Source organism: Lissotriton helveticus, chromosome 6 (assembly GCF_964261635.1).
Source record: "Lissotriton helveticus chromosome 6, aLisHel1.1, whole genome shotgun sequence".
NCBI classification, from domain to species: Eukaryota; Metazoa; Chordata; class Amphibia; order Caudata; family Salamandridae; genus Lissotriton; species Lissotriton helveticus.
Genome location: NC_136067.1, coordinates 735,816,039 through 735,888,127, shown reverse-complemented (window position 1 = coordinate 735,888,127; position 72,089 = coordinate 735,816,039).

The window sequence follows — 72,089 nt, the reverse complement described above, 5'->3', positions numbered from 1 at the left end:
TTTCTGGCGTGGTCCGTGGGGGTCGGGGGTCTGACGGGTGCAGTGGGCCACCAGGTGTCGTTCCATTCTGATGGGGTAGTTCCGAGTACGAGGACCTCCATCTTCTCCGAGTTGAGCTTCAGGCAACTGTTGCTCATCCAGGATGCAACGTCATGAATTCCTTCCTGGAAGCTGAGTCTGGTGGTGGTGGGGTCCTTGGTGTGGGAGAGGATGAGCCAAGAGTTGTCGGTGTAGAATACTATGCTGAGGCCGTGCTGTCTGACAATGGCAGCAAGGGGGGCCATGTAGATGTTGAAGAGGTTTGGGCTGAGTGATGATCCCTGGGGTACTCCGCAGTTGATTTCCTTGGGTTCGAAGAGGAAGGGTGGCAGTCTGTTTCTTTGGCTTCTGCCAGTGAGGAACGACTGGATCCAGTCGAGGGCGGTTCCTTGTATACCGGTGCTGTGTAGTCTGGAGGCGAGTGTGCGGTGGGAGAAGGTGTTGAATGCTGCTGACAGGTCGAGTAGTGTCAGGGCTGTGGTGTGGCCTTGGTCAAGCAGGGTGCAGATGTCATCTGTGGTGGCTAGTAGTGCGGTCTCAGTGCTGTGGTTCCTGTGGAATCCGGATTGGGAGGGGTCGAGGATGGAGTTGTCTTCAATGAATTTTGTTAGCCATGCGTTGACGGTCTTCTGAATGACTTTTGCCATGAAGGGGAGGAGAGAGATGGGCCGGTAGTTCTTGAGGTCCGTGGGATCTGCTGAGGATTTCTTAAGCAGGGGTCTGACTTCTGCACATTTCCAGTCATCAGGGAAAGTGCCGTTCATGAAGGTGGCATTGATGGTGTCCAGTAATTCTGGAGTGATGGCGGTGGTGGTTGATATGCGGTAGGCCGGGGTCCGCGGGGGCCCTCAAGCGGATACCTTTCATGGTCAAGGCGGTCTCTTCGGTGGTGACCGTTGTCCAGGAGGTGATGGTGGGCTGGCTGGTATTAGTGAAGGGTGCAGTGGTTGCGGAGTCAGGTGTTAGATCTTTGAAGTGGGGAACATCCTTTATGACGCAACTATTACCCCGCACTACCATTACAACGCGGGGATTACAACGAAAGTCAATACAACGACTTTCTTTGGAGGGCGCTGTTGGATAGGGAATACTTTTATTTTCTATCCAACACCTTCCCTACTATCCACGGGGACTGGAGTTGGAATAGAAAATTAAATTATTCCACTATCCAGCGCCCCCCAACGCAAGTCGTTGTAATGACTTGCGTTGTAATCCCCGCGTTGTAATGGCATGAGGGGTAAAAGCATGCGTTGAACTGACATACAACCGTTGAAGTTGTTGAAGAGGTTCTTGATTTTGAGGTGGAAGTATGTTCCGAGCTTGTCGCTGAGGTCCCGGGAGGGGATGATGTCCATGGTGTCGCTGGCAGTTTTGGTGAATTCCTGGACGACGCTGAAGAGCTCTTTGGAGTTACTGGTGTTGGCAAGGATTTTGTTGTGGATGAAGGTTCTTTTGGTGGTTCTGATGTGTTGGTGGTATTTCGTCATGGCGTCTTTGCAGGCCTTTGTAGGTGTAGGTCTTGACCAAGCTATGACATCTGTGCCTTCAGTGGAAAAGTGTCTCCATATGATTTCTAATCAACAACAAAAAGTTAAAACATGTAACAGAAATATCATTTAACTGTACAAGAACTATACTGATAAAATGAGCAACAACCCCCAGTTTATCAGCCTGAAGATTCCATATAGCTCTCTAAAAAGTGCTCGTGTTTTCATGGAAAAGAAAGTTTCAACTGCATTTATTACGTCATTCTCGATGATGAAAGTAACAAATGAAAAAGTTGTGAAAAAAGCATTTTTTCCAACAACGAGAGTTCATTCAGTTTTTTTTGTAGCACTTTTAAATCCAGTGAAATTCAACACTTGTCAGTTGCAGACTCCTTCACCAATTTCCGTCGGTTCGTACAAAAAGTATGAAGTAAATTTCATTCTAGCTTCACGAATACATTAAGGTACTTTACAATATCTAGTGAGAAAGAAGCGGGTTGGGTCAAAGCAGAGATCTTAAAAGATATCTTATACACATGCATCTAGACAACTCAGAACATTTCAGTGTGTGGGTATTGTCAGGAACAATAACGCAGTGTCTCTCACCTGGTGTTATCGCAGGAGAGGATTTGCTACAGGGGCCAAGAAAGCTAGATGAGCATTTTGTACATTAGGGCTAGATCAAGAATTACATTATTTTTCCTTAATATCATGCCTTCTCAGAATATTTCCGTCTCTGATGTATTCCTTGAATTAACCTATTGGATCGCCAATGCTGCAGCAGTGACATGCTATGTTTCCAACCTAGACAGAAGATATGATGTATAAAAAGTCTTGCACCTTTTACTAATCCAAGATGGTGGTCAACTCCACAGCAGATGTTGCATCTTGAAGGAGAACAAATATACACAGGATAGTGGTGGCCATTTTGACCCTTCTGTATATTAGAATGTATACCATCAAGATCCTTTCTTCCCAATTGTTGCATTCCGTCTGCTCAAATCGCAGTCTTTTTGAAGGCAGTTGCTTCTATGAACTTCACTGGATCAGTGTTTCCCACAATCTTTACTACAGGGTTTGAAATATTTTTGTCCATGGTGCTTTTGCCCCTAGGTTTTCTACAAGGGCAGTACTGTGTTTCTGAATGCTGATTATTTGAGCAATCTTTGTTGCATCAGGAGTGACATTAACAACTCTTTTCTTCTGATAGACTCAAAACTAAAATATTGGTTGTTTCCCTATAGCATTACTGCAAGTTACATTCTTTGGGTGACATATGTATAGATGTTGCATGTGTATTAGATTGGCACTATGGAAGGATTTATAATTTATGCTGTGGCGACTTGTTGATTTTAAAAGTGGTGTGGCAAAATGGTTCAAAGGTGCAGGCTAACGCAGAGAGCTAGTCTGAGTTGAAAAAGGAGGAGCGAGAGGAGTTCTCTCTCCTAAGGGCGAATTGTGTATTTTACTCACTACGTTTTGAGATAACTTCCAACAATATTTTGTTTTAAAAAAGGTGCAAACAGTATCCTTCTACACTCACTGCACTTCATAGTCAGACCCAATACTCACCCTGCACTCAGACACACATCTCCCTCTACCCTGATCTCACATATCAACTCTGCTCACCCTGCACTTACCCATCTTGCCCTATACTCACATAACTTACCTTGCACTCACACAAACACACAGCTCACCTTCTACTTACAAAGGCACAACACTTACAAAAACACCACTCACCCTGGTCTCACAAAGACACACTACTCTACCTGCACTCACAAAGGCACACTGCTCATTCTGATCTCTCACAGACATAACACTCACCTTGCACTCACAGGTACACTACACAACTAATACAGGTACACTGCTCACCTTGCACTCGAACATACACTTTGTAATCCATGCAGTAATTCAGGCACAGATCAGGTTGCAGAAGCACACATAGACAGAGAAGCACGCAGTCCAGTCGTGGTCAGAGTGGGAAGTCACTTTCCTGCTAGAGTGTGTAGGGTAATAATTGATGGGTGGTGTGGGGTGGTGGGTTACGGAGGCCAAACAGCAACAGGCTGACAAATCACTTTGATGGTCACTAAATCATCAATAGTAAAGTTCAGATAGGGGCAGGACAGGAATGTCCTGCCTTTGGCTCCTGTAGTAATGGAGGGGGGCTGTAAATATGAGGTTTGAGCCATTCACCAGGACTTACTTCCACCTCACTCAAGCCAAGGGCAGAGTCCAATAAGGGTCAGAGAGTGAAATATGCTTTCCTGCTGCAGTGTTTAAAGAATCTCTGTGGGGTTTAGGAGGGCAAGCAACGAAAGGGCAGGCTGCAGCTGCTAGGGAGACAGCACTGAAGGAGACATCACTCCTAGCATCTCTATAGAGTGCAGTGCAGTTAGAGGCAGGCTGGAAAGGAAAGGCCTCAGCTGCTCACTAGGACTGGCCTGCCACCATTCTCAAGTACCTGGGGTGTTAATGGAAGGCTCTACTGCTGAATATCACTGACCTGAGACCTCTCATCTCCCACGGATCCAGTGAGCAGAGTTGAGTCAGCTGTCCACTATGAATGTGGGTAAATGTCTGCTGCAGGAGCGTGGGCACAGGCTGTGGGTACCACTGGCAATCCATGGAGAGGGGCTTCTGGATTGATCTTTGGAAAACAATATTAAAAACATACCTCTAAATGCCTACACACTTGACAGAACTTTAGGTGGAAATTGTTGAATGTTGAAAGGACTGGCCTAAGATTCCTTCAAAGTGGATGGATAGCAACACTGAGACTATCTGCATGGCTCAGTAAGCAGTACCATACACTGGAAGTCCTGAGCAGGTATGAGCTGCATGCAGGCCCTGTTGGCAGTAACCATTCACAATCATCATGGGCAGCCTATAGCATGAACAAGAGGACTGAAAATAAGATGGTGCCATTCATTTTTTATCTTAGCCTGATTGCTACAGTTGTTAGAATGTGCCCGTGCTTACCAGTTGTGGTTCTACATAGTCAGAAAATGTAATCTAGGCAGGCCAGTGCATCTTAGTAGTGCATGATTTATTGTCAGTTTGCATGCACAGTGGCGTAACGAAACATAAGGGGCCCCCTGCAAAGTACATGGAGTGGGGCCCCCCACGCTCCGTACCCAGTAAGGAGCTTGCAGGCCAATTGTCCACCTGCGGTGCCGGAGGGGCGCCCTGGAGCTCCCCCCCCCCCCCCCCCACACACCGTGGAGGCTGCAGGGGCTATTGTTACCCCACTGCTTATTGCCAAGGATTCTTGAAAACCGAACTACGTGTTCTAGTGTTATCTAGAAAACGCTAATTTGTATAGTAAAAGAGAGCCTTAATTGGAGTGCAGTAAACCTTATGTCCCGGGGTCCTGGTGCCACTGTTCCTGCTGCTCTAATGATAGCTCTGTCCTCTATTTTAGATGACTGAAGTGATGTGGCATAGGTTATAAAACTGGGAATGTAGAGTTAGAAAAATAAACTTTATTGTTTGATTAATAAAAATCATTACAATGGTAAACATGTATCTGTGATAATAAAAACGTGTATCAGTATTACTAAAGTATTTACACATGGTACAAAAAAAAAAACGTGTCTATTAATATTTTCCTTTAAAAATCTTCCTATGACAGTCCGTTTTAGTCCGATTGTATTATCACAGTGAATTAAAAAATAAAGTTCATCTCTAAATAAACAAAAAGGACCCAGCATTCTATTTTTGTTAGCAAAAAAATTAACTTTGTCTAAGTTGTACAACTTCATAATGAGTACTTAGAAAAACAGTCGGGCCATTGTTGTCCCTTGTGGTTTGACATCTGGTAAGGTCACAGAACAAAACCATAGTCATTGAGACTAAATGGTTGATACTACTGGGGGCGCGGATCCATTAATATGGTGGAGACCCTACAAATGATGGTTTTATGGACCTGGGACACACAAGAGGCCGAGAGATCGTCTGTGTAAAGAAAGAGGCCATGGGCAACTGCAATTTGATGGAACAGAGGGGTTGGTCCTCCCTTTTATTGTTGACCGTTGTTTACTTGCTGGCTCTCTCTGATTATGAATCTTCTTGCTGCTCTTGTCATGAACTTGGGGAACCGGATATTGAGCATTGGGGTGACCGGATTCATTGATGCAAGGATGGCTTGTATACACGTGCGAATGCCGAGTTTATTCCATTCGCTCTTTAGCATGATCTTTCGGTCGTCGAGTAGTGCGGGGCAAAGACATGCCACATGCTCAATCGATTCCTTGCTACTCCCACACTCCCTGCACATTACGTTGGTATTTATGCGTTGCCAGCTAGGCAGGTGATACAGGAATGGCCATTCGCCCATTCTGAGGGGCATGAATCTTTATTTCCACAGCACGGAGTAGGTACATGACAGGCATGGGGCCATAATCCCTGGCTTGAGCCATGATACAATTGTCCAGGCGTGCTTACGTTGGGCCAGTTGGGCTCTGTCCAAATGAAAAGACCAGAGGCAGACGTTCCTTTTATTGTGAATTTTGAGTGCCTGCTGTGATGGGTTCAAGTTCCAGATTTCTTCTGAATCCAGGAGTTTTAGGGAGTCTTGTAGGTAGCGCCAACATTATCTACCAATTTGACCGGCTGAGATTTCCTGCCACAGGAGGCCCTCCAGGCTTCCTTTTCTGGAGCTACGCAACTTATTACACAGCCTGATGAAAGCTCTGGCCCCTACTGCTTGATGATCTTGAAGGCCAAACTCAAGACGTATTTGAGCAGGGGATGAAGATTTCGGAAGGCTGAACACTTGTTTGAATATTCTTGTTGTTATTTTATTCACAAGACTGTTGTCCTTCCCTTGCACGATCTCCTGGCTATAGGTGAGATAGTTGGTAATTTTTGCCTTCATGACAGTTATGAGCGGGGTCAGGCATAGCCCGGAAAGCTGTCTGGCGAGGGTATTAAAAGGCACTAGGATTGTCAGAGCTTTGGCTTCCACCTCATCTCTGTGTTTAGAGAAAGACCCCCTTCTGTCCATGTGGACCCCCAGGTACTTGTAAGAGATGGCTTTATCTACGCTTTTACCGTTGTATAACCAACCGCCACCTCTGTATTTCCTTGACACGAAGGTTATTGCCCTTGTCTTTGTTAGGTTCAATTCTAGTTTGTTTCCGATGGTGTAAATGGACAATTGATCAAGGAGTCTCTGCAAGCCAAACCTGGTGTGGCTTAGCAGTACTAAACCGTCCGCATACAATAGATTATCAACCCGGCGAGTTTTGGTGGATGAGAATTAACTTCGTCGAGTGACTCTGACAAATCGGAGATAAAGAGGTTGAAAAGAAGGGGAGCTAACACACAGCCTTGTTTAACTCCGCGTGATGTTTGTATTTTCCTTGAGGTATGTGATCCATCCCCAAGTTTTATGTGGATCCAAGTGTTGGTGTGTAGTGCAATTATCGGTCGTAGAAGCATTGGTGGAATCCCCCATTTCCGCAAATTGATCCATAATAGGCTTTGAGGTGCGCGGTCAAAGGCGGCCTTAAAATCCACAAAACAGCCATGCATAAACAATCCTGAGGAAGCCGCTTTGTCCAACAGGACAGATATTGCGAGCTAGTTTCTTATGGTGCCTGATTTTTGAACAAATCCTGTCTGGTTAAAAGGTATTAGATGATTTTTTGTTGCCCAGGACGCCAAATCATAAAGGAGCAGTTTGGCGTAGTATTTCGATTCTACATTCAGTAGAGTAATCATCCTATAGTTTTTCGGGTCTGATCTCTTTCCTCCTTTATAGATTGGATGTATGATGGCACCACGCCATGATTCTGGTAATTCCAAGTTAGTCCAGCAGTAGGAAAAGAGGGGTGTCAATTGATGGGCCCAGAATTCTGTGTCTTGTTTAAACAACGCCTGTGGTAGGCCATTTGCCCTGGGGCTCCGTCTGAGCGACCCTCAGTTATGGGTCGAACTGTTTTATCCGTGGTAATTCCCAAGTTTGTAACTGCATGTTGGGGTGGTTCTGAGGGCTGGAGCGAGGATTTAGTATTGGTTGCCAGTGGCATCCTTGTGTTCAATTGGACTTTTTTCTTTGATGAGCCTACATCCGTTGTACCCAGTGTTTGGCAGCAATTGAGTTGTTGGGCCATTGCCGAAGGATTGACAGGTGGACCAACTTCTTTTTCTTGTTCCTCAAAGTGAGTTGTTAGATAAAATGCCCTTGTGACTTCTATTTGCATGTATCAGTTTTAACCAAAACTGTTCGGAGCGTTTATTTTTTTCATGAAATATTGCTTGTCGAAGTGCTTTCTGGGCAACCTTGTATTTATTGAATTTATGATCTTCCCCTGGGTGCCTGCGGACTTGTCTTAACATACTATTGCGTATTGATTTTAATTTCTTGATTTCATCTGTTATTGTTGCTTGATTGCATTTTTTGGTATTTCCTGCGGTACGGGAAAAGTTTTAAAGCAGTTCCCGAGAAAAGCGTTCCCATGCCGTAACTGGCGATGATTCGTTGGTGCTCCTTTGGTCTTGCAAGACTCTGCATTTACTCATTATTGCTGGTATGATTGGATCTGACCATTTCAACCTTTTGAGGTTTTCGGTATAGACTCCTCCTGAGGTTTGACTTGTCACGGCATGATGTGCTAAGTTAAATGACATAGTGATCACTTGAGGACGGTGATCGCTGTCACCTCGAGCAGCTATGGTGTAATTCTCGATCAGCGGGAGGATTTCCTTGTTACAAACGGTGTAGTCTAGGAAGGAATGAATATGACCGTTTGACCTTGTCCAGTTCGGTGGGTTATCCTTAGAGAAACGACCATTCAAGATTGTGTAGCCCAGGGCACTCAATTGAAGCACCTTGTATTCACCAATTTTGCTGTATTTGGTGCTGATGGGTTTTGTTTGTTCGAGAATGTCTGGCCACGGGGCCACATATTCTTCTGGGAGTTCTTGAAAAAGATTTGTGTTATATTCGTCGAATACTAGACAGGCTGGTCTGTTGTAATTACTTTCTAAATTACACAGGGTCTGAATTAGATGGTTGAACTTCTGTTTTTTATCCCTGGTACTTGGTGAGATGTAAACGTTGATCAAGATCAGTTGGTCGATGTGTTTGGGATTATCTATCCTTATGCCATATATCCAATCTTCTTTAAATGTCAGTTTTGAAATGTTGACTTTAAGCTTGACTGAAATATAGATTGAAAGACCGACGCAGGGTCAGCCAGATTTATGCAGCTTCTGAGCTGGTACTCTATATTCCAGGTATCCTTCTATTGGGAGACTGACCAGGGACCATGTTTCCTGCAGTAGTATGATCTCATGGTTTTTTATGAACTTTATCACATCGGTGGATTTAAGTTTCGGGGCAAGACCGTTGATGTTCCATGAGCATACTGAAAGGCCAGGTTGAATACCGGTTCAATTTTGATTTCCCCCGTCCAGGGCCGCTGGCAGCCAAGCCCAGTCAGACGCCATAATTTTAACCTCCTCTGTTTCAGAGCATGTGGCCTTTCCTGGGGATCGGCTTTCGTCAGATCTTAATATTTAAAGCGATGATGGGCCTGGTTGATCTAATAAGGCTTGGGGTTTTGCGAGAACTGATGGGTACAGTGGTTCAACTTGTTGGACTATTTTAATTCCCCATGTGTTAAGTAAATCAGACATTTGTAAAACTAACTCCTTGATTACTACAGTTGAAAAAGTGATTAACGTTGGTTTGGTGAATTGGTTGCTTCCAATAGGTTTGAATTCGATTGAGATTATGTCATTGGATTCAAAATGGCGAAGTTCAGGGATGTTTTTAAAGACTTCTAAAATATTCCCTCTATTCAGGATGTCATGTGGTCCTTGGCTGTGATATTCAGGGATATAAATAACAATTTGATTTTTGGGTTTATTGTTGTGAAGACCTGGCCGGGGGTCTTATGATTCTTTTTATCTGTTGTCTGGGGTAAATCGATTCTCCTTTGAGTGTGCAGTGACTGTAGCTTATGTCCCACTTGTACTTCTTGGGATTGGGAGGCATTTTTCCTGGAGGAATGTTTGCCCGTTTGTATTGTGTCCAAGCTCCTAAATAGTGTTATTTGGAAGTTCTCCTTGCGTCTTAACCTGTGCTCATCCTCATGCTGGTCTACCATTTCCCTGTTTTTGTTTTCCCTTGGTATATTGGGCGTATTTGTGAAGCTATAGGGTCTTTTGGTCTAATCTTAGCCATATGAGACAATGTTTCTGACTTAATAGATCTTCCTGGATCATCTAGAGACGGTTGGTATGTACACTTTACTAAGACCTCCCCCCTAGCCACAGATGAATCCTTATGGTTTTTGCTGTGGACGGGTGACGATAGCGTCTTATTGATTGACTCTGTGGTTGCTTGCGCTGATTAATTTTGTGATGGTGGGAAATGCTATCCTAACTCGCAGAGTTGATTGAACTGCTTTGTGTAATGTCCTAGGGGGGGACACTAGTCATATTTAGGACCACTGTGCTGTGTTTATTGCGTTTTTTCCTTAGTCTCTTCCTTTCTCTTTTACTTCAATGTTAGTTTTGAGGGGGTTTAATCATTGGTCTCAACCTCGGTTCTGCGTCTCGGGTATCTTGATTTATCTTGGCCGTAGACGCTATTTCTGTTTTTAGCGTTATATTGTTTTTCTTATTTAGTTTGGTGGTTTGAAAAACACTGAACTCCTTAGGAGCCACTTGCTTATCTGGGGACGTTACTGCTGCTGGGACGTCGGTCGGTTGGGTGTCGGTTTTTGCTGGTAAGGCCTTGTTACTATTGTTTGTTTTGTTTTGGTTTATGCTTTGATCATTATCTTTCTGAGTAGTTACATTATTCGTGGGCGAGCATTTATGATGTGGGGTGTCATGTGAACCTGATGGTAATTTCCTTATTTCTGTCAGAACCAAGGCAAGGAACTGGGGAACTGTTGACAGGCTATCGATAATTGGTGAGCAGCAGCATATCGCTTGGGTCAGATTGACTTTGGATTGTGCTTTTGTAATTAGGGCATTCAAGCCTCCCAGTTTATGTCAATCCCTGCTGTGTATACAGCTAGTGTATTTAGAAGGTCAACTTGTAAGTCGAGTTTATCTGAATGGTAGTTTAACGCTAATACTGTAGATTGTAAGGTTTGTAAGAGCTGGGGCCAGACGGCAGTGGGTTCACACACTGTAGAGTCGTGACCTTCAGTCTCAATATTTGTTTTATTTGATTCTGTTTTAAAAAAAGATAAGTCCAAGAGGGAGCAATCATTAGGTTCTCCTTGCTTTGCTTCAGGTTATTCCTGATGGACCAAGACAGGTGACGTTGTTGGTGTTAACGCTTTGATAGTACCCGGAGTGGTCCTGGTCCACTGTGCTGCTTGTGGGGTAAATTGTATTTTATTTCCGGCAAAGATTGAGTTATCTACACGAGGGTTGATTTCCTGCTGCAAGGGTAGTCTAGTATTGAGAGGCGTATCATCCCTTGAGATTGATATTGGCGATGAACATTGATCCTTATTTGGTTGGTGAACTTGTTGGAAAGGGGGAGACATATCTCCAGTCTGAGTCTTAGCCCCTTTTTTTCTGGCGTACGGGGTTCGTCCCTTGAGGGATGACTGTCTGGGGATGTAATGGTAGCCTGGTTATGAAGCTGTTCATGAATCAGGGCCTGCACTTTAATCTGAACTAGGTTAATGTTGGGGGGAGTTTGAGAGGACTGAGCTAATGAGGGCGATGTTTCGTTGGGGTTGGTTGAGGTTTGGACTTTGTATTCATATTTCTTAAAATAATCTCTGAGGGTCCTCCTTTTTGCGTCATTAGTTGTTTCATCCTGCGTATTATGATGTTTGGTGGGGGCACTGGAGAGATTGTTATTTCCGTCTTGATAGTATGGCCTCAGAGGCCAGGTTCGTAGTCATGATGATGTGAAGAAGGTGTTGATAGTGCCTGGGGGGGTGATTGCACTATCTCCTGTTCCCCGGGCGCGTCTATGAGGTTTTTGTTCGTATTCTTGTGGGTTTTTGTTGTTTCTTTATTAAGTCTTCCGACTGCATTGTGATGTGACTGAAGCTTAGGGTGGCTGGATGCCCTTCTTTAAAGTTTTTTTGGCTTCCTTGCGGAGTAGGGGGTCTCACGAGGCTCTTAAAGATTGCAAGTTTTTGGGCTCAGTGGGCTACTGCCGGACTCCACTCTGTTTTTTAATTGGTTTACCAAGGGTGGCGGAGCAGGAGTGCGGGGGTGCACTCACCTATTCACTGGGTCCTGCTCAACCTCTCTTCTCGACCCCCTCTGCTCTTCCAACTCCACCCCCATTGAGAGGTAGCACACGCGCTGAACGCAGCCGGTCGCAGCCCTGCCCTGGGCCGTGCTCTCCTCTTGCAGCGGTTCTCTGCGAGGTACGGTGGTGGTGGTGGCAGCGGCGGTTTGCACTCTGGTCTCTTCCACTCCGGTCTGGGTTTGGCTCCACTAACTCAGTTCTTTAAAGTGCTGAGGAAAGGTTTTCCTGAGTCAGATGGGGAATGCCCAGTGCTCACCTCACCACACACCTCAACACTTAGGTTATCACTTAGGGAGTCCTGGTTGGAGCTCTGGTAGGAATTCTCAAAATTAGTCTTTCAGACTGCCTGTCTGACTGCCTTGATACCTAATGGTTGTGCCCCCTGGCGGGGGGAGCAAGATGGCAGAGCAAAATGGATATGGAAGGCTGCCTCCCAGCTCCTCACAGCACCTCTCTCCAAGGGTGCAGGCCAGAATTGGGGCCGAGGCAGAGGTTTCCGGTCTGCCGTTTGTTCTCTCCTGCTACCCCCAGTTGCGCTGTCATCGCTCACCTCGGTTCACTATGCGGAGTGGGGCGGGGACAGCAGACTGGGGTACTGCTGCTGCCACAAGGACCCTCTTTGCCCTCACTGCGGCTACTGCGGCTGCTGAAAAACTCCTCAAATTCCGGGCCCCGCTTCCGCCGTTGCTGCGGGTGCTACACAACACGGTGAAGTTTTGCGGCAAGCTCACCTGCACCCGGGACCGGTATCCTCGGCTGATGACAGGTGGCGGGATCAAAGGTGGGAGCAGGAGCGTCCAAGCGTCCGGAGCGGCCAAAACATGCTAAACTGCTCTCAATTGTGTTCAGTCCGCTGGCTGTGTATAGCTGCGGGTTGGACCAGCGCAATCCAGATGCCCCCGGTGAAGGAGCCCGATGCTGGAGCGAAAAGTGAGGCTGGAGCCGGGCGTGAGCCGTGAGCACGATCGCTGCGGTTTCGGCATCTCCCTGCTTACTTGCGGCAAATGAAAAAACGAGGTTCTGGATCATCGACAGCTCAACCGCGTTTCCCTCGGTTCACAAACGCTTCACAGAATGTAGAGAGTTGCTTTTGCAGGTTTACGAGTACAAATCGTAACGTTTGCTTGAGAGGTGCCTTCTTAACTTGAGTATTGTTTACCCTTTTACAATTTTGGATCCCAAACCTTTGTGTATTTTCTGCTTCGGTCCAAGTTCTCGTGAAGGAAAGTGCCCATGAGCTGAAAGTGCTCCTACCGGTTACATCCAACCTGACTCTCGTTGATTCTTTCTTGTTCTTGGCTGCCTTAGCAGTCAGACACTTACAACACGGTTAATGTTTGTCAGCAGTGCATTGAAACTCCATCACCTGACCTTAACGATCCTGCCATGTTAGTTGAGTTGTTACTTTCAGAATGTATTAATCTAGCTCTGGGGCCATTACATTGCTGGGGTTGGGTTTATTTCAGTACTTTATTGTTAAACGAAAACAGGATCATAATAAGTAAGCAGCTTCAGAGGGCCTATCAGATTGTTCACAGTAACCAAACTGCTATTATCAAGTAAAGCACCTCCCAAAAATATTCACATCTTAAACAAAGCAAACAACGCTTAACCACAATTGTGCATGTTATTAGACATACCGTCACCAAAGGCACCGCCAGCGGCTGCCACTGGAGCTGCAGCCTTCACACATTATTCCCCAGACAATGCTGTGTGCTCATCCATTGCATCCTTAGTTTCCTCTCTGAGCTGAGCACTAACCCTTGAGATTGCTCTAAAGGATTCCAAATCCACACCCAGTCAACATAGATCTGTGTTACTAATAAAAGTATTGCGCTGAGTCCCTTTTTCCCTGCTCAGAAGCATCTGATCCAGAGTGGATGAAGATTCAGCCTTTCTCTGAAGAGAAGGTAGCTGAGCAGGATATTTATATACCCACAAACCTTTATGTCACATCTACATTCCCACAATCCTTTCTTCTATTGCTGCAATCTTTAAATGCGATTTTCAATAATTAGGCTGACTTTTCCTTACTTTGTAACATATTCCTCGTGTATCGTTTATATTTTTAAAAAAGCCACTGTACCTTTCAAAGGTTTATCTTTTCCCTGGGATGACAAGCACTAACCTTTGTTTGTAAAATAAATAAATAATAATAATATGAAATTTATAAAGCACCTGGTTACTCCATTTGGAGTACTCCTGCACTAGAAATTAATTCTCCAGTATAGAGCCAAAATGCACAATGTTTGTTTAAAAAGCCAAGTATTGAGTTTCTTACGAAAGGCTAATCCTGAGCATTCCTGTCTCAGGTTCAGAGACATGGTGTTCCATATTTTGGAAGCCAGAAAACTAAAGGAACATCCTTCCATGGGTGCTTTTTTCACGATGGGGATTATGGTGAACGCGGCTCCTGCAGACTTAAGACTTCTTCTGAATAGGTAATAAGGTCCTTTTATAATTCAAGATTTTATGGCAGAAGCACTTGGCTTTAAAGGACACTCTCTTGCTTAGCGGGATCTAGTTTAGTTTAGCAAGGGCTGGTCCCATGAAGGAGCATCTCGTGATGTTCAGCAACAAACTTGCTGCCGAATTCTGCACCCTCTGGAGCTTTCTCAACCTCCCTTGTGTAGCTTAGAGATATAACACATATTATTAGTCCAGTCTGGACATGGCCACGTCCTGGACTACTGTTTTCCTGAGGCTTCACATGGAGAAGATCCCTGATCTTGTTAAATATTTTTAGGATACCAACACATTTCACCGCGAGGCTGGCTGTCAAATGATAGATTTTGTCAAACAATATGCCTAGGTTCTTCACTTTCGGCTAGGGAACAGGTACTGGTCCAAGTGCGTCTGGCCAAAGACTGTCAAAACTCTGTATCTGACGTTTGTTTGCAGTTTCCGTGTCAGTGAAATGCTCTGCATGTCCTGCTCAGGAGTCTGGAGAAGCACAGCCTGGAAAGAACATCCCAGATACTGCAAGGAGTGCACACTGCTTGGCTCCAGCACACCTCAAAGAGTAGCTCCCAGAGTGGTGTGATAAGTGAGCCATGCCACCTCCATGTAAGGTGGCAATGGAGCCCCGGCACTTTTGGAAGGACCACCTCTGGTGTGTTTGGGCAGTGGTGGTACAGATGGAGAGGTACAACGTCTCATGGAGCTTGCCCATCCCTGATGACATCAATCATGATGACAGATAATCCATCCTTTGGGCTGTTCAAAAATGTGAATGACATTTCCAGGTATCCAATGACTGTAGGTGGCAGGCCCATTGCCCCAGTGGACACCATTGCGCCAAGAGTGCTTACAGTATGTTAAGATTTGCTTCCATTATGCCACAGAAAGCATTACGGAGGACACCATTGTGCCAAGTATTCCCACATAATGTTCAGAATTACCATCATTATGCAAAATTAGATTTGCCCCATCATTCATTATTAGTATATGTTTGAATATGCACATCCCTCAATAATCCTTAATGCGAGCTCAGAGTTGCATCATCACTCAGTAATCCTAATGCATACCCAGATTTGCACAATCGCCCAGTAGTAATCAGTACATGCTGATGTTTTCACTGTTATTTAGAAATGTCGACGGAATTACATTTGTAGCATCACTCGAATTCTATTTTATGCATGGATTTAAATCGTCACTTAGAAAGCTTGTGCATGATCAGTTTTGCAGCTTCGCTGAGAAATATTGACTGAATGCACGCTTTTCAGAGAACTGAGATCTTTACTCACTGCCATTAGCGTTCAGCTCGAGCCTGGGCTTGAGCCGTCTGATTCTACCAGTGCAAGTGTCTAAGGGACTATTTAAGTGTCACTCATAACCCCCTAACACCTCTGCACCCAGAGTTACTGGTATCCCGGGGTTTGATAGCTAGGGAGAGAGATAGAGGGTGGGATGTATGTATTTTGCTTTGTTTCTTAATCGTCTAAGGTCCGGCACACAGTTAAATCTTAAAGACATAAAAATGAAAACATTTACACATCACCTTGACCGCTTTTCTCTTCTCTGTTTCTAATTGGCAGCCATCCGTACATTACTGTTGCCCGTTACTCTGCTTACGCCGTGTTAGTATTGGTGAATGAATGCTTTTAAATGGAATGCACCCTTTCATTGTTCTCTTTCAAACATGTTTTCATTATCATGATTATGAATTATGGAGAGTTATTTTGTTTGTTCGCCGTCCTTGAAGGGTTCTGTTGACACATATTATTCCTACAACGAATTGATGGTGTTTAAATCGAATCATTTATGTTGGTGAAAAATATGCAATGTACATTTCATAACTGACACAGTAATACTTGATGCAGTGTGGAACTGCATGTTACTTCAAACGAGTACTAAAGTGGTGCAGTGGTATGCAGTGAGCTGATTTGAGATGGAGTTGGCCGAGCCATTGAAATCTCAAGCCTGCCTCGAGCTTCAAGCCTGGATCTGGCTCAACGTGAAGTCCTATTGGAACCTTGTGCCCATAACGAGCTGAGCCTTCATGTGCCTTCTGCCTGCCACCCTCGCTCTACCTTTATGGATAAAGAGGTGAAAACAGAACCTTAACATTTGAGATACAAACAGATACCCATTCAGTGAATGATTTGTACAAAGTGGAACCAGAACACTTGGATTCATTGCGGCTTCCCCCGTAACTAAATTGTGTGATCTTAGGCAAATATTTATTTTTACCTGCTTTTTCTTCACTACTGCATATGAAAGCACCTTCAAAAACGTGAAAACTGTCTTGCCTCTTAGTTCATTATGAGCACTATTGCCAGGGTGGGGGCGGGGGCAGAAATGGTTATAAATTCAAGCTAAAAACTATCACTTTTGATAAGAACGTCTCCGACAGTATTTCCATGTGATTTATAATGTCACAGCTTGCACTTGTTCAAGAAGTATGATTTACATGGCGAACGTTTTTACGGCTCGGCTCGTGCACAGGCTCTAAGAACCACCCAGACCCTTTACTCGGCTCTGTCTTGGCTTGCACTTTTAATTTGTTGGATTGCTCACCTCTAAGTCATGTATTCATCTACCTACCTTCCAGGAGATCAGTCATAAGTTATTGTCCTTTTACCCCCTCCAAGTTCCATGTTTAACTTTCCAGTGATGTGTTCCAAGGGAATATTCCCATTGTTTCCCAATCCCCAAGGACTGGGCGCACACTCCAGCCTTCTGTGGGTGACCCTAGGCCTGACTGACGTGAGCAGTGGTTGCCCATTTGATTCCCTGACTACATTCTATGACGTTTATCACAAACATTATTGTTTCTTTAATTTATGGACCAAATGAAACTTTGAGTAGAAGAAAGGTAATGGATATATTTATATATAGAATGTGTAGAACTGTGTCATGGAGAGCCCCCCTCTCATAGTTGCCAAGGCTTCAGATTGCTATGTGTGACATTTTCATAATTTCAGTGTGATTAGGAGTGACATTTCAATGACCATAAGTGACACTATCTCGAGAGCAAAATAAAGCAATGAATAAGAGGGAAATATATCAATAGCAGAATTTACAGCCATTTGAAAAACGAGAAAAAGATCTTAAAACTGCTGAAAAGCATCACAAGAGATTAGAGGGCACTAGTGCCCTTGTAATCTGATCATACTGTAAAGCTGGACAGGACGACCCCCCTGCTGGAGAGATCTTGTTTTATTTGGCAGCGCAGGGTGCTGCCCATGGCGCTTTAATGAGGCAAATTGCATGCAGCGCAGTCGATTAGTACAGCCCCCCCCCTCCCGATGCTGTTACACTACAGTATTGTGCACTAACGTGTCACTGCTGAAGTAGAGAGAGGCTGCTTGCTGCACAATAATGCCTGGAGTACATGAGATCGTAGGCAGCCCAGAATTAATCCAATTTTATAGCAACCAAGCACAACTACATGCCAGGCACACACTGGACGTGAGAGGGCCGTCCATGCTGAAATAAGTGTAAAGGCATGCAGCTATAAAAATCAAGTAATTTACGGTGCTTGTACTGCAACTCCTGTTGCTTGCGTCGGTGCTCAGTGGAACAGTCTAGCCATTGATGGGCGATAACCTAAGTGACCCTGAGTGAATTTGGAGCTCTCACCAAACAAGTTCATTCTGGCACCCATCTGATACCTTTGAAATTCCCGCCTGTCGGGACCTGCAACGCAGCTACATAGAGAAGCTTATAAATAATTGAACTCGGCAAGGATTGTTTTACGCCAAGGTCATGTGGAGGGTAATTTTTAACGACATCTTTCTGGGGTGGACACTGTAAACGTCAAGAAACCCTTTCTTGCCGCCAGGGGCGTAGGAGACACTACATTTCTGGGGGGACAAGGATAACCTTTTGAATTTTCCAGTGACCCTATACAAATAGTCCATAACCGAATACAAACGCATAGTTTTTTAGGGAAACATTGATAAAGGCAGGCATGTAGTCCCAGCTTGCAAGTATGTTTTAATTGTTATTTCTGCTCACAAAGCAATAAGACCAAGTGTGAAAAAATATGTTTTTGAATCTTACATCTTCATGCATCACGCAAACAAAGGCGGGACGAAAGAAAGGAAGAATAACCTGACAGCTCTCCATGACATTCCTAAACGTCAAAACGCAATTGGACTAATTTTGGAGTGTATTGGAGACAGGCTGCAGGCACACAGAGCTGTAAGAACAGAGAAATGTCCACTTTCTTAAAGTGGCATATCTAAAATAGTAATATGAAATCCAACCTTACCAGTAAAGAGGATTTAGCAATGCTATTCCAAAGATATAAAACATGACACGGCTACTCATTTCTAACCAGAAATTACAGCTTAAAAGAGTGTGTTAAGGAATTCACAATGTTAATCTATCAGAGGAGTAGGCCTTACAGTAGTGAAGCACGAATGTAGGATGTTTTTACTACAAGGACATGCAAAGTTTAAAAGTACATGTCCTACCTTTTAGTAACATAGCAACCTCCCCTATTGGCTACCTTGGGCCTACCTTGAGGTGGCGTCTAACAAAATGGAAGTTTAAGGCATGGCAAGATGTTTTTAATAACAAGCTGACATGGCAGTAAAATTGCACACACAGGCTCTTCAGTGGCAGGCTTCAGACATGTTTAAAGGATTACTTGTGTGAGAGGCACAATCTGTGCTGCAGACCCACTAATAGCAATTCATTTTCAGGCCCTGGGTATATGGTATACCACTTTACCAGGTACTTACAAGTAAATTAAATATGGCAGTTGTGTATACACCAATGTTACCATGTTTAGGGGAGAAGCACATGCACTTTAGCACTGATCAGCAGTGGTAAAATGCTCATAGCTGACGGCCATCAAAAAGAATCAGCAAAAAGAGGAACAATCAAAGAAAGAACTAACGGCAGACCAAGGTCCAGCACATCAAGTCTGTATGTCCTATAAATTCAAATTCAAAGGGGTGCCGCTCGCAGCTGTAGTGCTGGACTCTGTGCTTTGCCTTTTGTGTCCTGGAAGGAGAGTGAATTCCGTGCCCTTGACCTTTGGAGTGCCCTCGCTGATTGTGGACTGTTTGGGGCGGGACTGCGAGTACGGGCAGGAACCGCGCTAGAGTCACCCGCGCACCTGCGTCTCTTCCCGCCACCTCCGCCCTCATTTGCATAAAGCGGCTCGCGGCCACCGCTTCGCGGGAGCCGCTCGCAGCTGTAGTGCTGGACTCTGTGCTTTGCCTTTTGTGTCCTGGAAGGAGAGTGAATTCCGTGCCCTGGACCTTTGGAGTGCCCTCGCTGATTGTGGACTGTTTGGGGCGGGACTGTGAGTACCGGCAGGAACCGCGCTAGAGTCACCCGCGCACCTGCGTCTCTTCCCGCCACCTCCGCCCTCATTTGCATAAAGCGGCTCGCGGCTGTAGTGCTGGACTCTGTGCTTTGCCTTTTGTGTCCTGGAAGGAGAGTGAATTCCGTGCCCTGGACCTTTGGAGTGCCCTCGCTGATTGTGGACTGTTTGGGGCGGGACTGCGAGTACCGGCAGGAACCGCGCTAGAGTCACCCGCGCACCTGCGTCTCTTCCCGCCACCTCCGCCCTTTGACGTCATAGACCTCAAGTATAGAACCCCTCTCAGCCCCGCGTGCGCGGGACATGCGCGGGACGGAGCACGGGGCAAAGCCCGGGCAAAGGGCGGGCCCTCATAGGCCGGATAAGGCTGGGCTGGGCCTACTCTCTTCAGCTTATTGTTTGTATACTGGAGTACTATTTCTTTCTTTTACTATCTCCTTTTAAGTCACGCACCCATAGCTTCTTGTTATGCCGTCCCTGGCCACGGAGGGCACGCCAATGAAGCTGGGGGGAGTTAAAAATGGGACTTTAGATAATTATTTCCCTCGGGCTGTGGGAGATGGGGATAAGGAAAGCACCTTGACCAAGCGCAGGGCGGAGCGTAGACGTTCTATTGAAAACCTGAAAAATAGGCCCCTTGGAGACAACTCAATGTCACTTAGTGAGGACCCATCCTCACTGGACGACGTCCCCCTTTTGCTGAGGGATTGTACTGATAACCCCATTGAATCAACCACTAATGTTATCCCCCCCACTAGCCCAAGTTGTGTGACTGTTGATCTAATTACCCAGCCCCCACCTGCCATTAAAGCCAGGAAAGCTAAACCTAAGCCAATTCTTGTGCACGGGGTACACGGCCCCCCACCTAACAAACGCAGGAGGAAGTCGAGGGGTGGCCAGGGAAAAACTAAAACAAAAATTCCTCACTCTGATTTTGGGAGAACCTCAAAACCCCCCCCAACCACTGAGAGGTTATTGGAAGATACACATATAACACCTCCCGAAATGGCTACCATCACTACTGATTTGGCTGATGCCACTGTAAAAATTTTTACCAATGTTCCTCTTTCTGTTGTCCCGCTAGGAAATTTGGAATTTTTGCTTAGGTCACTGTTATTGCCGATTAGTGAGAGCATTAAAAAGGTTGAGATTAGACTCACTATCCTGGAGGCCACATTAAGTAGCATGAAATCTTCGGTTAGCCCCCAGGGTAGATCTTTCGAGACTAATCCCCCTCCCATTGTCCATCCCAATTTCCCTAACACGACAGTTAGTTTGGTACCCCCCTTAGCGACCACTGCTGTTCCCCCCCCACAACCCCTTATGGCTAATTTAGCCCCAGCTCATCCACGAAAACCTAATATCCTACCCTCACCTGTAGACCTAGCTCCCCCTATGTCAATCACTGGCAGTATTGCTCCCCCACCCGCAGTGAAGCCTGCTCCTAGACCCCGTAGACCCAATCTCCCTCCAGAGGCAAATGATTTTATGGTAATTATGGCCGGTGTTCCCCCACTTGAAGAGGGCGAAGGCGAGAACTTTTGCTCACTGAAAGGCAAGGTTATCAAGTGGTTGAATTGCAATAGACCCCTTCCGGCCCATTTTAACAATGAAATCATTATGGTAAGAAGGGTACCTTGGGTGGGTAAAACAAATAAAACTATAATAGGGGATTGTATCCTGGTGAGTTTTCGAGACGCTGGGACTGTTACCTATATATGTCATGGGAAGAATAGATCCCTCGAATCTACAATCCAGACTCTACAAGTGTCGTTTTTCTTCCCTCCTACCCCTATGTATTTCGACCAAGCCCACGACAACTGGACGAGGGTCGTCCGGAGGGGTAGACACCATGATTTTAAAGTTCGGCCAGTTTTTCATCGTCCGGTGACACCCTTCCATGACTTCAATCGATTTAGCTGCCTGAACGGACTCGAGGAGGTTGATTGACATATGGACAGTTATACCAACACAAGGGGATATGTATGTCCAGGCGTTGTAAATACAGGGGGTTCAATATTGGAACCTGGGCAGCAAAGCCTGCGGGCACAGCAAATTTCATCTAGTAGGGCTAGGGGGTCGGAGCCAAATGAGATCATGGTTATAGCTACTGAACCTAAAATGGGAGGAAATGGGCTGGAACTCGGTCAGGTGGAGACTGCAGAACGAATTGGGCTCAGTGGGGGAATAGAGCATGTTCATGACGTAATGAGAGCTATTTCCTGGAATATAGCAGGCTTGGCAGCCAAATTTAATAACAAAGAGTGGCGCAACTATATTAGCAACTTTCATATAATTAGCCTCCAGGAGACATGGGCCCTTGATAATAGCAACTTCCATATTCAGGGGTATAAATGTTTCTTTGTCCCGGCGCAAAAAACGAGATCGGGGAGAGCCATGGGAGGACTATCTATATATGTAGATCTAAACCTCCCGGGCAGCTGGTCCACTACGGACGGGAATTCACATGCTATACAAGTAGCACGGTTTAATGGGAAGGGGCTAAGACTAACTGTTTTCAATATCTACAACAATGGGGTAGGGGGAGACCATACCTCATTTGTAGGAGAACTGGATGACAGATTGGGTCAGGAAATCATGGCTAGGAAAGCGGGACAGGTACCTGCTCTACTGTTCATGGGAGACTTTAATTGTCACCTATGCTCGGCATTGGTCCCAATAGATGCAGAGTGGTCTCATTGCCCCGTAGAGAAAGGGCCGCATTTCTCCCATACGCCGGATGGTCTAGCTTTTAGTAAACTCCTACTCAATCACGATCTAGTGCACACTATTAATATGATGGGTGTGCAGAGGGATGGCAGCCTACCACCAACATTTAAGGGTAGAGGATGCTCCTCTTTTATCGACTATATTTTAGTTTCTAGACTTTTAATAAATAGAGTCATCAGCGTAGGGATAGAATGGAGCACTTTTAGTGACCACAATCCCCTTGTATTGGGGTTGCTGCATCTGGCGGGTCCAAGAAGCAGATACCAAGGCACAATCATTGAGAAGGTAACAGACCAGGGAAGGAGACTAAGGTGGTCCAAAATAGATGGGGAAACCTTCTATAAATCCTTGATGGACTCTGGAAAACACGCCATGGATGACTGTCTAGATATGGGTGTACAAGGTCCTCGGTTGCTTGAAGCATTTGGCCAGATTGCTGACCTTATAGACGGTCTACTAAAAACCAGTGCGCCCATAAGGAACCAGTGTAACCCACGTTGGTTTGATAGAGATTGCTCAAAGGCTTTGAGGGAGCTCAAAAGCAGCCTCAAAAACAAACCAAGGGATATCCTACAAATTGCTATGGGTAGGAACAAATACAAGAGGGAGACGAAGAGGAGAAAATTAGCTCTACAGGGAGAAGCGTGGGCAGACCTAAGAGAAGCGGGGGAAAATAGGGACATGGCCGGGTTCTGGAGAATTATCAATCAACCAACTTTCCAGTAATATAATGCCCCGGAGATAGGATCAAACATCCTACCAGAACAATGGGTCTCTCATTATAAGGGGCTGTACAATCACGAGCCAGGGACAACTGAAGAGTATGCAGGGACCTCACACCAGGGCACTACAGTAGTGTTTTCCATTAAGGAGATCACTTCTGGAATAGAGGGCTTGACAAAAAACAAAGCCCCTGGCCCGGACGGGATCCCCCCTGATTTGTTTCTGAGCTGTGTAGAACTGTGGGCCCCCATAATGACTAGGGTCATAAATACCGCCATTACTTGTGGTTTGCCGCCGTCCTGGTCAAAGGCCATAATCGTCCCTATTTTTAAGAAGGGTAACAGGGACGATCCCCAGTGTTATCGCCCGATTTCCTTGATTGATGTGTCTGCCAAACTCCTGGGAAGGGCGATCCTCAATAGATTGTCCGAGAGGACCGAGGAAAATAACATCTTTTCGGACACTCAGTATGGATTCAGGACGGGGAGGTCCACCAGTGACCAATGCCTGAACCTCTATATGCTGACTGCCAAATACACCATGGCCAGCAATGAAGCCATTTATATGGGGTTCATGGACTTGGCAGCGGCATTCGATCATGTAAATAGGGAGAAACTCTGGGTTATGATGTCTCTTATGGGGATTGAGGTTGGCCTAATTAATATTTTAAGGGAACTCCATAGTGATACCTCTGCAAAAGTCCGATTTAATAGGGAGGGTGGGCTGACCGACTCATTTCCTTGTAAGAGTGGGGTACGGCAAGGCTGTATTCTTGCCCCATTTTTATTTTCACTCTACATAAACAACCTGGAGCAGTTTTTGTTAAATTTAAAGACAGATTGTCCAAGGGTAGGGTTGCGTCATATTCCTGTACTGCTTTACGCAGATGACGCGGTCCTGCTCGCACGTACGCCTAGGAGCTTACAGATTCTGATTGATGGCTTTGTTAAGTTTATGGGCTCTTTAGATCTTTTTGTCAATTTGGGCAAATCATACGTGTTGTTGGCTGGTAACAAACCATGCACCAAATTTACGTATACGATAGGAAACCATAAAATAGAAGAGGTCAAAACATTTTCCTATCTAGGTCTAACTTTTGACGGGTCTTTACAATTTAATTCCCTGGTTGAGGAGCGCTGTTGCAAAATGATTGCTACTAATGGCGCTATCGCAAGTTATGGTAGGAGGGTAGGTAGATGGAGCCCTGAACAGGTGATGAACCTGTATAGCTCCATATGCTGCTCCAAAGTGATCTATGGGGCAGAGGTATGGGGCTTTGTCAACACTGTGAAAATACAGCGGGAAGAAAATAAATACTTAAGAACCATCTTGAGAGTACCCCCAAGCACCGCGGGCTTTATAGTACATAGGGAACTAGGGAGGCCTTACCTAGAAGATCTGGTAAAACTTAGACCAATAGTGGCCTGGTTAAAAATTTGGGTCAACCCCGGGGCGTCGCTGAGCAGGGAAATCCTAAATGATTGCTTAGAAAGAGACAAATGTATGAGAATCCCATGGCTCAACTATGTAAAGAGTACCTTAGAGGCTCTTGGCTACAGGAACCTTTTCACTGACCCGGTAGCAATTGTATCCCAGCACAAAGCGTTAGTAAAAAAAGCTTTTTAGACCAAAAAGCACAACAGAGAGCTGAGGCTGAAGGGCCCAAAAAGACTGTGAGGGCTCATAACCTGGTTAAGAGCACCGAGGGAATGGAGCCATACTTATACCTCATGCATAATGCTCAAGACAGATTTCTGATGTGCCGTTTTAGATTAAATCTACTTCTGTATTTATTGGCATCACCAGCAGGGTTTTTAACCACAACTGAGCAGAAGGGAACCTGCGGCTGCGACAACAGGTCTCCGCAGGATTCCCTTCACTTTGTACTCCTGTGTCCTTTTTACGCAATGCCCAGGCGTAGATTTTTAGTGAAAACTTTAAAACAAGCCAAACTGAAACATGCTAGAGAGGCCTTAATTTATTTACAGAAAGCATCTGATCCTTTAACATTGTGTTGTATAATGAATTTTATTAAAGTGGCGGTCCGATTAAAGGTAACCAGAGGAGAGGAATGATTCCTAAAACTGTTATTAATCTTCTTTCAAAATGTCAAATTCTCTTTTTCTTTTTTGTTATATGTATAAATAATTATTATAATTAGGATTCTGATAATGATTTAATGAAATTTTCTCTTTTTTTAATCATGTGTATATGTATGTGCTTTTATGGTGATTTTTAATCATCGAATAAAGAATCCTTGAATTCAAATGGTGGTGCAGTCACTTCCCACACCCGCCGTCCAAGGGTGTCAGTGGTAACCAAATTTACAGAAAGAATGGAAGGTGCACTCGTTGCGGAGTCAGTACACAATTCTCAAGAATTGTTCCAAAGTTGCTTCTTTTCATTCAATAATTCTTTAAAACTGGCACACAGCCAACGTGCTTCGTTCCCTTTTCTTGCCAGAGTTAACTTCGTCAGTGCTCCTATATATTCTGCTGGTCAGATACCAGTAAAGGTGTGTATATTTTGGAAATCTGACCCACTGAGGCAAAAGGTTAGCCTCAATTACAGTATTATTGGCGAAGTTTCTCATAACTCCGAATATTATTCGGACCCAATGGGGCGAAGAATTAGCCTCAATTATGGTACAAAAGACGAAGTTTCTCACAACTTCAAATAATAGACGTTAAAGCTTCCAATGCAGTGAGGTAGAACTATAAATGGGGTCCAGAAAATATATTTTCCATCCACCATCGATGAGTATGTGGCGTAACGCTGTATAGGCTGATAAGGGAGAGTCTCTTCATAACGTGGCTTGATAAACAGCAGAAAGAGGAGATAAGCAGGCAAACAGTATAGCGGAAGATCACCCTAAGGCTGGCAGGTTTAATAGTATGGTATAGGATTCTGTGTGTTTGAATATTGAAGTCAGTCAGATCCCTTTAGGAAACCCCGGGTATAGCAGGGTGCAAGAAGGAGAGCGAGAATAGTTTCTCAAACACTGTAAGTTTATGGCATTCCTGTGGCTGGGAAAACCATTACTACATCGCAAAGTATACAACACAATACAGAAACTTTTGTTGTCTAATCTATGAGAAGCGTTATTGCAGATAGATGATATGAGTATAGAGTGCCCTCATGCACATTGTCTTGCACAAAAATATAAGAAGTCCTATGAGATACATTTGCAGAAAGAATTCTATGTCAGGAAGGGGAGGCGAGGATTTTTCTTGTCCTTTCTCCATTTTATTGGACAGCACGTTAAAAGTATAAAGAAAAAACATCATCCATGAACTACCCTAACCAACATGGCAGCGGTAGTCATGGTAGTACATTAACCAATCACAGTCCATACAACAGCATAAAGGAATCCCACGTCGGTAGTCCTTCCTCTTTCTCCATTGCTGCCGCGTCAAGATATGTCCCGTTTTTCTCCTCACTTATTCTTGTGGCGTGGCAGTTCGATTTATTCATTATTGACAGCTTAGCTTTGGTTTTATATTCTATTGTGACTGTTGTCCTGCTTTGTAGGCTGTTTATCTATTGTGTGAAAGACGCGGTAGGCTTCTTGCTCGAGCGTCTCTGTTGCCCACGTGCGCGGTCTGTGGCGTCGTCTTCTCAGACGCTGACCGGCTCTCTCCACAGCGCTTTCTCCGCGCTTGTGGTGAACACGCGTTGAGGCTCGGCGCTTCAAATTTTACATTTGTGCCTGGTTCCCCACACTGACGCTGCTGTATGGTGGCAGGTTTTTCTTGGTGACTGGAATTAACGTGTTTAAAAAGTTTTGTTTTTTTTCTAACGTTTCAGTCACATTATTGGGCATAATTAAACACACATTGTTTCTGGTGTTGCCTGTGGGTACCTGTGTTGGGGAACCCCCCTTTTAATTAGTTTGGGGTGTGTTTTACTGTACGGGTGTCCATTCCTCTGCTGAAATGCAGACTCGTCAAGACCATGATTATTTGGCTGATAATTCTGAAGAGCTTCAACAGCCCCTATTGCGTCCTCCTGCAGAGGTGGACAGACTCCTGTCTTCGGCGATTGCCCAGGCGCTGGCACCTCTGCAGGATAGCGTCAATAGGCTGTCTGCCCACGTGTTTAAAAATGGTTCTGGCATTTTGGGGGACAGTGGGGCTGGGCCCAGTGGTGCACCTTCTGTGCCACCACGCACGGCCAAGAAGCGTTACGCGGGGCACCTGGAAGGCTTCAGCAGGTTAGCTGAGGTTTTCCACAAGAGTGCGCGCACGCTAAGAAGCGCACCCTACCGGGGGGACGACTCGCCCGAAATTACTGGTGGTGATTCCACCCAGGACCTAGACCCGGAGGAAGGGTTACCCCTAGAGGGTGATGATTACGAGGACGGGTACGTTGATGATGATGAGGATGCTTCCTCAGAGGAGATGTCGGATGTTGGCAGGTCTTGGCGCCCTAAGTCCAATGTTTCAGATTTTGGTGATGGTGATCCAGTACCTATAGATTTGTTTGACCATACCACTATTTTCAGACCCCGTTCTTCTGAGTGGATTCCTGAAAAGTCTACGGCGGACTATGTCGCTGCTAAGCTTCGACAACCGCTCTCTCAGGACGTGCGTTTGCCTCTGCGTTCGGAGTGTCCACGCCTTTCTCTCCCAAATAGAGTGACGTCCACTCCAGAAATAGACCCGAAATTATGCACGTTTTTTGCCAAATACATCAAAGACCGTAAGAAAGGGATAGACAGATCCTGGAAAGCTTGTCAGTACAAGCTATTGGACGTTGTAGGTCCCCTTACTAAGATCATTGAACTTTCCCAATGTTTCAAAGAGACCGGTATGCCACTTCCAATTGATGATGTAGCGGGTTGGGCACAGAGGGCTATGTGTCTCCTAGGCAACGCCAACTGTGCTCTCTCTGCGGAGCGTCGTCGATCACTTTTACTTAAAATAGATCCCAAACTTGGCGAGTTATCTTCATCAGAAGCAGGCCCAGTGGCACAAGGTGCTTTGTTTGGAGACCCTTTTGTAAAAGAACTAGGGAAGTTTGTGGCAACTTTTTCTGCCTTAGATAAGGCACAGGCATCCATGAAAAAGATGTTTCCTAAAAAGGTTTTTGGCGGGGCCGGCAGAGGCAGGGGTCGCTCTTCCGGCCGCCAGTTTCAGCAAGGCTCCAATAGAGGTCAGCCCAGAAGAAACAATGGATGGAATGACGGACGGCAAGGTTCCTTCTATCCATCCCGTGGAGGCAGAGGCCAAGGCAGAGGACGTGGAGGCAATCAGTCCAATTCCAAGGGATTCAACGGTAAGCTTTTCCCTCATATCTCGGGTACAACTGGGGGGAAGGATTGCTTTGTTTCTTCAGGCCTGGTCGGCTCTAACCTCAGATTCTTGGGTTCTGGAAACTGTTCAGGGGTTTCACATAGAGTTTTACGGTTCCCCCGTTCAACTCTCTCGACCTCGTCCACTGGTTTTTTCGCAAACAGAGCAGGAACTCATAGATTTAGAGGTTCAGGATATGCTGATAAAAGGCGCCATCAGTCCCTCTTTTCTTCATCCAAATGGTTTTCTCAGCAACATCTTTCTGGTCGAGAAAAGAGATAAAGGGTTCAGACCAGTTATCAACCTTTGGTCCTTCAACGAATGGTTGATTTACAGACATTTCAAGATGGAGGGCATCCATCTATTGAGAGACCTTCTTCTTCAGAACGACTGGTTGGTACGTTTGGACCTGCAGGATGCCTATCTTTCGGTTCCAATTTTCCCTCCACATTGTCGATTCCTCCAGTTTCTCTGGAGGGATCAGGTTTACGAGTTTCGGACACTCCCCTTTGGTCTTTCCTCAGCACCATGGTGTTTTACAAAACTCCTGCGACCCGTTGTCGAACACCTTCGCACCATGGGAATTCGACTAATAATTTACTTGGACGATATCCTTTTAATGAATCAGTCCATGGATCTTCTTCTGCACCATCTTCAGATTACCATTTCTCTTCTTCAGTCTCTGGGGTTCATCATCAACGCCCAGAAGTCGGACTTAGTCCCTCAACAGGAAATTACTTTCCTTGGTTTTCTGATAAAGACTACGGATGCAACGCTACATCTCCCTTCTCTAAAAATCTCCAAGATCAAGAAGGAGATTCGCAAAGTCCTTCGTCGGGACCGGATTTCCCTCCGTCAATTGGCCAGGATAGTGGGCTTACTGTCTTCATCGATCCAGGCTATTTTTCCAGGCCCGCTTCACTACAGGGCTCTCCAGAGACTAAAAGCGTTTCATCTTCGCAAAGGTCTCACGTACTCGGAACTCATTTCTTTGTCCACGGAAGCCAGATCGGAACTCCTTTGGTGGTTGGATCACATGGATGCATGGAATGGGAAGGCGATCTTCGGCTCCCGTCCAGATCTTGTGATCGAATCAGATGCCAGTCGTCAGGGTTGGGGAGCCCGGTGCGGCTACCTCTCGGTGGGAGGCAGATGGACGGAGGAGGAGCTTCATCTCCACATCAACTGCTTGGAACTCCTTGCGGGTTCATTCGCCATCTGTTCGTTCACCACGACCAAAGTCTCTTGTTCTGTCCTTCTTCGGATGGACAATACGACTGCGGTCAGATATATCAATCAACTGGGTGGCACTCATTCCAAAGTCCTAGCGGATCTTGCGAAGGATTTCTGGAAATATTGCCTTCTACGTCAGATTTCTGTCATGGCGGAGTATCTCCCCGGCGATCTGAACACGGTGGCGGACTGGCAATCCAGACATTTTTGGGATGCCAGCGATTGGAAACTGGATCATACTGTGTTTCAGAGGATTTAGGATCTTTGGGGCGTTTTGGTATTGGACTTGTTTGCGTCCAGGTGGAACGCCCAACTTCCTCGGTTCTACAGCTGGAAGCCGGACCCGGGCGCGGAAGCAGTAGATGCCTTCCTGCAGGATTGGTCCTGGTTCCCAGCTTATGCTTTTCCCCCGTTCCTGTTCATTCAGAGGGTAGCAGCCCAGGTCCGCAGACATCGAGCCTCTCTAATCTTGATCACTCCAATTTGGAGGGCTCAATGTTGGTTCCCGTCCCTTCTAGAGTTATCATGGGACAGACCTCTTCGGTTGCCGTCTTTCGACCTCATTCTGACGGATCCAATGGGTCATCCACACCCCCTGGTTCTCCAAGGCCATCTACGTCTCATGGCCTGGAGGATTTCAGGGGACGTTGGTCTAAGGACGCTCTTTCGAGAGACGCTGAACTCCTCATTCAGCGAGCCTGGGCCCCCAGTACCACTAAACGATACCGTTCAGCCTGGAACAGATGCGTTCGTTGGTGTGTGGCAAAACACCTGGATCCCGTGGGCTCCTCTGTTACAGAGGTAATTAACTTCCTTGCTGAACTTTTCCACAAGAAACATGCGTATTGTACCATCAATTCTTTCAGGTCAGCGATTTCCGCCGGTCATGCCCTCGTGGATGGTTCTCCTGTTGGAGAGCATCCTTGGATTTGCAAACTCCTCAAGGGTATTTGTCTTTCACGTCCCCCGGAACCTCGTTATTCGGTTTATGGGATGTTAATGTGGGTTTGCGTTTCCTTCTATCCTGGCAAGATAAATGAGTACCTTTCACGTAAGGAGCTCTCGGCTAAATTGGCTATTCTCCTCTGTCTAATATCTTGCAAAAGGGCTTCTGATGTTCGTGCCCTTGATATTTCCGCCAGAGTCTTTACCCCTGATGGGGTTACTTTTATCGTCTCCAGAAGAACTAAGTGCAATACCAGGTCAGTATCTTATCCAGCTTTTCCGGATTCTCCTAAACTATGTGTTGTTCGTTGCCTCAAAACTTATGAAGATGTGACTTCGGAAGTCCGCCCCCAGGGCGAGAGACAATTGCTAATTGCAATAAAGAAACCTTTCAAGGCAGTTTCTTCTCCTACCATAGCCAGATGGGTCAGGTGGATTATGTCTGAGGCTGGTATTAACATTACGAACTTCGGCGCTCATTCCACTAGAGGCGCTATGGCATCCAAGGCTGTCCAAGTTGGAGGCAGATTGGAGGAGATTATGAATGCAGCGGATTGGTCTTCGGATTCAACTTTCAAAAAGTTTTATTTTAAGCCAATCCATGAGGCTGCTTCTCTGGTGGTGAGTAAGCTTTAAACAAGCAAAATCCTCGCCTCCGCTTCCTGACATAGAATGAGAAATTTCCTAGTTCACACAAAGGAAAGTTTCAATTCTATTAAGGACGCGGAGGCAAGGATTTTCCCACCCTGGCTTTATCTAGCCTTCCCTCCCAGAATTGTGGATTCCAGTAATTGTTTCTTCGTTTGAGAGAAGTAATTTTTTTCCTATGTATTGATGTATACAGTTGACTGATCTGTTTTACTTGATATAACTTGTTTTACTGCAATTATCTTGCTTATTTCCATTGCAATGTGTTTGATTCTTTTCAGCATTGTTCTGGACGAGATATTATTATTATTTCTCTTCCCTAGGCTCCGATCAGAAAACGGACTAGAGGATAGAGGACTTCTTTCCAGCAGCAGCAACGAAAGAGGAAGGACTACCGACGTGGGATTCCTTTATGCTGTTGTATGGACTGTGATTAGTTAATGAACTACCATGACTACCGCTGCCATGTTGGTTAGGGTAGTTCATGGATGATGTTTTTTCTTTATACTTTTAACGTGCTGTCCAATAAAATGGAGAAAGGACAAGCAAAATCCTCGCCTCCGCGTCCTTAATAGAATTGAAACTTTCCTTTGTGTGAACTAGGAAATTTCTCATTAGCCTTGTGTAGGATGCTCCCAAAATGAGCTGTACAGTGTTTGTATGGAAAAGAGATGCTTACCAATGTAAAAAAGCCTGCTGTTAAAAACACATGTGAGATGATCACAAAAGATAGATATTGTGAGATATGCAGAATGAGGTGTCTGGGCAAAGCTCAGAAATGAGGTGTTAGTGATGAAGACCAGAAACATGGTGTTTGTTTGTGAAGCTTATAAATGAATACATTGTGTGGAAGGTCACAAATGAGCAGTGTATGGGATGCACTAAAGCAAAAAAATGTTGTTATATGGGAGGCTCACAGAAACTATAAAATGCTTACAATTTTTCGAGCCAAAATATTGAGCATTTAATTTAAACAATGATTGAAGGTATGGAGGCCTTGTTCAAGATTATGATGAATTATTTACAAGTGACATTTGGAGAGTTGTGTATAAACAGTAAAGTAATCTTTGGAGAATAGTTATTACTACCAAGAAAAAAAGAGGTCAGATGGGCAAGATAACTTGGATATGGATAGTGATGCTCCAGAAGATGAGCCGGGGGTGTCCAACACCCATGACTCTGCAAATGAGCATGTCCAAGAGGAGTCTGAAGACCCATTACCGGAGAACTCTAGTCTCACAGGGTATAGTTCTAGTGACACAGAGGGAGATCCTATAGGTAGGAACCCTTTATTCCTCCTGGGAGGGTACAAAGGGTTCAGGGGAGGTTCAAGTCCTTTATCCAACCTCCTCTGCCACTTCATTAGGGACCTCCATCTCTAGCAAGAGGGAGGATTCTTTAGAAGGGGAATACCACCAGCTCAAACTTGAGAGAGCCAAGCTCAGAATCAAGAAGGAACAGTGGGACCTACATAAATAAACTATAGAAGACCAGAGGGCTAGTAAAAGCTTCAGATTTGAATCCAAATGTGGTAGCACTAGTAAACCTATGGTCAGGGAACTCTCCTTTGGCACTAGGAACGTGAGCAGGATAGTCCCTCCTAACCAGGATGGTGATGACATCTTTAAGTGGGTTTCTGCTTTAGAGAGGGCTTGCAAAGTTCAGAATGTTCCTCGGGGGCAGTGGGCAGCTATCCTGTGGCTCTCCTTTGATAACAAAGGTAGAGACAAACTCTTGACTGTAAAGGAAGAAGATGCAGACAATTAGGAAGCCTTGAAGAGTGCACTCATAGATGGGTTTGGGTTAACCACTGAACAATACAGGGTTATGTTTAGGACTCACAGAAGTCACTCACTGAAGACTGGGTAGAGTTTGCAGATAGTACTATTAAGGCTCTGGAAGGCTGGTTTCATAGAAGTAATGTGCATGTATATGAAGGACTGTACAATTTACTTGTGTGGGAGCAAATCCTTAATAAGTTTCAAAATCAGCAACTGAACCAGTACCTGGTGGACTTGGATCTGACCACTCCCCAAGAACTGGGAATGTAGGCAGACAAGTTGGTCTGCACCATCGCGAGACAAAAGTCTCATGGTGGTGCTGACCAGAAGAAGCTAAATTCTTCTAAGGCCCGAGAAAAAAGTGGGGAGATATCTAAAGAAATTAAAGAATCTTCCTCTGGGGGTGGGTCCCAATCCTCTTCCTCCTATAACATGAAACATTGGTGCTATTTGTGTAAGAAAAACATCCATAGGACAAAAAATGCCAATTTCACTAAATCCAGCACCAATACTGCTACTACTACTAAACCTCCTAGTGCCCCTAGAAATAGCAGTGGTAGTTGTAGAGGTGCATGTACTAATTGCACCTTTCACCTACATTGCCCTCATATTGCACTACATAACGGTTCTTAGGAATGACCTTTTACCAAGTTGACGTAATGACTAGAGGACCTGGGGTTTTCCCTGAAAGGCCTAAGGCTCATTCATTATGCATGAGGATTCTTGGAATCAAGGCTGGACAGCCGGCAGAACATATCCTGCATAAAAACTATGAACAAGGGACATTCCTTCCGTCATCCTAGTTCCACATGACACAGCTAGGTATATCCCAAGGGGGTATCACTTTGGGTATATATACACCATCTCTTGCTAAGGTAGAGAGAGGGGAAAAGGACTTCTATGCCGACACACTGGTGCTCATGTAAAGAGCTCTTATATTTTCGGGTCGACTTTGCGCAGTGTAAAACTCTTGGAAAAAAAATCACATATGTTAAGCAGGGCTATCATGATTACATTTGGGGGCATTACATAATAATAATAGTAAGATAGCTCTGAAGGTTAATGAACTTGCTGGAGAGACGGGTGTTTTGTCTAGTCCGAGTTTTTAATTAAAATAGCATAGAGGTTAAAATGTCTCCTGCAAAGCACATCATGTCACACACAGATGATGGATATTTATTTTATGTAGATGAGAAAGTGGCTTATTGCTTTTAACACAGAGATTATTTTGTTACTTGCAGTTAATAAATTGTAATCCTTCTCATATATCAAAGCGAATTATAAAGGAAAAGACATGAGACTCCTACACCTTGTAACCCTCATTATCCTATGTAACAAATCCTGTAAACTGATTTACACATATATGGTTTATTGTATATGTATAATGTGTATGTGTGATGTAAAGCAATCCAACACCCTGGATTGGGTTGAGTAGCACTCTAAAAGAAATAAGACAGACTAGTGGTATTTAAATTGTTATTTGTGTAATACTAATCCGAGGTTCAACTGTTCAAAATACACATTTCAACAAAACATTAGCCTTTGAGTGGCTGAATTGCACAGTGTAAAACAGTAAAATAAGGTAGGGTCGGTCTGAGGAATGGCAGGATGCAAACAGCAATCAACATACTACCTCAAGACTCTTTCTTTGTCCTGGAAGCGCATGCTGCAGGCAGCCAAGGCAGCGAGCGAGAGGTGAGAAAACATTCCTGCATGTATGCAGCACAAGAAAAGGGAAGGTCACAGGTCAAGTGCAGGGCCATTAGCACCTCAAAGCACTAGTGCTTTGACTGCCACTGGCCCTGCGACTGACATAGAGAGAGGGGAAATTCCTTTGTCCCCCTTGTCCCCGCCACCCTTGTCCCCTGTGTCCCTCCTACTACAAAATCTGGGGGGGGGGGATATATCCCTGCATCCCCTCCACTTCCTACGCACATGCTTGCCTCCCGTCACCAGAGAAGATAAGTTAAGTAAGTAATCAAGTACTGCAGCCCGGGCAATGATTCCAAAGGTGCTCACCAGCAGCACAGTCCATGAGTGGTGTGCTTGCCTGCTCTGCACTCCATTGCAGCTGCCACGGTCCCATGAGTCGAGAGCCCTTTCATCGGGAATCTCAATGTTGATTCATTTAATTTAAATTTTGACTGCAGCGGCGCGGGAGGAACTACCATTTGCCGCACAGAAATTTTGTTGTCTGACTCCTGCTGCGCCACAGGCGCCAGCAGGATGTGATGCTTCACGGCTATCGAAAGTCGGCTGCTGACACTGGGTGCAAATCGTTACATTGTAGCACAATCAATCGTCAGACAGCCAGGCCCCGCATGCCTGAGCAGCGTGCTGACACTCTCCAGCTTTACATTTCAGACTAGCATTGGAATCAGCAACGTTATGGCATGACTTTCCGGGGGCAGGCGCAAATGCCAATGCATTTCATTTGTACTTCCTCAGGAGCTGTAAGGCTAAGGTAAAGTTGTGAGGGTGCCCCTGGAGCTCGGGTCCCCCTCACCGCGGGGGCTGCGGGGGCCTTTGTTATGCCCCAGTGCATGTACCAATGTAGGAACTGGACTAGGCCATATGGTCTCTGTGCAGCAACTTTTCCCATTAGGCACTTGCTGCCTACTCTGAGCTGGATGCTAGCCTCACATAGGTCTGGTACCTGGCTAGTTTTATACCAGCATGACCAATATGCTAATGTCACAGTCAGTACAAAAAGTAGTAAAGTCACCTAAAAAAGGTATTGATATTTGTAAAGCGCAAACTACTCACCCCTAAGGGTCTCAAGGCGCTGGGTGCCCTGGGGTAGATTAAGTGAGCTATTGCCCACAGTCACATGGTGCAGAGCTGGGCTCCTGCCAGTGTGTGGACCGAACCGTGAGCCCTGCGCTCTAGAGTGAGTGGCACTGGCCTCTGCACCACACCTCTCCCTCTTACCAGTAAATACGTAAAACAAGAAATATAAGAGGGAAGTTCTTTCAAATTTGTTCTAGACCTGGACCTAGAAAATGAAACAAAAACAAAAAGGCCATATCAAAAATAAAAACAGACATATTTATTTAAAGTTACATTTAAGAAGCCTGGCCATGCATTTGCGGAATTATAAAACTAATGGGTGGTAGTTTTTCAGTGGGAAAGGTAGCAACCTGGCACTGAAGCCATCAGTACTAAAAAAATAGTTGTATAATTTATGTGTTATGTTTTGCTGTACATTGTACAGAGATGCAACAGCCAACACAACAAGGATGCCATTGCACTCACACAAGCACTCTTATACATGCTCTTACGCATACAAACACACAAAAACACAGTCCCAAGCATATATACAAAGACATATGCACGCAGTCCCCAATGCGAAAGGAAAGACACCTACACCCACCACACACAAACATTGACATACACAAACATTTGGAGAAAATAGAACGTATCTGGGGCAGTCCTCTTTGAAAAGATCTTGCATACTCTTTTAATGCATCTCCCAGGATTCCCACCTCTCCTGTCTCCTACCTCCAGCAGCTCGCCAGAGCCAATGACACAATTCGGGATAGAGTTGGGTAGATCCCTTTTCTCCAATACAGCTTCTGATAGGGCTAAAGGGCGCATGATTCACAAGCCTTGAAGCTCCATTATCTGACATGCTGAAGCCTGAAGTTAGTGCAGCATGTCGGATATATATTGTGGCAGTGTGAGGCTGGGCTGTAACTGCCCTCATCTGACACATGTGCAATGCAGCCAGTAGAGTCCTCCTCTGGTGCATATATGACATTACAGCTTTGACAAACAAATGGTCCATCAGATCATATGTTGTAATTTAAAAACTGCAAAAGGAAAAGGAATAGTGGCACAGAGAGGTGGTGGATTGACGCCCTGTTGCCCCCTATAAAGAAGCTCCCTCTGAATGCATGGTAGCCATATTTTACATGTTACAAGAGAATTGTTAAACTCTGAAAAGTGTACCATAATTCAATTTTCTAAAGATAGTTGATCTCATAAGATTGCTAGGTTCATATTGCCTTTGTTTACTTCTCGCATGACAAGAGATATTTAAACATCTGGATAAGAGAAGATTCCATACCAGTTCCAGACAAGGGTGCTACACATCACATGTCTTTTGCCAATCCTTTTTCCCCTGTGTGTTTGGGCGAGGATTATACTAGCCTGCTGAGGGAACAAGGTGGATAAGACAGAGCAACATCAGAATACTGGAAAACTCCTCAGTGGAACCTTGAGACTGGTACAAAGAGCTGTTTGCATATAGGGCTTTCAATAATGGCTGGCCAGTATAAAGTTTGTTCACCTTAGAATGGTAGCCACAATGCAATATGTGGTGCACCAAGTTCCAAACAATTTTCTCTGGGACATTCAGTGATGAGAGACATTGTATGGGGACCAACTGGGTGGTATATCAAAAGGTGTACCAAGTTCCAAGCAATTTTCTCCATGACATTCAGTGATGGAGGACTGTGTGTAGGGACCAACTTGGTATCCTTGATGAGTCTCTATTCTGAAGTATTGCGTATGATCTGTATAACCAGTTGAACTGTCACAATGCTTGTGTATTTTCACACCATACTGATAGTGTTTCAGAGAAATTTATCGCTTGAATAGAAGCCTACTCTTGCAGTGCAAAGGGCACTTATCAACTGGGAATGTTCTAGGTATACAGTTCAAGGAAACGTGTGGAGAAGTGGTCACCTAGAGGTCTAATTTTGCACAACCAATCAATTTGTGGATATTCTTTTTGAACGGACTTGATATTGTCATTGAGATGAAGGACTTGCAGAAGAAATTGATACTGATTCCTACTCATTATAGAAAGAAACAAAGGGATGAAAAGAAAGGAGTGACTTGAACAGTGTGACTTGCTTATTTAGCCCATCTCAGTGAGAACCATGACAATATATAGAAACCATGATGTTGCGGGAAAAACTGTGCTGCAAACATTTTTTTTTTGGGTTACTATTTGCTAAAAAAAAGTGTCACTGAAAAACACTTGACAGAATCAGATTTAAAATGCTGTACTTCGAGTAATGCTACAATAGCTGCACTGAATAGAGGAATGATGGGCTTTTAAATATATCCAGCACTTTGATATCCTCGTAGGGGGTTAGGATATGCAGTGATATTGGAAGAATAAGGAGTCCCAGTCTAGTTGGTCTGACTCTCAGGCTGACTGTTATAAGTCGCGGGCTGGCTGCATAAAGAGGAGTGTGTGTTAGAGGTGGGTGAGCCAACAAATTAGCAGGGAGAGCCAAGCCAAAACTGAGCCAAAGGTCTGGCTCGCCTTTTCGAGCCTGTGCCCGAACCACAATATATCTAGATTTTCTGGTTTCATTTTGTACAAATCAGCCAGTGAATGGGTATCTATTTGTCTTCCCCTATGTTAAGGCTTCATTTGTATTTGTTAGTGGAATTTACTTGTCCGCAGTTTTGAAATTTAGTGCAAACTTGACCCAAAGGAATGTGTGAGCTTTACATAAGCACCAGTGAGAGAGAGAAGGGGGGCAAAGGGACACCACTTCGGAGGCAGCTGTGATCTCTACAAATGGCTTGTATTGTACTGTATATTGTGTTGTATTGTGTGTGTGTGTCACAGCCGCTGATTAGCTGGCCCTATCTCAAACAACCTCCTTACCTCCCTCCTCACCTCCCTCCTCAATCTTTCTTTTTCTTTTTTTTATCTTTCCCTACCCAACGAAATATGTCAGATTCTCTTTTTTTATCCGTCTCTAACACTACCTTTTAAAATCATTTCTGTCTCTTTCTTGCCCCAACATGAGCTTTTTTTCTTATTTTATATTTAACTTTCCCTATATAAGTAAAATATGTCAGATTCCCTATCTATCTTCCCCTGCCACCACTATTTTAAAAGACAATTCTCATTTTTCTTGGCCCCACACAATCTCTTTGAGGAAGCAGCAGATCTCTGATCTCACTCTCAGAGTCTGACAGAAACGAAAGACTCGGATAGTGAAATGGAAACCCAATGCTCTCTCAGATGGGTTTCTGGTTCACTGCCTGCAGAGATCTGAATCAGAAACCCAAAGTTTTCTGCCATGGGTTTGCTTGGGTTCCGCCAGTCTTAGGCGCATTTCGCACCTGGTACACACTTGTCTGTCAAGGGGGTGTGCACATGTGTACCTAAGATCACCAGGATCCCTTGAGGTATGTATGATGTATGTTTAAAATGGACACCCTTTCAAGATGTATGTTATACATCACAGGAGCAGCATAAGGGTTAAAGAAACCAAAATCGTTCTTACAGCTGCATTTGACTAGTTTGTAATTGAATTGTTTTAGTAGGTAGTCTGGGGAACCTGCAAGCAAGGTGCGAGCATAAATACGTCTGAAAATCATCAAAGGACTCATACTTACAAGACTCTGCTCCATGGGGACGAAAGAAAGAATACTTTGGAGGTCATGTAGATTAAACTACTGAACCAGCCTAAACATCAAGGCTCATATCTGACTTGCTTATGTGGAAAAAAATCTCATATCTGATTTCCTTACGTGAAAATATGTATGTCTATAATCCAAAAACAAGTTATACTTAGCATGTAGAAGCTAACCAAGAGAATAATATTTCATGCCGTTTTTGAACTCGAATTAAGCTGGAGAAAGTATGATTGCACTACAATCTGGTTCCAAAACAATAAGAGCAACAAATCATAGGATTCAGGGAGCAGCACAAACTATATAAGGACAGGAAAGACAATCTTGTCCAGCAGAACGGTTGAAAAGGTGAAGCAAATTATCACAACGAGATTTCACTTTTCGTCTCACTATGCACCTTTCTCCCCACTTGAGCACTTTAGTTGTACAATGTATTTTTTCTTGTGAATAAACTATACTGCTTTACTATGACTGGTATGACTGGTCTGAATTGTGGTTTCACGTTGTTTAATACTTAGGCTTGACTTATATTTCATGAGTTGATAGTAGCTATATGCACCCATTGTTTGAGCCTAGAGTGAACCACTGTTCTCTGATATACACTACTGCCCCAGGTACCTGTCGTAGATAATTGGGCACACACCCTAGTTTTTAACAAAGGGTAGATGAAGAAAGCTAACATCATGTCATGCAGAGGGAGTTAGCAGATTTGCACATTGCTGATTTAGGGCATCAAAGATGTGAGTCTGCAATATGGAATCATGGACTTTCTTTGCCATGAACCAGTATTTATCATTATAAAATGAAATGGGGCAAATGTGCAGAGCTAGACATCAGTGAAAAATGCCGCAGACTGAAAAATAGCACCACCAGGGTCTTCTTTGTAATTCAACACTATTCCAATTTTTGCGGGGAATAACAGCCCAATGTACGTTTACCGTTAGCATCACCCTGTGACAGCAAATTACAATTTTCTATAGAGTATAACACATGCATGTGGAAAAACCATGCGAGATTACTGCATGTTGTAATTTTACACACGAGAAAACTATTTTTTGTCCATTTCTCTTTAAAATATGTGAGTTGGCAAGAAAATTATAGCCGTACAAAATACATGCCACCGCCGGCCCTAGTACAGTGAGATGAGGTGTACCATGATGATTAGGAGGACGTACAAGACTGTGCAAGAATCACAGTGTGATGAATGGTTGCCGCGTGGGCCAACCTAATGCAATCAACAGGGCTTTCTTTGGACTTTCTGGCGCTAATCATGAGTTTGATCCAGGTTTCAGAAGGAGGTACTTTTGGGGCGGTTTCCGCATGTTTTGAACGCCTTCCGCTTTATAAAATCAGCTAATGTTCTGCTGGTTTGCCGACTTCCCAGGAGTCTCTCGCCGCATGCACTAACAAACAGGGCAAGTGCCTCAAAGATAAGAACCAATACCACATGCAATATTTTCTATTTTCACAACCAGAGCATGCTGTACTTGCTAACTGCATTCGCGCTCATATTTACACCAACCACAAACACTACGAACTCTCAATGGGGTGGTTTAGCTCAGCCTTTCGCTTGTTTTCAATTTAGAACGCATCCGTTATTACTCAAGTTCAAGTTGCAGCCATCAGTATAAATGCATGAAAATGTTGTCAGGTTCAAGTTAGGTTGAATTTCTAAATGCAGTGGTTTAAGCTTTGATACTAAAACATGTAAAGTACAATCAGTGTATCCTGTTAGCATTTGAAAGGTTGAGTAAACATCGATTGAAGCTATTTTAAGTAGTCTAGGCTGACTTTCAATCAAATCTGTTTACAATTACAAAGTGCTTGAAATGTTCAATCCCTAAGTGGATCACTTCATTTAATTGTAAGACTGCTTCATCGCACTTTTATGAAAGTCTCTGAAGGCTTGGAACTATAAGTGGAATGCTAAAATGCAGCTAGGCACCAACTTTTGATAAGTGATGCATTTTAGCTATTTTATTGCTTTAGTGTAGTTTCATCTCATGTCAGGTCTCCAATTTATGAGGTTTTATTCTCTATAAAAAGTTATTTCATGTGCATCGTATTACATATATTGAGCCATCAGAATTCTAAAATCAGCATTGAACCCTCATTTAAAGATCTGACATTGGGCCAGATGTAGGTAACTCTAATTTACCGACTCATAAATACCGAATTTTACCGATTCGGTATTTATGAATCGGTAAATTAGAAGGAGGCAGATGTAGGTAATTTCTTATTTTGAATTACCGAATCTGTAACATTCGGTATTTACCGATTCGGTATTGCCCATTGATTCCTATGGGCCTTGAAGCCCATAGGAATCAATGCGCAAAACCGAATCGGTATTTACCGAATCGGTAAATACCGAATCCTGCAAGGGTGCAGGGGGTGTCACTTTGCCACCCTCTAGCACCCCAAGTACAGGCTTGTGTGACATGTGGCACACACACATGCCCTAAGGGCATGTCTGTGTGTCACATTGCAGAGGTGTGCATGCACAAATGTGCATGCACACCTGAATTCTGTATTTTACCACCCAATAGGATTGGGTGGTAAAATACCGACTCTTAAGGGCCTGTGGCGCTCTTAGGAGTGTCAGCTACATATGGATTTTCTGAATCGGTAAATATACAGATTCGGTATTTTACCGATTCTATAAATTTACCAGTTCGGTAAATTTACAGAATCGGTAAAATATAGGCCCCCTACATCAGAAAACCCTAATACCGGTCGGTAACAGCCAAATTAGTCCGTTACCGACCGGTATTAGGGCTCCTACATCTGGCCCATTGTCACTTGTCCTTTAATGTCGGGCTTGTAACTACGTCATGCTTGATTTGAACTGTTAAGAGCATTGACAGGCTATCATTATAAATCTAGAAAACTGAGAAGCCTCTTTTAGGATTTATTTAATATGGGGCTTACTAGTTGCCGTTGACTGTTCACAGGGTGAGATTTATTGAGTCTTCATGCATTTCTAATATGAATGCATTTGGGGTGAACCCCCTGCTTGAGAATGTGTTTGCCTTTTCTAGGTATTGCCTAGACAGCTCAGTGGACTTAGAGACCGCCGATGCTTACTATTGGTTGGGTCATTGTCACTCTCATTTTCTTGCTTCTTATTGGTCAGCTGCCATAGGCTTCCTTCCCCCATGTCTTTGTTCTTCACCTGGTACACAGATGCACAATTTCTATGCTCTCACATCTCATTTTTTAGGCACAACTTTTTTCTTTGGTTGCCTCCTCCTGCCTTTCTCCCTCCTTCACTCCTTCTTTCTGTTCATTGTCCATTTTGGCTAGCGCCCACCCTCCCCTATCTTCATTGTCCGTGTTGGCTTTCCCACATCTGTTTGTTGCCCATATTGGCTTACCCTTCCTCCCTCAATTACATGTCTGTGTTGGCGTGCTCCCAACCTCACTCCTTCTGTTCTTTGTCTTTGCTGGCTTGTCTTCATTCTCCATCACTCCATTTGTTGACTGCACGCTACTGAGATTTGGGACACCATCACCTCCCCTCAAGTCGATGTAATCTGGCTCAACCCACATCTGAGCCCTACATCACTGCAGCAACCCTTGATAGCTACAAGATAGCACACCGAGACCCCATCAACAGGCATGGAGGTGGATTCACCATCATTCACAAGGAGTCATGCGCTGTTAGGGTGTCATGCGTTAGGAGAACTTGCACCTATGGAGTTAGTGTCAGTATACAGTGGTAAAATATTACAACGGTGATAGAAGTGAGGGAGAACATCCAAGACCCTGAAATGATTCAACCATGAGTCAGTAAAAAACAATTCCTATCCTCTGCATACGCACAAATCAAAATGTCAAATTTTTAACAAGTCAGCGTATAAAGAAAATCAACAGAGTGATTCACATGTTTTTTTCTTTGAGCCACAGTACCCAGCCAACACGTGTTTCATCGATAGGGGTTGACATCCGACTTCTTCAGGGCTGTCGGATTCTTTAGTTCCCAATTTGAATTGTACTCTCTGTCGGTTCTACTTCTGACCCGGCTGGTCATTAAGTATCAAGATATATTATTGTGTCAAGAGATTCATCCCAAAAAACTTGAGGCAAACCCTTGCAATCAGGACCGGTGTTTGGCCAATTATGGGTCGATTTTCAATGCGAGTTTGCTGGTATTCAAATTCAATTACAGATTCCCTTTCAGCGAGTATGCTTCTGAGTCAGAATCCTGTGTTCTGTGTTCTATAACGCAAACATACAATCATTGTTCTCCAAAAATGTTCCTAATATGGAACATTTTACTGCACTTTAAATATCTTTCATTTAAAAACATGTCTATACTTTTTTTTTATACTCATGGCAAAGTGTCAACTGGCCACTGGGAATAAGGGGCTTGCTGTTTGTAAATGTGACACTCTGGAATGGGACAAAATTAAAATGAAAAGTTAATTTAATCATTAAATTGACTTTTCATTTTAATTTTCTCCCATTTGATATTATTCGGAAAGATAATTTTGTTCATAGCTTCAATATTGAGTTGACAAGGAGGAATTTTATTTAAGAGCTAAATACCTCAGTGCTTCAGTTGATCACCTCTGTGTCCTGCCTGGGTCATAAATCTGATTGAGCACAGCTCATTTTCAGGCCCTGCTATCTTCAGCCTCATGATAATAATGTAAAATAAACACAGCCTTTCCTTAACTTCAAAAGTATCTCAGAAGCAACACACGTGGGTCTAATGTCTCCCATTGTGCTTCTTTGCCTCTGCTTTTAATCCTAGCAGAGTTGCCTGAATAAAGATAGGCGGCAAACCCTGTAGCTAGTCTTAGACTCACTTCACTTTTTGCACTGCGTTCCTCACCTGGCCTCTCAGCTCAAACTGGGTAGTTTGTGAATACTCTCTTAGCAACTAAAACATCCCTGAGCTCCTCTCTCTCAGTGAGGGGGCTGAGGCCTGCACCATGACTGCGCTTCATGCTGCAAAGACGTTCCCCAATGATGAAGCATGCCACCTCCGGTGGGTGAGGGAAACCGTCCTTTAAAGGGATGCCTTTTCGGTGTTGGTGTTATTACCTCTAGCCTTACTTCTTTATCTAGACCAGAGGGCTCTTGTGTGTTTGAGCCACAATAGGTGTTCAGGAAATCCAGTGAGCCACTGCCTCTACATTGGAAGATATGTAAACGTAGCTAACAGCCTACAAAATAGTAAAGCATGGAAGGAGAATTGTATGTTGGTGTTAATGACAAGGGATGCACCAAGTGTGATTGAAAGCTGCTAGGTCATGTATTTGACCTTCCTTCTAGGAGATTGCTATGTTCATTGAGTCAATGACTATGCTTTTTAGAGCAAATCCAGCAACAAAGTGTATAAAGAAAGTTTCAGTGAACACTGCTAGGTTGTGATACATAAGTTCTGGACCGCAGTCACAGGAGGTAAGTCCAGACTAGTTTAGAAATACAAAATTGGGACCCATCGCCCATACTTTCATGAGCAGCACATTTGTGCTGCTTGTTCCATTGAAGATATACAAGTAAAAATGTATAATTCACATACGTCATTGATCATTTATATTGATTGTGGACAGGAACATATTATGTTTGCTACCTCTTCTTGGGCCAGAAAAGCAGAACTTGAAAGCTATGTTGGTAGAAGAGGAGTGCAATGAGTCTGAAGCAGCACTACTTAGGCTAGAAGCATATTTTAGACAAACAATAAATGTAGTGTTAGCGGGACAACAGTTTTGTTTTAGCAAACAAAAGGAATTTGAGGCAATAGATGAATTTGTGGAAGTGATACAAAAGTGAACTGTTTCCTGAAATTTTGGAAAAGTTCTAACAGGTTTTTTATTGGATCAAATAATCGTACAAACCACTAACCATAAAATTCAAGGGAGTCTATCATTTAATGAGGTTCCACATTGGAAAAGCTAACAATCGCAGCTAAAGTCATTGATTGGATTGTAGGAGCATTCTAATAATATAGAGAAAATAATGTAGTTTATAAACAATTGCAAAATGAACATTTAGCCTTAAATGAAAGTTAAAATGCATTTAAAAGTAAAATTTGTAGTAGTCTATCATATTTATTTGTACTAGGCCTTAATTGGCTGAAACAACATTGATTCAAAAGGTGACATAACTAGGATTGCTTTAACATACTTAACATTTTTATTTCTTGACCCTTCCATGAATGTGCTTTCATAATGAATAATATTTGCATAAATGTTTTCATTTAACTCTGCAAAATGTTTCTACTTACACAAAGATCACTGTTAATCCATGATTAAAGATTTGCCGTTTAGTGAGGTTTATATATGAAGATGCAGCATTTCTAAAGAGAATTATTGGTTGTTGTGCTAAAGGTTTCCTTTCTTAATATTGATGTTAGAACCTCTACATAGATCTTTCCTAGCAAATGAATAAACTTGATATATTAGAAGGCTATAAATGTAGTTTATGTGTGAGAAATTAGAACTGAATGGGAGAATGACTAAAATGAAACTTAGAATTGATACAACTTATTCCACATCAATCTGAGCCTTTTTTAACCTCTCTTTATGGGACGTTCTGCATTGTTTGTTTTTTGATTTCTTTAATTGATTTTAAGGCCGCAGCATTATGCTTTTACCCTCTTGAACTAGAACCCTTTTCTGACTGACACAATTTTCTCCCCATTACTAGAATTTTCTTTCCTTTATGGAATGCGCTTAATGCATTTTATTATGATGATTTATTTGACTAATATTTGATTATTGATTTCTTTTCATATTTGATTATTGATATTAATACAAATTAACTTGTGTTCGAATACCGATGCCTTATTAAAATGTTGAATAATAATAAAACCCTTTAACTCGTACCAAACTCTCATTATTGACCAAAAACAGATTAGAGATTGTGACTATAATTCATGTGATGTGCAACTCCTGATCTTCTCAAAAACAATGGCAAAGATCCATCGCCTCAGCAGGGTAAGATCGGAAATTAGCCTGGATGATGGTAAACCAAGAATATTAATTGAAAAACTGATTCCTGCTCTAGCAGGATCAAAGCATGTCTGACTAACCGAAAAATGAATGAACTGGTGATGGCAAATGTGGCAATTGTTTCATTAAGAGAAAAGATGGGAAATGTTAGCTAAAGGGTTCAGACGAACAGCTTGACTGAATGATATAAGTGTAGTAGTACAACAAAATTTCCAGTTTTAAGTGATGTCGACAAATAGGGTTTGAATTTAACACATCTGGGAAGAAGAGTCACTTTGCTGAGGTTTGTGAGGACACTAGTAATCTTGAAATGAGGACAGGATTTAGACCATGGATGTAAGAGTTAGAAGAGAAAAGTCAGAGAGAGGAAAACTAAAGTGTTCTTTTGATGCAAATTGAAAAACAGAGGAGTCCGGTAAACCACCCAAGTGTGTTTGGCAATAGAAGAAGAGCACATTGAGATTCAATGGCCTCAGGTTTGCCCAACACTCATGGGTCTATTTACCAAAGCCTCATGCAGTGAAGTGAAGATGCCAAAAATGCTGTGCTGCACTGTGCTGGGCGGAGGAGAGAGCACCATATTTACAGAGATATGGCACTCTCCTCCCCTCTCCCTAGCGCCGGCTCATAATCAGGTAGCTTTGCGCCATACACACACTTTTGTACCATTATGCATGGGTTTCTGTGTGAGTGTAGCATAGGTTTTGTACTGGAAGGATACCCTTCCAGTACATAATAACATGCTTAGACTAACCTTAAAACTTTTCCCATTATGTGTGTGTGCTGTTCAGAGGAGAATGGAGAAATAAAAGTATTTCCCCATGATAGCGCATATTTGAAATCAGAGTTATGTTTTGACCTAAAACCCTGCCTACTTTTTTAAGTAGCTAGTGTTTAGCATCAAAAAACATGGGTGGTTGCATGAGAATGCCTATGCACCACCCATGGAATGCCTCCTTGACGCTAAGTAATACATAGCAGTGCTGAGCTTTACATTACTTTCCAGTGCACAAGTTTTGCACTGGAAAGCAAATTGGGAAACATTATTTTACATTGATTTCTGTCACTTTTGTGATGCAAACATGGCACAAAATCTTAGTAAGTATACCCCTCAGTGTCATCTTAAGGATTTTGGGGACCTGGGGCAAGACGTATTTTGGGGGTCCCCTGTTTGGAACTACCTTGAATTTTATTATTCATTTTCTACTAATGCAATCCTCGAATAGTGCCAAAAAATAGTGAATGATAATTACACTTTCAGAAACTGGTTCACACAAAAGGAATTGAAATGTCTTGCCTGAGGGTAAAAAATCCTGACAGAACACTTATTGGACGCCACTATATAGGATGCCATTGTACTCACACAAGCACACTTAAACATTCTCTCATGTCCACAAACACACAAAAATACAGTCCCAAGCATATATACAAAGAAATATGCACGCAGTCCCCAATGCGAAGGGAAAGACACCTACACCCACCTCATACAACCATTTGGAGAAAATAGAACATATCTGGGGCAGTCCTCTTGAGATACTATTTTAATGCATCTCCCAGGATTCCCACCTCTCTTGTCTCCTACCTCCAGCAGCTCACCAGAGCCAATTACACAATTCGGGATAGAGTAGGGGAGATCCCTTTTTTCCAATTCAGCTTCTGATAGGGCTAAAGGGCGCATGATTCACAAGCCTTGAAGCTCCATTATCTGACATGCTGAAGCCTGAAGTTAGTGCAGCATGTCAGATATATATTGTGGCAGTGTGAGGCTGAGCTGTAACTGCCCTCATCTGACACATGTGCAATGCAGCCAGTGGAGTCCTCCTCTGGTGCATATATGCCATTACAGCTTTGATAAACAAATGGTCCATCAGATCATATGTTTTAATATAAAAACTGTAAAAGGTAAAGGAATAGTGGCACAGAGAGGTGGTAGGTTGATGCCCTGTTGCCCCCTATAAAGAAGCCCCCCTTTTGTACCACTGAATGTATGGTAGTCATACTTTACATGTCAAGAGAATTGTTAAATTCTGAAAAGTGTACCATAATTCAATTTTCTAAAGATAGTTGATCTCATAAGATTGCTAGGTTCATATTGCCTTTGTTTACTTCTCGTAAGACAAGAGATATTTAAACATCTGGATAAGAGAAGATTCCATACCAGTTCCAGACAAGGGTGCTACACATCACATGTGTTTTTGCCAATCCTTTTTCCTTTGTTTGTTTGGGCGAGGATTTTACTGGCCTGCTGAGGGAACAAGGTAGAAAAGACAGAGCAACATCAGAATCCTGGAAAACTCCTCAGTGGAAGCTTAAGTCTGTTACAAAGCGGTGTTAGTATATAGGGATTTGAATAATGGCTGGCCAGTATAACATTTGTTCACCTTAAAATGGTAGCCACAATGTAATATATGGCGCACGAAGTTCCAAACTATTTTCTCTGGGACATCCAGTCATGGGAGACATTGTATGAGGACCAACTGGGTGGTATATCAAAAGGGTGTACCAAGTTCCAAGCAATTTTCTCTTTGACATTCAGTGATGGAGGACTGTGGGTAGGGACCAACTTGGTTTCCTTGATGAGAATATATTCTGAAGTATTGCAAATGATCAGTATAACCAATTGAACTGTCACAATGTTTGTGTATGTTCACACCATACAGATAGTGTTTCAGAGACATATATTGCTTGAATAGAAACCTACTCTTGCAGTGTGAGGGGCACTTATCCACTGGGGATGTGCTAAGTATACATTACAAGGAAACGTATGCAGAGGTGGTCAGCTAGAGGTCTAATTTTGCACAACCAATCATTTTGTGGATATTCTTTTTGAACGGACTTAATATTGTCATTGAAGTGAAGGACTTGCAGGAGAAATTGATACTGATTCCTACTCATTATAGAGAGACAAAGGGATGAAAAGAAAGGAGTGCCTTGAACAGTGTGACTTGCTTGAGACCCCAATTTTTTATTTCATCCATCTCAGTGAGAACCATGACCATACACAGAAACCAGGATGTTGATGGAAAAACTGTTCTGCATATAGATTTGTCTGGGTTACTATTTAGTAATAAAAAGTGTCACTGAAAAACACTTGACAGAATCAGATTAATTAAAAAAATTGTACTTCGAGTTGTGCTACAATAGCTGCACAGAATAGAGGAATGTTGGGCTTTTAAATTTATGCAGCCCTTCGATATCCTGGTAGGGGGTTAGGATATGCAGTGATATTGGAAGAATAAGGAGTCCCAGTCTAGCTGGTCTGACTCTCAGGCTGACTGTTTTAAGTCGCGGGCTGGCTGCATAAAGAGGAGTGTGTGTTACTGGTGGGTGAGTCAACAACTTAGCAGGGATAGCCAAGCCAAAACTGAGCCAAAGGTCTGGCTCGCCTTTTCGAGCCTGTGCCCGAGCCACAATATATCTAGGTTTTCTTGTTTCGTTTTGTACAAATCAGCCAGTAAACGGGAATCTATTTGTCTTCCCTTATGTTAAGGCTTAATTTGTATTTGTTAGTGGAATTTATTTTTCAGCAATTTTGAAATTTAGTACAAACTTGACCCACAGGAATGTGTGAGCTTTACATAAGCACCAGTTACACAAGGTAGCATACATTGTTTTTAGGCATGGGGAGATCAAGTGATTTGTCCGTAATGAGAGAGAGAGAGAGAGAGAGAGAGAGAGAGAGAGAGAGAGAGAGAGAGAGAGAGAGAGAGAGAGAGAGAGAGAGAGAGAGAGAGAGAGAGAGAGATCTGAAGCAGAAACCCAAAGTTTTCTGCCATGGGTTTGCTTGCCTTCCGCCAGTCTTAGGCGCATTTCGTACCTGGTACACACATGTCTGTCAAGGGGGCGTGCACATGTGTACCTAAAATAGCCAAGATCACTTGAGGTATGTATGATGTATGTTTAAAATGGACACCCTTTTAAGATGGATGTTATTCATCACAGGAGCAGCATAAGGGTTAAAGAAACCAAAATCATTCTAAGAGCTGCATTTGACTAGTGCGTAATTGAAATGTTTTAGTAGGTAGTCTGGGGAGCCTGCATGCATGGGGCAAGCATAGATGAGTCTGAAAATCATCAAAGGACTCATAGTTACAAGACTCTGCTCGATGGGAACGAATGAAATAATAATTTGGAGGTCATGTGGATTAAACTGCTGAACCAGCCTAAACAGCAAGGCTCATATCTGACTTACTTATGTGGAAATAAATCTCATATCTGATTTCCCTATGTGAAAATATATATGTCTATAACTCAAAGGCAAATTATACCAAGCATGTAGTAGTTAACCAAGAGAATAATATTTCATGCCGTTTTTGAACACGTAGATAGCTGGAGAAAGTAGGATTGCACTACAATCTGGGTCCAACACTATGAGAGCAACAAATCATAGGATTCAGGGAGCAACACTAACTACATAAGGACAGGAAAGACAATCTTGTCCAGCAGAACAGGTTGATAAAGATGAAGCAAATTATCTCGACGAAATATCACTTTTCGACTCACTACGCACCTTTCTCCCCATTTGAGCACTTTAGCTGTACAATTGAATTTTTCTTGTGAATAAACTATACTGCTTTACTATGATTGGTCTGAATTGTGGTTCACGATGTTTAATACTTAGGCTTGACTTATGGTTCATGAGTTGATGGTAGCTATATGCACCCATTGTTTGATTATTAGTGTTAAAAAAGCCTAGAGTGAACCATTGTTCTCTGATATACGCTACTGCCCCAGGTCCCTGTCGTAGATAATTGGGCAGACCCTAGTTTTTACCCAAGGGTAGATGAAGAAAGCTAACATCAGGTCATGCAGAGGGACGCATTGTGAGTTAGCAGATTGCACATTGCTGATTTACGGCAGCAAAAATGTGAGTCTACAATGCACATTATGGACTTTCTTTGCCATGAACCAGTATTTATCATTATAAAATGAAATGGGGCAAATGTGCAGAGCTAGACATCAGTGAAAATGCCACAGACTGAAAAATAGCACCACCAGGGTCTTCTTTGTAATTCAACACTATTCCAATGTTTGCGGGGAATAACAGCCCAAAACAATGTACGTTTACCGTTAGCACCACCCTGTGACAGCAAATTACAAATTTCTATAGAGTATAACAAATGTATGTGGCAAAACCATTCGAGATTACTGCATGTAGTAATTCTACACACGAGAAAACTATTTTTTGCGCATTTCTCTTTAAAATATGTACATTGGCAAGAAAATTATAGTCGTACAAAAAACATGCCACGGCCGTGTTAGTACAGTGAGATGAGGTGTTCCATGATGATTAGGACGTACAAGACTGTGCAAGAATCACGCTCTAGCTTATGTGATGAATGGTTGCCGCGTGGGCCATCCTAATGCAATCAACAGGGCTTTCTTTGGACTTTCTGACGCTAATCATGAGTTTGATCCAGGTTTCAGGAGGAGGTACTTTTGGGGCGGTTTCCGTATGTTTTGAACGCCTTCCGCTTTATAAAATCAGCTGATGTTCTGCTGGTTTGCCAACTTCCCAGGAGTCTCTCGCCGCATGCACTAACAAACAGGGCACGTGCCTCTAAGACCAATAACCAATACCACATGCAATATTTGCTATTTTTCACAACCAGAGCAGGCTGTACTTGCTAACTGAATTCGCGCTCATATTACACCAACCACAAAAACTACGAACTCTCAATGGGGTGGTTTAGCTCAGCCTTTCTCATGTTTCCAATTTAGAACGCATCCGTTATTACACAAGTTCAAGTTGCAGCCATCAGTATAAATGCATGAAAATGTTGTCAGGTTCAAGTTAGGTTGAATTTCTAAATACAGTGGTTTAAGCTTTGATACTAAAACATGTAAAGTACAATCAGTGTATCCTGCTAGCATTTGAAAGGTTGAGTAAAAATCGATTGAAGCTATTTTAAGTAGTCTAGGCTGACTTTCAATCAAATCTGTTTACAATTACAAAGTGCTTGAAATGTTCAATCCCTAAGTGGATCACTTCATTTAATTGTAAGACTGCTTCATCGCACTTTTATGAAAGTCTCTGAAGGCTTGGAACTATAAGTGGAATGCTAAAATGCAGCTAGGCACCAACTTTTGATAAGTGATGCATTTTAGCTATTTTATTGCTTTAGTGTAGTTTCATCTCATGTCAGGTCTCCAATTTATGAGGTTTCATTCACTGTAAAAAGTTCTTTCATGTGCATCGTATTACATATATTGAGCCATCAGAATTCTAAAATCAGCATTGAACCCTCATTTAAAGATCTGACATTGTCACTTGTCCTTTAATGTCGGAGTTGTAACTACGTCATGCTTGATTTGAACTGTTAGGAGCATTGACAGGCTATCATTATAAATCTAGAAAACTGAGAAGCTTCTTTTCGGATTTATTTATATTGGGGCCAGATGTAGGTCTCCAAATACCGGTCAGTAACGGCCGATTTCGGCCGTTACCGACTGGTATTTGGGATTTGACATGTAGGTGGCCTTAATTTTACCGATTCGGTAAATTTACCGAATCGGTAAATACTGATTCGGTAATTACCGAATCCTACCGATTCGGTAAAAAATACCGAATTTTTAGCTACATCTCATTTACCGAATCTAGAATACCGAATCGGTAAAATTCGGTATTTTAGAATCGGTAAATGAGGATTATATACATCGGGCCCATGGTTCTTACTGGTTGCCGTTGACTGTTCACAGGGTGCGATTTATTATTGAGTCTTCATGCATTTCTAATATGAATGCATTCGGGGGGGGGGGAAACCCTGCTTGAGAATGTGTTTGCCTTTTTTAGGTATTGCCTAGATAGCTCAGTGGACTTAGAGACCGCCCATGCTTACTATTGGTTGGGTTCATTGTCACTCTCATTTTCTTGCTTCTTATTGGTCAGCTGCCATAGGCTTCCTTCCCCCATGTCTTTGTTCTTCACCTGGAGCACGGATGTACTATTTGTATGCTCTCACATCTCATTTTTTAGGCACAACTTTTTTCTTTGGTTGCCTCCTCCTGCCTTTCTCCCTCCTTCACTCCTTCATTCTGTTCATTGTCCATTTTGGCTAGCCCCCACCCTCCCCTCTCTTCATTGTCCGTGTTGGCTTTCCCACATCTGTTTGTTGCCCATATTGGCTTACCCTCCCTTCCTCCCTCAATTACATGTCTGTGTTGGCTTGCTCCCAACCTCACTCCTTCTGTTCTTTGTCTTTGCTGGCTTGCCTTCACTCTCCATCACTCCATTTGTTGACTGAACGCTACTAAGATTTGGGACACCATCACCTCTCTCAAGTCGATGTAATCTGGCTCAACCCACATCTGAGCCCGACATCACTGCAGCAACCCCTGATAGCTACAAGATAGCACACCGAAACCCCATCAACAGGCATGGAGGTGAATTCACCATCATTCACAAGGAGTCATGCGCTGTTAGGGTGTCATGCGTTAGGAGAACTTGCGCCTATGGAGTTAGCATCAGTATACAGTTGTAATATATTACAGCGGTGCTAGAGGTGAGGGAGAACATCCAAGACCCTCAAATGATTCAACCATGAGTCAGTCAAAAACAATTCCTATCCTCCTCACACGCACAAATCAAAATGTGAAATTTTTAACAAGTCAGCGTATAAAGAAAATCAACTGAGTGATTCACATGTTTTTTTCTTTGATCCACAGCAGTCAGCCAACACGTGTTTCCTCGATAGGGGTTGACCCCCCACTTCTTCAGGGCTGTCGGGCTCTTTAGTTCCCAATTTGAATTGTACTCTCTGTCGGTTCTACTTCTGACCCGGCTAGTCATTAAGTATCAAGATATATTATTGTGTCCAGAGATTCACCCAAAAAAACTTGAGGCAAACCCTTGCAATCAGGACCGGTGTTTAGCCAATTATGGGTCGATTTTCTTTTCTTTTTTAAATCTTTTTATTCACAATTTTTCATAATAAACACAAACTCCTCCCTCCCACCCCCCATCCGCAAGACCAAGATCATACCAGAAAGACTTATTACATTCATAAATCTGAAGTTAATACATTATAGTTCATTAGGATATATGCGAAGGCAACAACAAAATCAAAATAAATAAATAATAATAATAAATAATAAATACATGGCAACCTATGTATGTCTCTGAATCCATTGAAGCAGCGGAGCCCAGATCTGCATACCCTTCCTTCTTTTATTAGAGCCTTTATTTCTATAGATTGCAACCTCAAGGCTGCAGGTCGCAAGTAACCTAGCCCTCCATTGTTGGAAGGCAGGTGGATTAGGATCGAGCCAAGTTGAGGCAATACAGAGTCGGAGGATTGCCATAGCCACAAAGATCAACCCCTGTATGTTTGTCTGCCGCTCGCAGTTTGCTACACCCAACATAATTTCCTCGGTTGAAACATCCACTCTTATTTGGCACACTTCTGATAAGAATTCAGATATATCTTTGATCAGAATATTAAGCGTGTTACATGTGGCAAACATATGTATAATATCAGCCCCAAACAATGCACAACGTGGGCACGTAGTTCCCTTCCCTGTCCCCCATTTGGTGATTTTCTTTGGTGTATAATATAGGCAAAAGAATGTTTTATAGCATTGTGCTTGTAGTTTTATTGACATTAGCGATGGTTGGGTTAATTCAAAGGCACGGCGGGGGATTGTAGACTGAACTCCCAGCTTGATCTGCCAAACAGAAGAGTGTTTGTCCATATCATCTGGAAAAACTGAGTTCAGGGTTTCATATATTTCCCCAATCTTGGGTGTGTTTTTTTTATGAAGATTATCAATCAGGTGATTATTCTGGAAATTGCACCGCCCGCCAGATTTCTTTGCTAAAAAATCTCTAACCTGCAAAAACTTAAAAAAATCCCGGTGGCTAATATTATATTCGACATGTAGATCTTCAAACATCTTAAAGCCACCTGGTGCATAAAAACAGCCCAACTGTACCACTCCGGCCGAGACCCATCTGTCAATACAGCTATCGTGAAAAAGTTCCGGTAGATCATTATTACGGCTCACAGGAGTATAATATGAGAATCGCCCAAACCCCAAGAGCCTACGTACATTACTCCACACTTTGTACACCCCCGCAATAGTTTTAAACTTAACTTTCTTAAAATAGCTATCGTTGACATGCCGCCAAAAGCAGCCAGCATATACTTCTCCTAGTATAATTTCTTGCGGGGTCGGGATCGCTTGCCTGATAGGATCATGAGAGATCAATTTAGCACAGTATTTTAGAACGGTGGCCCAATAATAAAGTTTAAAATTAGGCAGAGATAGTCCTCCTCTTTCCTTTGGTAGCATAATCCATTTAAGGGCCCGTCGGGGTTTCTTATATCCCCAGATAAAACTTGAGAACATAGAATCTATAGTTCTAAAAATTTAGGGGAGAAAACTCGAGACATATAGTCCGGAAGAGATATAAAAAACGGGGCAAAAAATCATCTTAATCACATTACATCGGCCACCAATAGTCAAATGTAAATTATTCAGTCGGACCAGTTCTTTCTTAGTACGTGATATCAGTGGGGTCATGTTGTTATTAACGATATTTTCCATTTTGGTACTTATGTTAACACCTAAATATATACGGCCCCCTCGGTCACTCTTGAGTCTCTCATCGCAATTTTGTTATTGAGAACAATTTCGGTTTTGTTGGAGTTCAATTTATAGCCAGACACTAGCCCAAACCGATACGCCTCTTCTTCTATCACAGGCATGGCTAAATTTGGATCTCTAGTAAAAAGCTCGATAACATCGGCGTATGCTAAGATTTTGGTATTATGATTGCGTATTTGAATCAGTGGTATTGATACAAGGTTCTCCAACCACCGCATGAATGGATCAATATATATCGCGAAAAGAAGAGGGGAGCAAGGGCACCCCTGCCTAGTCCCTCTCAAAATCGCAAAATTCTCTGACAGGAGCCCATTAATCAATATTCTGGCGCTTGGCTTATCGTATAGCCTTTGGGTAGCCTTGATGAATCTGTTGGTGATTCCACAATGAGACATTGCAGCCCATAAAAATCTCCAGGAGACCCTATCAAACGCCTTCTCTGCGTCAAGCAGGATAAGCGCCATAGGGGCTCCTGTTGACTCCGTATAGTCGAATAGAGAGATTACCCGTTGTATATGGTCAGTTGTTGACCTTCCTGGTATAAACCTATGCTGGTAATTTGATACTACTTTATTTATTTTTGGTGCAAGTCTAGCTGCTAAGAGTTTCGAGTAAATTGCAGAATCCCCGTTGATCAAAGTAATAGGACGGTATGATCCTAAATCGAGATGGTTTTTATTCTTTTTCAGGAAAACCACAATCTTAGCTTCTGACCATGAAGCAGGTGGGCTCCCCCCCTGAAATATATGAATAAAGAGTTCTACCATTATTCGTTTTTATTTGGTCAGCAAATTTCGTATAGAACTCTGTCGGGATCCCGTCCAGCCCTGCCGCCTTTCCACTGGATAGCGAATTTAGAGAGTGAAGAATTTCTTCCCAGTTAGGTAAATCATCCAAAACAAGGGGCAGCGAATGCAAAACAAAGGGAAGCAAACGAGGAGGCAGAAGCCAAATAAGCAACAACGGGAACGCTGTACAGGAACGGAGGAGAAAACAGAGAAGTGGAGAAGGCTGGGTTCACTATTAGGCCCGGATACTGTCCCCAAATTTGCAACTACGATTAAAATCCATGCAATCCATGTAATCAATATAAACTGGAACACTATTGGTCCTCATGATTTAGGCTCCTTTGAAAACCGTAGCAAATCATTTACTGTGACTAAAAGAGGGGCCTGGATAACTTTAAAAACATTATTAAAGCGAAGCTCAATAGGAAGGGCAGCAGATCCCACCAGAAAATCAAAGGGACAAAAACAGCCACCAGATCAGGTGCGATTACTGGCACCAATACAAACACAGTATATGGCTGGAAATATCGGAATAGGGGTGCAAGCGGAGCAAAACCTATCACTGCTTACTCAAGAAAAAGGAGAAGAGGACGCTCCAGACCTACAAGGTGTGCATGAAACGCAGATGCAGATGCAGGCACAGACCCTTGAAAGCCCAGAGAGCCTGGGGAGCCGGGAAGACACAAAGAGCACACAAAGCGCAAAAAGTGCGCTTACTCCGCAGAAAATCAAGGACACACAAAGACGACCTGAAACCAGAGGGTCTAAAGCTAAGGAGAATACTGTGGAGAGCACTGAATGTAATGAGAGAGACAAAACTAAAAATAAAAATAAAAATAAAAATCCAGAAAAGAACCAAGAAAAGGACAAGGAGAGGGAAAAGGTGAAACGGAAAGAGAATGAGAACGAGAAAGACAAAGAGAAGGGGAGAGACACAGAGGACAAAGCCAATCTGGAACTAATGGCTAAAAAAGCGCAGAGGTTACAAACAATAAAAAACCTGAAAGCCGCTGCGAAAAACACTGGACTCCCAGCTTCTTCTCAGCCTAGGATCTCTAATATCTTTAGCCTGTTAGTCAAGGAAGGACTGAGCAACTCTGCAAAAATGCAATCAAGCAGGCAATATGAGTGGAACTTGCGGGGATGATTCTGGTGCATCTTTGGAGCAAACCAATATGGAGGAAAAAAAGGTTCAAGGCCCGGAATCAGGAGACCAGACGTTAGACATATTCCTGGGAAATGAAGGGACTAGGGCAACTACAACTACAACTAAAATCACAACCAAAATCGAGCAAAATGAGAAAACTGAGAAAAGAGAGAATTACCCTAAGTACCCAAGGGGAGCTTCGAGCCACAAGCAAACCTCTTCCTCTCCCAGTATGCAAACATCTTCTCCGAGGAAAATGCTGCAGTCAGGAGATAACGTATTTTCGGAGGAATCGGACTCGGACATATATAAAACAGGGATGTCCACTTCAAGCGAAACAACGGAAACAAGTGAAGGCCAAAAACCAGACGTAGCAACCTCGGAGATCTTAGACTCCAATGAATCCAGAAAATTTAGTGAAACCGGTCAACTCACGAACTCAAGGAAAAAACTGGAAAATAAGAGGGCAAGATACAAAAGACGATGTAACTTAACAAATGAAGAGACTACAGATCCTGGTAGCAACACTGATAATGCTAAAACAAGAACTAAACCTATACGAAAAAGTCTGACCTCAAAATCATCGGGAGAAATAGAACATCATCAGCGCAGCTTGGATGAGGCAGAAGGGGGAAGCCAAAAGCAAAATGGAAATAGACGGGGCTCAGGAAGGACTGTAGAGCCCTTGCTGAGCAAAGTTCTGAGCTCCATTAAGAAATTCCATAAGGATAAAAAAGTTAGCCAAAGGAATCATGCTGCCATTGAAAAACTGCAAGGGGCAATTAAAGAAGTGGGCAATATCTGTACTGAGATCTCAGATAGAATGGCCTCAGTGGAAGCACGTACAGAAAATCTGGAAACTGACGTCATCAAGCTGCAAAAACTGGAAAATGAGCATGATGGAATTATAAAAGACCTCATGATAAAAGTTGAAGATCACGAAAATTGATCCAGAAGAAATAATCTGAGGTTCCTTGGAATACCCGAAGGCTTTGAGGGGAATGACCCAAGGTGCTCAATGATCAATCTACTTAAATCAGCCTTCCCGGAACTTGACGCCTGGGATATGGATAGGGAAATACAGCGTGCCCATCGATTCCCTTTGACGCTACCTAAACACTCTCATAAGTCACGTCACTATCCCGGGGCTATGCTGGTCCACTTCGGGAACTTCCTCCTACGAGAAGCCATCTATGGTCTGGCAAGGCCTACAAGGCAGAGGGAACACAAAGGCTTCATGTTCTTTGCCAGACAAGATTTTGCCCATGCCACCGTCGAACGAAGGTGGAGAATGAGACAATTATTATTCACGCCCTTCGAAACAATTGGAGCGACAGTCTTCCTGCAAAATCCGGCCCGATTGAAGATAGTATACAAGGGATCAACGAGAAGCTTCGTAAGCGAAACCCAAGCCGAGGCTTACCTAAGAGAAATCTCAGAGACTGGGAAAGGAAATGCAGGAAAAAATAACAAACAAACAAATAAATAAATAAATAAATAATTTTCCAGAAATGAAATGAAGAAAGGAATAGACATAGGATAAAGCAGTGCAAATCAACAACCTGACTACAAGCCTAAACGCTTAAAAGCATGGGGAATAATTAGAAGGGCTGGGAGGGGAAACGTTAAAAGCATGTGAACTAAAATATGGTATAATATTTGATTCTTCATAAAGGCTTAGGGAAATGTTTCCAACCCAAGCATACAGGGTCAGGCCACGGGGTGCGCTGAGGCGCTCCGACCACACGGACGCCCACACCTGGGTACCCTGGGACCTAGGATGCCTCATTGGATGGTAAGGGGAGGGCAAGGGGGGGTTGAGGGAGAAGGGGGGGCTCAAGACCAAGGGATGTCGAATGCAGGAAGGGTGGAAAAGACATTGTTTTGGGGCACATAGACAAATATATAATGATCCGGAGAATAGGGCAGGGACATGACCTTAGGCAATCGGTAACAGCTCTAATGATAACATGGCTAAGCTAAAAATTGTTTCACTTAACATTTGTGGCCTCAATGATATTAAAAAAAGGCAGAAGGTCGCAGTGGGGCTGCAACTAATGGAAGCTAACATCGTCTGTATGCAAGAGACACATATTGAAGGATCTCAGCAATATTTGCTTAAAACGCTGGGGTATAAACTTATTATTGCTTCAACACAGGGCGTCCGAACTAAGGGGGTGGCGATTTTAGCAAAAGGGGGGGCTCCAATTCAGTAGAGTGTTGTCTGACAAATTCGGTAGATGGGCAATCGCCGAATGTCAGTATAATAATGGGCTAAATAAGATGACACTTTGCACCACCTATGGGATTGTCTCCGATGAACCAGAGATGCTGACTGACATATCCAACGAGCTAACACACTGGCCCCTACCCCTGATCATTTACGGGGATCTCAACTTACATCTTCCAGGGGACTGGACAATTGGTCCTGAATTCAAATATCACGAGTCTTTCAAGCACTAAAAGATATGTGCATTGTACATGGCCTAATGGATGGGTGGCAACATAATCATATTGGAGATCCTGGATTCACGTTTTATTCATATCCTCACTCCCGACATGCGCGCTTAGACTATATGCTTATGTCGAACTCATTGAAATCTTTCTGTTCGATAGAAAAACTCCCGCGTGTATTGTCGGACCATAATCCACTAACTTTAAACTTGTTATGCACTCAGAATAGCCGCCCATTCATGACCTGGACATTTGAAAGGGCATTACTGAAAAATTAAAACTACTGTCAACACATGAGGGGGTGGATCCCGGGGTTTATAGTGGACAATCTGGGTAGTGTGCCTATAGCGATAGTTTGGGACACCCTGAAGGCGGGCATAAGGGGCGAGACACTGCAATTTTCACTTAGGTCAAACAGGTAAGGAAAAATCCATATGGCAGCACTACTAGAAAATCTGGGTAAAATTGAGGAGGACCTGATCATAGCAACACAACAGGGCCAGGTGCTTGATAACGTCTTGACTCAGGGATGCTGTAGCTAGAAATCTTATCTCAGACATATTAGTGGAAAAAGCTATCATCAAAGGATCGATATATAAAGAGAAAGTATATGAGCTAAGGGAACAGGTTGGACATCAGCTGGCAGTACGTATAAGAGAAGAGACATCAGCTAGCATTATAAAAGAAATTCAGGATCCCAGATTAGGCTTAAGATCGGAACCATCTGAAGTAAGGGCATCGTTCCAGAGATTTTATCAAGACCTATACACAGAACCTGCTGTGGAGCTGGGGGACCCTGATTTATATCTAGATGCAATCCCCGGGACTAGATTAGAGAAGGAAGATCAGGATATATTGGATGATTTAATTATGGGTCGATTTTCAGTGCAAGTTTGCTGGTATTCAAATCCAATTACAGATACCCTTTCAGCGAGTATGCTTCTGAGTCAGAATCCTTTGTTCTGTGTTCTATAACACAAACATACAATCATTGTTCTTCAAAAATGTTCCTAATATGGAACATTTTACTGCACTTTAAATTTCTTTCATTTAAAAAATGGCTATACTTTTTATTTATACTCATGGCAAAGTGTCAACTGGCCACTGGGAATAAGCGGCTTGCTGTTTGTAAATGTGACACTCTGGAATGGGACAAAATTCAAATGAAAAGTTGATTTAATCATTAAATTGACTTTTCATTTTAATTTTCTCCCATTTTATAGAATTCAGAAAGATAATTTTGTTCATAGCTTCAATATTGAGTTGACAAGGAGGGATTTTATTTAAGAGCTAAATACCTCAGTGCTTCAGTTGTTCACGTCTGTGTCCCAGCCTGGGTCATAAATCTGATTGAGCACTGCTCATTTTCAGGCCCTGCTATCTTCAGCCTCATGATAATATTGTAAAATAAACACAACCTTTCCATAACTTCAAAAGAATCTCAGAAGCAACACACATGGGTCTAATGTCTCCCACTGTGCTTCTTTGCCTTTGCTTTTAATCCTAGCACAGAGATGCCTGAATAAAGATAGGCGGCAAACCCTGTAGCTAGTCTTAGACTCACTTCACTTTTTGCACTGCATTCCTCATCAGGCCTCTCAGCTCAAACTGGGTAATTTGTGAATACCCTCTTACCAACTGAAACATCCCTGAGCTCCTCTCTCTCAGTGAGGGGGCTGTAGCCGGCACCATGACTGCGCTTCATGCTGCAAAGACGTTCCCCAATGATGAAGCATGCCACCTCTGGTGGGTGAGGGAAACCGTCCTTTAAAGGGATGCGTTTTCGGTGTTGGTGTTATTACCACTAGCCTTACTTCTTTATCTAGAGCAGAGGGCTCCTGTTTGTTTGAGCCACAATAGGTGTTCAGGAAATCCAGTGAGCCACTGCCTCTACATTGGAAGATTTTTAAAAGTAGATGGAAAGAGAACTCAGGATCGCAGCAGATAACCCCGACTACAATACACCATCATCACAATATGCATCGAAATATGCGAATAATGCGATAAAAAACAAGGCACACTAGGTCACCTTCAAATTATTAGACCAGAATTAGATTGCTAAAACGCTATCTGACACCAAACCCAACAATCACTATAACGACCCACTACCATCAAAATGCCTGAAAGAAATCAGCCATATAGTGATTCCAATATGGGCAGAATTTATAAACGCCTCTCTTTCCCAGCAGGTCCTTCCAGAATGCCTTAAGACAGGGCAAGTAGTACCGATCATCAAAAAACCTACAGTGGACCCAGCAGATCCAAATAACTATCGCCCAGTGACCAACATCCCTCTTCTTGCCAAATTAATAGAGAAATGTGTACAGAATCAGTTGAGCCTGCACATCGACAATTTCTCACTGTTGGATGACTGCCAATCGGGATTCAGCACTGGTCACAGCACGGAAACAGCAATCCTTCACATTGTCGATGATGCACTTCAGGCACTAGATCACAATCAATCTTGTCTAGTCATCCTCCTTGACCTGTCTTCTGCATTTGATACAGTTAACCATGAAAAATTACTGAACAGACTTCATGACAGGATGGGAATTTCTGGTAATGTACTGAAATGGTTTGAATCATTCTTACAGAATAGAACTCAAGTTCAAGTTCAAGTTCAAGTTCGGGCATTTGTATAGCGCGCTGCTCACCCAGAGGGTCTCAAGGCGCTTGGGGAAGGGGTTCATTATTTGTCGAATAGCCAGGTTTTAAGTTCTTTTCTGAAGGAGATGTGGTTTTGAGTAAGGCGGAGGTGAGTGGGGAGTGAGTTCCAGGTCTTGGCAGCCAGGAAGGAGAAGGATCTTCCACCCATGGTGGATTTTCTGATGCGCGGGACTGCGGCGAGGGCTTGATTGGACGATCTTAGTTGGCTGGTGGGCTTGTAAAAGGACAGTCGAGAGCTGAGGCATTCGGGTCCTAGATTGTAGAGGGCCTTGTTTGCGTGGGTGAGAAGACGGAACGTAATTCTTTTGTTGACGGGAAGCCAGTGGAGGTCTTTTAGGTGTCCGGTGATGTGATCTTGGCGAGGGACGTCTAATATGAGTCTCGCTGATGCGTTTTGGATGTGTTGGAGTTTTTTCTGTGATTTTGCTGTGATTCCTGCGTATAATGTATTACCATAATCCAGTCGACTTGTGACCAGTGCGTGGGTGACGGTCTTTCTTGTCTCGAGGGGGATCCAGCGGAAGATCTTTTTGAGAATGCAAAGTACGTTGAAGCACGAGGATGAGACTGCGTTGACTTGTCTGGACATCGAGAGAGAGGAGTCTAGGATGAAGCCAAGGTTGCGTGCATGGTCTGTGGGAGTGGGTGCTGTGCCCTGGGCGGAAGGCCACCAGGAGTCGTCCCAGGCAGATGGGGAAGATCCTAGGATGAGCACCTCCGTTTTGTCTGAGTTGAGTTTTAGGCGGCTGTGTTTCATCCATTCGGCTACTTCTTTCATGCCTTCGTGCAGATTAGTTTTGGCGGTGTTGGGGTCATTGGTGAGGGAAAGGATCAACTGGGTGTCGTCAGCGTAGGAGATGATGTTAAGGTTATGTTGACGCGCGATGGATGCGAGTGGGCTCATGTAGACGTTGAAGAGGGTGGGACTGAGTGAGGATCCTTGTGGGACTCCACAGATGACTTCAGTGGCCTCTGAGTTGAAAGGGGGAAGTCGGACTCTCTGAGTTCTCCCTGCTAGGAACGAGGTGATCCAGTCCAAGGCTTTGCCTTGAATACCGATACTGCTGAAGCGTTGTATGAGGGTGCTGTGGCAGACTGTGTCGAAGGCGGCTGAGAGGTCGAGTAGAATGAGGGCCACTGTTTCTCCGTTGTCCAGAAGATTTCGGATGTCGTCTGTTGCTGCAATGAGGGCGGTTTCGGTGCTGTGTTTGTCTCGAAATCCGGACTGAGAGGGGTCGAGGGAGTTGTTGGATTCAAGGAAGGCGGCGAGCTGGCTGTTGACGGCTTTCTCAATGACTTTGGCCGGGAAAGGGAGGAGGGATATGGGTCTGTAGTTTTTAAGTTCAGAGGGGTCTGCTGTGGGTTTCTTTAGAAGAGCGCTGAGTTCGGCATGTTTCCAGCTATCTGGGAAGGTGGCAGAGTTGAACGAGCAGTTGATGACATCACGGAGATGGGGTGCGATGATGGCGTCGGCTTTGTTGAAGATGTGGTGGGGGCAGGGGTCTGTTGGCGAGCCAGAGTGGATTGAGTTCATTAGGCGGATGGTGTCTTCAGTGGTGATTGGGTTCCAGGCGCTAAGGATGTTAGTTGGTGGGGTAGGATCTGAGGGGGCTGGGGAGTGTTGATCGCTGGGGGTATTCTCGAAGCTGTTGTGGATGCCGGCAATTTTGTTGTAGAAGAAGGAGGATAACGCATCGCAGAGGACTTGGGAGGGAGTGATGTCGTTGGAAGCTGCGGTGGGGTTGGTGAATTCTTTGACGATGTTGAAAAGTTCCTTGTTATTGTGAGAGTTGTTGTCGAGACGATCCTTCAATGCTGATTTCTTGGCTGAACGAATCAGTTGATGGTGTTTGCGGGTGGCTGCCTTGAGGGTGGCCATGTTGTCATTGGTTGGGTTTTTTCTCCATGTTTTCTCCAGGGTGCGGCATAGCTTCTTGGATTTTTTTAGGTCATCATTGAACCAGGGAGCCTTTTTGCTTGCTGATTTGATCTGGTGCTTTTTCAGGGGTGCTAATTCGTCAGCACTGTGGGTGATCCATTGCTTGAGATTGGTGGCCGCTTGGTTAGGGTCCAATGAGAGGGTGGGAGGGTTTTGGTTGAGTGAGGCGAGGAGTTGGTCAGAGGTGATTTTGTTCCAGTTTCTCCGAGGAATAGGTTGTGGGTGGTTGTGGGTCAGGGTGGTTTTGTAGTTGAAGTGTACGCAGCTGTGGTCCGTCCAGTGGAGAACTGTGGTGCGGTCGAAGGAGATGTGCTTGCTGGAGGTGAAGATAGGGTCGAGCGTGTGTCCGGCTATATGGGTGGGGGTATTAACAATTAGTTTGAGTCCGAGGTTGTTCAGGTTCTCCAGAAGGGTGGTGGTGTTGCTGTCGTGTTTGTTATCAAGGTGGTAATTGAGGTCTCCTAGCAGAATGTAGTTCTCGGAGGCGAGGGCATGTGGGGTGACGAATTCTGTGAAGTCATCGCTGAATTGAGTGCGGGTGCCTGGGGGCCTGTAAATGAGGGTGCCTCTGAGTGTGGTCCTAGGGTTGGTGTGGATCTGAAAGTGGAGATGTTCGGCGGTTGTAAGGTTGTCGTCGGAGCTAGTCGTGATTTTGATGGTGTTCCTATGGATGATGGCGATGCCTCCTCCTGTCTGAATGGTGCGGTCTTTGCGGATAATCTTGTAGGAGTCCGGTATGGCTATGGCGATGTCGGGTGCTGAGGATGTGTTCATCCATGTTTCTGTGAGGAAGGCGATGTCCGGTGACGCAGTGTCGAGTAGGTCCCAGAGTTCAGTTGCGTGTCTGTGGACTGAGCGGGTGTTAAGCAGTATGCATTTCAGGCGGTCAGAGTCGGTGCTTTGTGCTGAGGGAGTGGATTTGGTGAGGGATCTGGAGCAGTTGAACTTGCAGGAGACGCAGGCGAAAGGGCCGTGGGTACGTCCAGGGAAGGCAATGCAGCAATGAGGTGTGCGTCCGGGGTTGAGGGCGAGGAGAGTTGCGGCGTCATAAGTGACTCTAGTGGGTTGGGTGTGGCGGGGACCAGGGGGTCTGGCGCTGGGCGCGGTCCAGGCGGGGACGGGCGCAGACGGGCGCAGACGGGCTTACCTTTGGCGCACCTTCGGCGCGACAGGGGCGCGAACGCTGCGCGTAAATGCTGCGCGGGAAAGCTCCTGTCATATATGGATGGTGGAGGGGGCGGGGGCGAGGGAGGATCAATCTGGGAGGCGGGGGCGGGGTGGGGAGGCTGGCTGCAGGCACAACAAACAAAATGGCTACGATACCCCGAGTGAAACTGGCCGAGATTGGGGCACAAAGGTGGAATGTGCTATCGTCTCGGTGCAATCAGGCCAAATTAAAGAAGTTGCGTTCCCACGTTCCCAAAAGCAGACCCACACTAAACATGCAAGTTGTGCAATTCGATCGCGGAATAAAGTACAAAGCGCTACTATATCTAGGCACAAAGCAGGCAATGGGGAGAGCGCTACGATATCAGAGGCAGTCAGTAATAAGCAGGCAATGGGGAGAGCGCTACGATACCAGAGGCAGTCAGTAATCAGGCAGGCAGTGTGAGCAGCAATGCGGGGCGAGCAGGGAGCGACCGCTTCTCACGGTGCAGCGAGAGAGGTCACAGCGCTATTTCCGGCGAGGCAGGGCTTTAAAGTCCGTGGGAGGGAGGATCAATCTGGGAGGCGGGGGAGGGGTGGGGAGGCTGGCTGCAGGCACAACAAACAAAATGGCAACGATACCCCGAGTGAAACTGGCCGAGATTGGGGCACAGAGGTGGAATGTGCTATCGTCTCGGTGCAATCAGGCCAAATTGAAGAAGTTGCGTTACCACGTTCCCAAAAGCAGACCCACACTAAACATGCAAGTTGTGCAATTCGATCGCGGAATAAAGTACAAAGCGCTACAATATCTAGGCACAAAGCAGGCAATGGGGAAAGCGCTACGATATCAGAGGCAGTCAGTAATAAGCAGGCAATGGGGAGAGCGCTACGATACCAGAGGCAGTCAGTAATCAGGCAGGCAGTGTGAGCAGCAATGCGGGGCGAGCAGGGAGCGACCGCTTCTCACGGTGCAGCGAGAGAGGTCAACTCAGAGATTCCTGGTAAACCAATCACTTTCACCTTCATGCCCAACACACAATTGGAGTACCCCAAGGATCTACTTTATCTCCATCACTGTTTAACTTGTACATCGAACCCCTTACAGAAATTCTGCGAAATTCCAAAATATCTTACCACATGTACGCGGACGACACGCAGATATACATCAAGATCGCTTTCCTGGAAGACATCACCTTAATGAATGAGGCCCTCAAAATGACGCTAAAATGGCTAACTATAATCATCTCAAGCTAAACGCAAATAAAACAGAATTCTTACTTATCTCGCCACAGAAGAATCAATCAGAAGTGAAGGAATGGTCCAAAATGATCACAGCGTTAAATTGCACCCCAACATTAGTTGACTCGGCAAACTCACTTGGAATCACACTGGATGAGAACCTAGACATGAAAACCCACATTAAAGAAATGGCAAAAAACGCCTGTTTTCATCTGAACTACTTAAGAAAAATGAAATCATTTTTAACGGAGATGTATCTAAAACTAGCAGTGCAATCACTGGTTATCTCGAGGATTGAATATGGGTGTACAACGCTAGCAGGACTACCAAAAATTTCCACAGCACCACTAAAAACATGCCTCAATGCAGCGGCAAGACTTATTACAGGAACGAGGAAATTTGACCATATCTCCCCCACCTGAAAGCTTTAAACTGGCTACCTTACGAAGCTAGAATACAGCTAAAAATGGCATGTATCACCCATAAAGCGATTCACTACAACACACCTAGATACCTCGGTCAGAAAATAGAAATTTCAGGAGGAAACAGACCTGCCCGGAGTGCCTAAGATCTGTGGCTGAGACAACCTATCTTCAGGAAAAAAAAACCTATGAGAGGGCGTTCTCAGGAGCGGCCCCCAGAATCAGGAACTCTCTTCTCCCGAGCATCAGAAAAATTACAAACACTGCAACATTTAAGAGGGAAACTAAGATCTTTCTTATGAGTAAGTTCCTTCCATAGGCAAGACAATTCACCATCTAAGACTTGACATTGAGGTGATTATTAGATAACAACTTGTGAAATATATAGAAAATCACCAACGATAAGATGATAACAGCGATCGTCACGATGCCTAAAGAAGAGTCACTAAAAACAATCATATACGGAAAGACCTCGTACATCTATATAATATAACTAGTCCCTAACCTACCTCACAGCATTATATATTCGTGTTTAAACATGTACCGGTCCTTATTTATCTTTATCTTTACATTATCTTCCTAAATCGACCCGGTATGGAAGTATTCCTAACTAATTTCTTCACAGTCATATTGTATATTATTTATGTTTGTGTTTTTAACCTATTCCATGTGTTGTTAAGCGCTCTGATACCCAAGGGTCATGTTCGCGCTATAGAAAACTTTTCAATAAATAACAACAAATAAATAAAGTATGTTGGTGTTAATGACAAGGGATGTAACAAGTGTGATTGAAAGCTGCTCCGTCATGTATTTGACCTTCCTTCTAGGAGATTGCTATGTTCGTTTGAGTCAATAACTGTGCTTTCTAGAGCAAATCCAGCAACAAAGTGTATAAAGAAAGTTTCAGTGAACACTGCTAGGTTGTGATACATTAGTTCTGGACCGCAGTCACAGAAGGTAAGTCAAGACTAGTTTAGAAATACAAAATTGGGACCCATCGCCCATACTTTCAGAAGCAGCACATTTATGTGCTGCCAGGCCCGGACTGGCCGTTGCGGGCACCGGGCAATCCCCCGGTGCGCCGCAAGGGTGGGGGCAGGTTTTGGGTCCTGGGGGCCGTTTTTGTTAGAGAGCCGAAATCGGCCCTGTAACAAAATCGGCCGAAAACCTGCCCCGCCAAAGAACTCGGTCGCACCCCCAGGGGGCCGGCCGAGCACTTTGCCAGGGTCGGTTTTGGTTCTCAGTCCGGCCCTGTGTGCTGCTTGTTCTATTGAAGATATACAAGTAAAAATGTATAATTAACATATATCATTGATCCTTTATATCGATTGTGGGCAGGAACATATTATGTTTGCTACCTCTTCTTGGACCTGAAAAGCAGAACTTGAAAGCTATGTTGGTAGAAGAGGAGTGCAATGTTTCTGAAGCAGCACTGCTTAGGCTAGAAGCATATTTTAGACAAACAATTTTTGTGGAAGTGATATAAAAGTGAACTGCTTCCTGAAATTTTGGAAAAGTTCTAACAGATATTTTATTGGGTCAAATAATTGTACAAACCACTAATCATAAAATTCAAGTGAGTCTATAAGTTAATGAGGTTCCACATTGGAAAAGCTAACAATTGCAGCTAAAGTCATTGACTGGATTGTAGGAGCATTCTAATAATATAGAGAAAATAATGTATTTTATAAACATTTGCAAAATGAACATGTAGCCTATAGTGAAAATTAAAATGCATTTAGAAGTAAAATTTGTAGTAGGCTATCATATTTATTTGTACTAGGCCTTAATTGGCTGAATCAACATTGGTTCAAAAGGTGACATGACTAGGATTGCTTTAACATACATAAAATGTTTATTTCTTAACCCTTCCATGAATGTGCTTTCATAATGAATAATAGTTGCATAAATGTTTTCATTTAACTCTGCAAAATGTTTCTACTTACACAAAGATCACTGTTAACCCATGATTAAAGATTTGCCGTTTAGTGAGGTAATGAGGTTTATATATGAAGATGCAGCATTTCTAAAGAGAATTAATGGTTGTTGTGCTAAATATTTCCTTTCTTTATATTGATGTTTCAACGTCTACATAGACATTTCCTGGCAAATGAATAAACTTGATATATTAGAAGGCTATAAATGTAGTTTATGTGTGGGAAAGTAGAACTGAATTGGAGAATCACCAAAATGAAACCTAGAATTGATACAACTTATTCCACATTGCTCTGAGCCTCTCCTGAGTCTTTTTAACCTCTCTTTATGGGACGTTCTACCTTGTTTGTTTTTTGATTTCTTGAATTGATTTTAAGGCTACAGCATTATGCTTTTACTCTCTTGAACTAGAACGCTGTTCTGAATGACACAATTTTCTCCACATTACTAGAATTGGGATTTTCTTTCCTTTATGGAATGGGCTTAATGTATTTTATTATAATTATTTATTTGACTAATATTTGATTATTGATTTCTGTTCATATTTGGTTACTTGATATTAATACAAATTAACTTGTGTTCAAATAAAGATGGCTTATTAAAATTTTGAATAGTAATAAAACCCTTTAACACATACCAAACTCTCATTATTGACTAATAACAGATTAGAAATTGTGACTATAATTTCTGTGATGTGCAACTCCTGATCTTCTAAAAAACAATGGCAAAGATCCATTGCCTCAGCAGGGTAAGCTCGGAAATTAGCCTGGATGATGGTAAACCAAGAATATTAATTGAAAAACTGATTCCTGCTCCAGCAGGATCAAAGCATGTCTGACTAACCGAAAAATGAATGAAGAGAAAAGATGGGAAATAATAGCTAAAGGGTTCAGAAGAACAACTTGACTGAATGATATAAGTGTAGTAGTACAACACAACTTCCAGAGATGTGTTTATGGGCATGTCAGGGAGGATGTATGACGTTACAACGCACACTTTTACAACGCATACCTTTACAACGCATTTTTTACAACGCAACATCCATTACAATGCATTCCATTACAACGCATGCCATTACAACGAATTTTTAAAAACTACATTTACAACGCATTCCATTATAACGCATACTACCTTTACAACGCATACCATTACTACGCATAACATTACATTTCATGTTTGATAAGTATTGGATAGTGTAGGGGTAAAAATTACTATTCTAACTCCAAGGGGTGCAACAGTAGGGTAAGTGTTGGATAGTGTAGGGGTAAAAATTACTATTCTAACTCCAGGGGGGTGCAACAGTAGGGTAAGTGTTGGATAGTGTAGGGGTAAAAATTACTATTATAACTCCAGGGGGTTGCAACAGTAGGGTAAGTGTTGGATAGTGTAGGGGTAAAAATTACTATTCTAACTCCAGGGGGTGCAACAGTAGGGTAAGTGTTGGATGGTAATGTTATGCGTTGTAATGGTATGCGTTGTAATGCCTGCATTGTAAAGACATGCGTTGTAGTGGTGTGCGTTGTAGTGTCATGCGTTGTAATGGTTGCATTGTTATGGCATGCGTTGTAATGGATGTTGCGTTCTAAAAGTTTTGTTGTATTGGTAGTGCGTTGTAAAAGGTGCGTTGTAAAGGTTGTTCCCCGTCAGGGAGCCTCCCCTTGGTGTCTAGTGTTTAGATATGTATGGGTTTGGTAGGTTTCCCTAGATGGCCACTGAGTCCGGGACCATAAATGCAGGTGCTCCCCTTTGCAAAAACAGGTTGTTTTGTCATAGATAGGGGGCAACTGACATTTCCGAAAACTAGACACCCGGGGGAGTCCAGGGAGGTGTGACTTGTGTGGATCCCCCATCATTTTCCTACCCAGAATCCTCTGCAAACCTCAAATTTAGCTAAACAAATCACATTGTCCTTACATTTCTGTCTGGGTTGACCGCAACAGCACAAATTTCCTACCACCCAGTGTTCCCCTCAGTTTCCCCAGTAAAATGATACCTCACTTATGTGGGTGGCCCTAGGACCTGTGACTGGGAAAGGCCAAAACAAAAATATTGAGGGAATATCACAGCGAGCTTGATGCGCTACATTTCTATTTATATACATTTCTAGGCGATTCTGCATTGGACATCCAAATAAGTGAGGATTTCTAACAGTCACAGCCGGCTGTATAGATTCCCTGTGCTCCCTCCTGTGTTCCCTGCTTCACAAAATGTCTCCCCAGATGTGGCTCTCACTTAAGTTCAAAGGAGTAGTATAGGCAAACAATCTGGTAGTACCTATCTAATGCACTGAGCTCTGTTGACTTAAATGCTTAACCCTCAGGCAGCTTAGCACCAAGCAGTTAGGCTTTACTTAGAGGTAATGTGTAAAGTATTAATGCAGTACTAAACCAGTAATCAAGTGAAAACACAACACAAGAATACTCCCAAACCAATTTAGAAAAATAATGTACATTTTTATAAATAAAATGATACCGAAATGACAATA